The following is a 72,089-nucleotide window of genomic DNA, read 5'->3' as shown; positions in this document are numbered from 1 at the left end:
CATTCTGGTCTAGTTCTGTGGTGTCCTGCAATGGGCACCATGCGGCAAGAAACCATGAACCATTGTTGACTCGTGAACAGTGATATTTATCAGCTCCATCGTTTCCTTTAAGCCTTCGGCTGTTAACCTGAAGTCAATTTTTACCTCTCAGAGAAATCTGTGTTGTGCTTTTTACATCAGCTGGGCACTCACAGCAGAACTAAATTATCTCCATTCATAGACAGTTTTCCCATTCAGTATTGACGAGAACAATACAGTGCCTTGTCTGTCAGAGAAGATGCTAAGTCTCCCAGGCCACGATGTCCCTAGAGCTGTACAAAGCTAATGGACTCCTTTAACCTTTCACTTGAAATGTTTCTTTGATTCCCAACTTCTTTGAGAGACGTCACATAACCTCAGTCAACTCTATCGCTTTTAGCGAACACATTGTGTGCTGACTGGAGATCTAATCACACACGGGGTCTGGGCCGATCTGGAAAATGTTCGTTAGACAGTTTTTGTTTTTTGTTTTTTGTTTTTTGTTGTTTTTTTTTTTGGGTGGAATTACAATCACTGATCTTAATCATGATCTGCATTATGTTTGACCTCAAATTTGACTGTGAAATATTAATGATTTTATTTTTTTATTTTTTTTCATTCTACCTTCACCAAAAGCCCTGCTTATCCTGTGGATGTTTTTTCCACAATGCTGATATCTGTTAGTAAACATTTATTTGGACAGAGCTGCTGCCTGTGGGACAACAACACAGTCACAGAGGCAGCAGAACAGAATGAGGGCTGCTCCCTGCAGCTACAACTGCATTAAAGTCCTCTAGATTCACGTCATGGGCCATATATACTTATGCTACATATTAGGGGTGGGCGCGATTATTATTCGCCTGTTGTTAGTCCATACTGATTACTTTTAGAGTTATTTAAAAAAAAAAAAAAAAAAAAAAAATGTGTTTAATGGTGCAGCGCTTTGGCGCTTTTTTTGTCCAAAGCCAAATCTTTTCTGTTAATCACTTGAACTTCATGTCGTATTTAAGATGACTGTTGGTGAACTGCATTGAATAAACATTTCAATGAGGAAAAACACGCTTTTGTGTATTTTCTGCCATTCACATAAAAAAAAAAACAATAAATCAATGATTGATCGTTTCTTTATAGGGTTAGGGTTAATCGATCAAATGAATTTCTTAAAATGCCCATCCCTACTATGTAGATATATATGCTACTGCTTATTCAGGATTAAGAGTTGCGACTAGTTCGTTGAAGTCCACTGTGCTTCCTGATGTAAGGAAATGAAGGATGGACTCCAGCAGGAGTGGCCATTAGAGAAATTTCCTGTCAAAAACAGCTGGACAGACTTTTTGCCCGAGCACACTGTGAACTCTGAGTGGTGTCCAAGCATTGACTGATAAGAACATTTACATCATATTTCTTTTATTACACTTTTGAGTGCATATCTACTTGGAAACAAGGTATTTGAGGTTATGAGGATTCACACAAGCGGCGATATTAATAAATAGGGCCAAATCCTGCTGGGAAGGGGGGTTGAACTTGTTTCGACATATGTTGAGGCACCCAAGGACAAATGACGCAACAATCATCCAGGTGTTTGTCAATAAACTGTCTCTGACTGACCAGATGTGGCATTATTTATGCATTTCCAGGGCACAGAATATCAGAACGCCACGCGAAGGAGTAGAAGGAAGAAGAGAGAGTGGAGTTGTTGTTTACTTCTATTGCAACTATTTCGCAGTCTCTGATAAAACTCGATTGGCTCTTCATGGAACTACTCCCCATTAGGCTCACTGTTTGTAAGTTAACAATGTTGTTGGTAGCAGTCGCTGAGAGAATTCAACATCTGACTGTATGCCAAAATGTCGTTTTTTTAATGACATGACCTGTTTGAATCATCTGAAAAGTATGAAGTCAGCTTTAATGTGCTCAGCTGGCAGCGGTGACAGTCACATGCTCTACGTGGAAACCCTGTGCTTGTCGTCCCACATTTGACATTACATACGCAGCACGAAGAAGCCTGCTAAATGAAAATCTTGACACAAGTACTATTGAAAAGGGTTTAAGGGTAAAGCAAAGGGTCAAATGTTCTCACTTTACTCAACCATGGAAGTTAAAAAGGAGAGGTAAGTAGATTACAGCCCTGTTTTACTGGACAAAGGTGTGTGATATAAATACAGTCAAATCCTGGATGCTGGATTTGATTACTTTTTGTGCAGCTCAGAATTAAGAGTGACTTTCATATTCCATCAAAGCCAGTGGGTTTCTGAATTGTGGACTACTCACATCAGACTGACGCAGTCAGTAACATGACATGTGGAATGAGGGCTTGAACTTGGCATACAGTAGGGGCAACATCTGACAGGGCGGCGCAGAAACACATCACAGCCTACAGCGCTTCATCTAAAAACATCCATCTGCATGTACAAATGTGGCCTGGAAGGAAAAACACCGGCTGGATCAAAGAGTAGCCATGATGTATTTAATACAGTGGGAAAGTCTGGGACGTTTAGGGCGAGAGAAACTCATTGATCATCATCAATCAGAAATCAAGGAAGAAAACAGAGAAATTAATTAATAATAAGATCTAGAGGCTCCCACCATCCCGATAGTAACGATACTAACTGAATAGTTTGATAAGGAAACAAAGATGTTTTGATGATAATCTCTCCAAACTTGCCCAAAGCAAAACTCACATGAGATGACAGGGAAGTGCAGACACACATACCTACACATTCAAAGATTCTAACTTCCTCTCCTTTAAACATAATGTGGCAAACAGCAAGTGAGGATCAGGCACAGTGTCATGCTCCATCTCGTCAGGAAAGCTGGTTTGGTCATGAGAAGCGACACATGAATGACGATAAATGTTAGTGTCATCAGCACACAATTGCAGAGATGGTGAGTACAGCAGAGTAAAAACGTCTTCAAATAGTCCAGTATCTCTGTTTTATGCTGCTCCGATATCTCTCGGAGGCAAATGTTCTCAGCAGTGACTTCCATATTTTATCCATCTCTAAAATATAACAGTGCCTTTCTCGTCAAGTCAGTATAATTACTTATGTACTGGAAGTATTTATTAAACCTTTCCTATTTCAAATCTTCTATCATAAGAGTTAGGGTTATGGTTTTTTTTTTTGTGTGTGTTTGTGTGTGTATGTGTGCCTTTTTCTTTTTCTTTCTTTTTTCTTTTTTTCAATGAAGTTTTATCTGACAAAAACACAAATAGCAGGTCAGGACTCCAAGACATACTGAGAGAAAAGGGTGAAATTAAACCCAAAAATTAAACCTTAAGTAAAATCAGAAATAAAATAAAAACACCGTTTTTTGTTGTTGGTTTTTTTTTTTTCGAATTTCATGATGATCAATATCCAGTTTCAGCTGAACGCTCGTTCAAAACTAATACAACTACAACTAGTTTCTTAACATGCAGCAGTCACTACAAGCACGAAGGTTTGCCTCTCACCTTTTTACCCTGGGTCCCCATATAGTTTAAAAACTGCTCCGATGTGAGGAGAAGGAGTAGAGAAAGGAGGAGGAACCGAAGAGGGAAACAGCGGTATTCCTGCGGCTGAGGAGGCGCAGTGAGCCGCAGACAGGCTGAGTCTGCTGGTCCGGACCCGGAGTCTGTTAGTCAGTGCCTCCTCCAGCTTCCGATCTAACAGCTGCCAAAATAAAAGCCCCCCCAGTGATCACCAGTGATCATTACGTGGAAAAGGCACAAGAATTCAAACCATGTTACATCACAGCCTGTGTGTGTGACGCAGACGAACTTTTTCTCTCTATAGCCGTGAAGTCTGTGTTTCAGCTCAGCAGTGGAAGACCTCAGGACACAGAAGGTTTACGACTTTTCTCCTCAGGGAGAAAGCTGGGCACAGTGAAAACATACACGACTGTCTGCAGACAGAGGCTGATTTTTAGCCTCTTTGTGTCTGTGAAACCTCCTCGCCGCAGAAGGAATGTTAGTCATTTGCAATGGCCTCTGTTTATTGATTCATTCATGTTTCTATATCTAAATATTTCCGACTTGTAAAAAATTCCAACAACTGGTTGGAATTTAAGCCTCTGTTAGAGCCCAAAACTGAAAGTTTCATAATAAATATATACGCATGTTATTGTAAGAATAAATTTGAACACATTATGCTGATTAATATAGATGCTATTGAAGAACTGTAACAATAGCTGCATTCATTTCTACTTGCAAATTAATGTTGCAAATGGCAAATGTACGTTTTAGTTTCGTTTTTTTTTTTTTTTTCTTTATTTTGGAAGTAAATGGTTCTACTTCCTGTTGCAGGTAGCTATGCCAGGCTTGACCAGCAGCTGCCTGTGCAGAGCTGCTACCTTCTGCTGTCAGAGGCTGACTGGAAAGACTAAGCTGTGATTGACTGAATGAGGAAAAGAGAAAGTGTCAAGAAGCCACTGGAAGGCTAGACAACGCATTCCCACGCATTATAACGTTCCTACGCTTTCTGTTGGAAGAGCATGTTAGCAATGTGATGCCATTTTATCATAGACAGGGATTTCTCTGACTTCTAATGGCAGCTGGATCAAATGTTTCCTCAGAGACTCAGCTGGGAAAATAAGGATGAAGAAAAGACCGGATGTTGTTCAAAGGCTTTTAATGTTTTGTGCAACATTTCGGTGAAATGGAAAAGAGTTTTCATTTGTGCTTCTGTAATGCCATTTTACTGTCAGTCAGATTAGGTGGAATCACTTTCAACGTCCAGGGGAAGCAAAGGAACTGAATGTAAAAAGCACAGGGTGCAACCTCTGCCACTCACGGTATTTCAGTCAAAATAAGAACAAATGAAGACATTTGCTGGAGTGGTCAAATGAGGTGGGATCATGGGAGTTGTTATTGTGTTTAGACCTGTGGCAGAAACTGAAAAAGCCTCCAATAAAGCCCTTTTTCATTTAAAGTGGATGTTTGGCAAACGCTGGACAGCAGACACGACACATCGTGGGAAGCGGTAGAAGCTCGGACTGTGGCCAACCTTTGTTTCTCTAAGGTTTTTAACAGCAGTCACATGATCAACAGAGGTCTCCTCCCTGATGAATAAACCGGGGCGCAAGCAGCAATAAACTATGCAGTCATTTATGAGTCCTTTTCCCTTCTGACAGCTAACATATAGCTTATTCATTGGATTTTTATGAAATGGGCATTCCTATCTTCCTCTTTCCAGCTATGTCTTACTGAGGTACACCCAGAACTGGTTGGTGGAACTACATATCCCATCTGGCCTAGAAATGCCCAGGGATCCTTCTGGAGAAGCTAGAATCTGTTGCTGGGCAAAAGGCTGTCTGTAAATTCCTCATTCGCCCGCTGCCAATGGTATCCAGCCATGGATACATAGAGGACATTGGATGGACGGATGGATGGATGGAAGCAGTGATTGACTGAAATGCAGCCAAAAGGAAGTTTTTAGACAAGGTCGGTGAAAACAGCAGCAGCATTGGTTGATGAAGTTTCTGACGAAAAGGTTCTTTATTATTTTCAGCTTTCACTGAACTTGGTCACTTTGACTCATTCTTTCCACTCAGCGGAGTCAGTTGGTGTTTCAAATTGAGTTTTAATGTAAGAGTCCAGATCAGGATGTCATCGGACAACATCTATCTAACTATTACACAAATGACACAACATGTTAGAGTTATTTGTAAGGCCTCAATTGAGCTTATGAACATTAAAATACAGAAATTTCTCAGATCACAATGCTATCCTGTCTCTCTAGTACAATCAAGGTAGACCAATAGATGAATGAGATCATGTAAGAAATATGAGTTAAAGAAATGGAAATGGAAAGAATAGACTTCTGATCATCTTAGAGACACTTTTTCAGTTTGACAGCTTATAAGTGATCAATATCAAATATATATCGAGTACATACACATTACTACTGTATAATTCACAGTGTCACACATGCTACCACGGCATCTGCATCTGGCAGCTGAAGAGCCGACCAGAGGTTATATCACAAGCGTTTGCTACTTCCCTGGACTGCTTCTCATCGAAAATAATAAACCTGATATATATGAGATATATATATATATATATACATACTCTATTCCAACATTTATTCTTTTCCTATTTCAAGCTGGCTGTCACTCTCAGTGGACTCTTTGATCACCGTTGCTTTGACTCTCAATATGTAATGGACTGGTAAATCTCACCTAAGGCCTGCTGGTATTTCATTCTTCCCCTGTTGGAAAACAGATTGGTAGAGTGTGAATTCACTCTGAGATGATGTAACATCCAATTTAGGGAATGTAACTTTGTATGAGGCCGCACCAGATTATTATAGGGGAATGGTCTGTACAGCTCATATGGCAATTAAATAAGCTTTGCTAGTCTTGCTGAGAAAAGTGATTGTAATTCAGTTCAAGGTCAGAAGAATTGATGAAAGTAATAACTGAAGTGGCCGACCTTCAACCTGATAAAGATGGCATTCCTGCTAAGACGCTGTTTGTAGATGCGATGCATGCCTCAAGCATTTGTTACATAGTTCACAAACTAGTAGGACGCCGTGTTTGGCTCGAAACATGGAATTGATATTTGCAACAAGGAAGGTCAAAAGGCCTCTCATCCTGTGATCTCAGTCTTGGTCTTGGTCTGGAATGGCTACATTTCGAAATGCTCTGTCAGATGTTACAGTTGAATTTTGGAACGTCTCCACTTTACATTACTGCTAGCGTAAAGTGAGTGAGTCATGTGAGAGAGTAATATAAACACCTTTTGGTCAAAAGTTTTTGACAGGTCCTCTCGACCAATGAGATTGTTTTCCCCTAGCGATTAGGTGAGTGTAAATCAGGATTGACTGGAGAAGAGGTAGGTTTCGTCTGCTGTTCAACCCTCTGCTGTAACGAAAGGAGAATAAAGTTTTTTAAACCACATGAGAAAATAGAAAGAAAGTAAATAACCTGAAAAGTTGTGTTTCTCTCTATGAGGCTGTAAACTATAAACTGAGATTTTGAATTTATATTGCATCATTGCTGAGAGGCGACCAAAGAGGATTTGATAGTTAAACCAAGTTTCAATTCGACATCCATTAGCACAACTGGCTGTTTCACTGATTCACTGAGAGGTCGCTGCTAAGCCACTTTAATAAATGTTTCAGTTGGTAAGCTCTTATCAAACGGGCTTTCAACATGATGCCAGACAATGATGACGATTGAATTGAATTTCATTGATTAGTACTTGGCAGATGCTGAGGCCAAACAGTCTTCTGGAGGATGATAATGTTCATTTATTCCAAGTGGAGGCCAGTAACATACCAGCTGTCAATTTATTGATTGTGTGCTGCCTCCATTGTTGTTGAATTGGTAATAGACGGCATGATATTGGGTTTTTTCTTGCATTGCGCCGATCATTGATGGATTTTATGTATGTATATATTTCTTGGCTGCAGTTGGTTTCAGTAACAGCGCACATCATCAGGGATTGTTGGACACTTCGGTGGTTCAACTCTAGAGAGGAAAAAAAGTCTGAGGATTGAATCTGGAAATGTTTGTTCAGGAGCCCCTTCTTTCAAAAAGCTTTTAAGGGTTTCAGCTTCTCGCTTGTTTTCAAATACTCACTAAACATGATCACGAACATCACTTTTTTAAAATGATGTTTCCATTTAGAGGAAAATAGGAACTCATCTCATCAGCACAGGGGTTAGTGCTGTTGGCGCACAATAGACAGGTAGCAGGTTCCCGGCCCAGGCCTGGGGCCTTTCTCTGCGGAGTTTGTATGTTCTCCCTGTGTCTGTGTGGGTTTCCTCCCTCCATCCAAAGACATCATGTTTGGGTTAACTGGTGACTCTAAACTGTCTGTAGGTCTGAGTGTGAGTGGTTGTTGGTCTCTGTCTGTCTCTGTGTGTTGGCCCTGAGATGGACTGGTGACCTGTCCAGGGTGAACCTCACCCTCACCCAATGTGAGCTGGGATTGGCTCCAGCACCGCCTGAGACCTGGAAACAGATAAGCAGCAGAAGATGAATGAATGAATGAATGAACACATTAAAGGGGATTATTAGAGGCCGTGGTTACTGTGTGATTGACAGACCATCTAATCAGGACAGAGTCCATGCACCCATCTCCAACGCCACTCTCCCTCCAGCATGAAATGTAAAATTAGCAGCCGTGGAACTGCTGTGATTGTGCCGGAAGTTAAATGGAAGTAGACTTGTTCAGGTCTGCTGGCGAAAGAAGAGATTAATTTCATTTTGATTGTATCTCTCCGGTACATGACACTGTCTGTGCCTTTTATGAGGTGCTAGTAACTGGGAGCAGCAGACCAGCTGTCCTTATCCACCCACATGAATTCACAGGAGACCTGGTCTATTGTGGCTTGAAACAGTTGGCTCTTCCCGACACCAGTGTCCCTTTTGCACACTTTGCTCGCTGCAGCCCACTTTAACACCTTTAATGGAACCTTTCAGAGGTTCAGTCTCAGGTCAGCACCAAGTCCAAGCATTTCTCCAACGGTTCTGTGAACTGAGAGGAAGCGTTTATTAGATTTGAAATTGACAGCAGACAGCTTGTATGCATCTTCAGATATCAACGTTTTTTCTCATCAGCCACTTCCAGAGCCGTTCTGGGACTTTGTGGTTGATAAAAGTGAGAAAGAAAAACAACTATTCATTAAAGACAGCTTCTGTGGGGACAATCCAGGCAATATTTTTGTGCTGGCTCCTAAATGGGACACAAGTGTCTGCAGGGGTCAATAGTCGCAGAGAGAAACTTTTTTCCCCTTCTTGAGTTTGAACGGATGAGAAATCTCAAATAGATTGAAATACTGTTACTCCCAATAAGGCTTGACATCATGGTCCAGTTGACCAGAGGTCAGAAAACTTTCTGCTTGTTTATTTCTGTGTTGTTGAAGAGAGCAAAGCAGTTCAGAGGCGCCTCTCTGCTGGTCTCAGTTAATTGGCAAAGAACTGTTCAATCAATGTAACTCCTGGTGGGGAGTGAAAAGTTAGAGGCATTACTGCATGACACACACACACACACATGCTGCTTTTCTCTCCCTCTCTTTCTTTCTCTCACCCAAATGCACGGTGCTCCTCCTGCGCTGCCTGTCTCCATAGATGTTTCTCTCTACCATCTGTGCAGCATGTTCTCTTTGCACTCTCTACAAGCAACAGTTACGTAGGCCACACTCTCAAAACGCTGCATCTGTCCAATCAACACTGCGGCTCCACCAGCAGCCCAAAATGGAAACACAGGTGCGTCTTCATATTGCACTTCATCGCTTTGCCATGTGTGGTATTTAATTGGGACCATCAGCATAAATCCATATGGGCTCCCTCCGAAGCAACTATCATTAGCACAAAGTCTGCACACATTTCACACATGCTCTGTAATGTTGTTTGTGCTTGTTTGTTTATGTTGCCAAGATGTCAAGGCTGCCGTAACAAAGTTATATAGCTGCACTTTAGATCGGTCATAGACAGTACTGTTGAATTCTTTAGCACGCCTCTTGTAGTAGCTTCACTGTTTTTATTTCCTTTAATTCGATCCATTCATTGCATTGCTCCAGAGACAGCTACACAACAATCTTAAATCACCGTTTTTTTTATTTGTCATTACATGGACAACGTTTAGTGATCTTAGCGACCAAACTGCAGCTCTACTGGTGAGCACCTGGACATTTTGCTAGGATTGCCTGTTAAATGGTCAGTCTGAGCAAGATAAAGAAACCCCAGAGGCAGCTGGCATGAACACGAAACCCTTAAAGACAAATGAAATAGTTGATTTCATTAATCCAGCCCACATTTGGGTCACATGTTCGTACTTTTTCCACCGGCCTGAATCTGACCCTGATACAAGTGATTTTCACATCCCCAAGAATTTTGATGCACACACAGAAAATCCTCCGGCCTCATCCAACACCAGACATTAATCACACTGCTGATCATTGCAGCCTTGAACCTCGGCGTTTACTGATTTCAGCGGAGGTGCAGCCTGTTGATGATGAACCTTCTACTTATAAGTGAGCTTCACAGACGTTTGCTGCTGTAAGATCGAACCCTTAGACATGCACTGATGGGGCACATTAGCCGTTAGATGACACTTCCATGAGGCTTGGCGGTAAATTGGTGGCAAAGGTTTAAATTGTTCACTTGTGCAAAACACACGCAACCACATCCGCCTTGTGTGTGATCTCTGACATGAACTGGCGGAGAAAATTCCTGTGGTGTAATTCAAGCTAAAGGAAGGATCCACCTGATCAAAAACACTTTATGATCACAGGATGAGATTAGGGCAAGTGCCCTGATCTCACATGACGAACCGGACACTGTGTAGGCTCTAAACAAATCCCCCAACTTGTTCCAACATCTGTTTAAGAGGTGGAAATATTTAAATATGATTCACTGCATTATATCAAACATGACTGGGAATCCGCCCCAGTAATGAACCAACAATGACATCAATGGAGCTGGAAAAACAGCAAACCAGGATTTCAGACTATACTCCTCGCTTACTCCTCCTCACAAACATCTTTTGTTGTTTTGTTTATCTTGAATACATATCTCTTTCTATATTATTTATGTAGACTACTTCCATATTTGTTCTTGATATTTTGGTGGTGGACCAAATGTTTTCTGTCTTTTCATTTATCATTTCTTTTCACAATGAAATCTCCAGAAAAACAAACTTAAAAAAAAAATAAATAAAAAAAGCAAAAACACAAACAAACTTAACGAGAGACGGAGGAGAGGAAGAAATGAATGCGCTTATCTCAGGTGAATTTGCACCAATAAACTTGTCTGCATTTTTTTCTTCACTTGTTGTCTGACAAACAGTGCGTCACATTTCACAGCAGTATTAGAGGATCATTCAGCTTCAGACAAAGATTTATTGGTTGACTGGAAGCATCAGAACCCCCCACCCCCTCTCCATGGATGTAGCAGCTGCACAGCTAAGACTCCCAGCAGGGATGCGCCTTCGTCTCACCCACAAATTTTCCATCTCTCCAGGGAGCTGCTCTTTATGTGGTGATTTTCTTTTGCTTTAACTGAAACCTCTGAAGTCGTGATGTTTCATAAGGCAAAGCAAATTTCTTAATACATCATATTTCATACACAGCTGAATTTGGAAGTGGGTTTCGGGGTTCCATTAATAAATAAAAAGATAAAGCCTTAAAAAGAAAGAATTTTATGAGTACAGACGCTGCAATCTGCTAATGCTTGTCCTTACATAAATAAAATAATAGTAGAAAATGTAACAAAGATATCACTCACCTTAAAATACACAGCGCAAAAAAGACAAACTGGCACATTCAGGAACAAATGAATGATGCAACTGGTTTGAGCCGGTTAGAAGCTGACGTGATGAATCAGTATAAGAACAATGCTACACAACGCCACACACAGCAGAACTGGACACACATCGACAAAAATGCTATTAATGGGCAAACAAACCCAGGTTTTTTCTTTGTTTAAATTTCATTCTTTCTCATTAAACTTTGATTTCTGTTTATCCAGCTGCAGCAGTAAAACTGAACCAGAATCAGCACAGTGTTCTTTGTTCCCAGAAAGTGTTGCTGGGCATCCTGAAAAAATGTTTGCACCAGTTTGTCAGCTACAACCTTGATCAAGTATAACCTCATTGTGGATTCTACTTGATCATAAAATTTGATCAGAGGGGACGGCTCATAGGATGGGAATTAGCTTCAAAACTTTACGAATGTCACTGTCTGGTAAGGAATGGATTCACTGTCTATCCAAAATGTGTGTGTTTAGGCCAGCTCTAACACAGACATCCCTAAATGTGGCCAACGAACATCCCCATTTTTAGGAGTTCTACCTTATGGCAGGCTCAGACAAGCTTCAGTCACCATCAGTCAAGGGCTTCTCTCAGAATGAGGGCCATCGGGTCAGCATTATGCTGAGCCATGGAAAACCCCTGGGATACTGGACTAAAGGATGAAAGCATGAGTAACGTGGACATAGGAGCAGGATGATATGCATTGGTGAAGGCCTCTCGGGCTCTCATGTATTTAGAGACGTGTATTATAACACGATCCAGAATGTCCATGTATAATATACATCCAGTAATCATATCATAAGTTCACATGGCCAGCTCTTAATAATGCCCATTACCAGGAAAACGTATGAGAAATGTACGACACACAGAGTCATAACGCAACTTGTGTGATGTGATGTAGGGTAGCATGTACACATTGATGCTTTGCCTCAAAGTGCCATGTCTGCGCATTTAAAGCATTAAAGAAGCAAATCATCTTTGCTAACAAATTCTAAGAATCACACAGAACAGATCTTCATGATTGTGTGAAGCAAAAACATTCATTGCCCCTTTTTTAAAAATATACTCCATAGTCTGTATCTGGAACTGACGACGTTCCAAATGAAAAATTACATACTTACACACCCCGATATATATATATGATGTATTAAAACTCTGTCTTATTAATGTAATTAATTGGTGATTGGAGTTCACCAACAGCACCGATTTCCAATATTCCCTTTATTATCCTGACTGCTGGGCCAAACAATAGCAGATACAGAGAGCAAATCTCACCTGTCTTCATGTTAAAAAGGAAAATAAAACAAGCTCCAAATATATTCAGGAACTTTAAAAGGGAAGCGACAGCTACGACTAGTGATGCTGTTGAAACTTCTCATATAGCAATAATTGAACACAGCCCAGCTGATGAAATGAGTCTGACCTATTTGAACATGAATTAGTAATCCCCAGACCAAATACCAAATTATTTGACACTTGCTGGCAAGAGCACTGTTTGTAGAGATTCTAGCTGATCAGCGTCCAGCCCAGAAGGGAGGGATTTAAATTACTGAGGATCAAATCATAAGTAGAGAGCATGTTATTGTTCAGCTGAACAAAAGTGAAAATGCAGTCATCCGTGTGCCATTATTTTAGTTTTTGTTCTTTGTTTTCACTGCTAAGGCAATCAGCTGGGCCCATCACTGAGAGAAGTGTGGAAGATTGCTGTCAATGGTTTTGCACAGAACCAAAGAAAGAGTATTAAATTCATTTCATTCATTTTCAGCTGTATGTTGTGTGTGCGAACACCAGCGTCTCAGTATTAAAAAGAATGTAGAGCTTTCAACAGTGATGTGAGGCATTTTAAGGTTTGTAATACAATCTGTTATAAAAAGTGAAGCCAATGCTGAAAAATGGATTCTATGTAATGACCATCAGGAGGGAAATTCCACTCGTAAAAAGGAGTCAGATTGTTTTGAAGTGTATGGGTAAATGCCACTACTTCTCTCTTGGTTTATTAGCTCAGTAAAGTTGTTTGTATATTGGATGAGAATTTGAACCATCATTTATTTATTATTTGTCTCAAATCATCCAAATTTACTCTTTCCCTGCAAATTCAATGACGTATATTAAGTGCTGAAAAATAGACCCCAGGAAAAGAGGAGGAAGTGCCAGTCGGCCTGCTTTATTTCTGGGAATGTCAGTGGAGCAGAAAGGCTGATAATTCAATCCTGAGCTGGGCAGCACGCAGTGGGAGGCTGATGATTGGTTTGCCCTGATGTGCTGTGGCAGGAAACACTGAGGTTGTGTCAGAGTGGGTAATCTTGATTGTAATCTGCCAGGTCCTGCTCTTTGCCTGAGACACATGAGAGAGCATCCACGTGAGGGCTGGAAATGTCAGAGGAGGGCATGCAGCACTTGCAAAGAGGCAGCCGGGGATGATGCTTCAGAACTTTGTTGTTGGTATGTTTTCATTTTCTTGTAGAAAAGTGTGGGAAATGCTGGTAAAATCTACCCATACGAGGATTTACAACACTCCAGGTTTGCTTTCCTCTCTTTCTAACCCCATCCCGAAGAACACCCTGTGTTGTTTGCAAAGAATTGTGTATTTTGTTTGTTTTCGTGGCAGGGTGGGGGTGTGGGGTTATGTTGGTATACAATAATACAATTGAAGGCAAAAGGCATTTAAACTGTTGTGCATCCATAGATCAGTGTAACTGTGCTGGAAGTAAGTCGAGAAATCAGAATTCTGAACTTTTTTTCTTTCTTCCTTTTTGTCACCAACTGAAGGGCTGATTTCCTGTGCAGCTGAGTGGTGCTGGTAATCGGGACCAGAGCTCACTCTGAAGATGTGTATCTAAAACAAGCCCCGGTTTGCGGTTGTCCAGGCAAAGAGAAATGGTGCTATTTTATTTGCTCGTCACTGTACAGATTGGTGCCTTAAGCAGCGGTGATGCATCCATCTAAAACTGCGCTTTCCCGCACAAAACTAGTTACTAGTTACTAGCTACTGAGCACCACAATGACAGCAACAGTGGTAGAGAAGCAGATGGTGCTGGATGTAGCTAGAGGGTGAGGGTGTCTGTCTAAAGGTGAGTACACGTGAGCTTTTAAAACAATAATATGGAAACAAAGAACCAGGAGAACAAATCCTCTGCATGTTGTAACTCCCTGTTCTCTGCTGCGACAGCCACATCCGAGGTGACACGGCGCAGTACACAGGCAGGTTAAACGGGCAACAGGGACTCAAATCCCTCAAAATAGTCATAACATTTTTACTATCTTGGCAACGCTGTCACTGTGATTTGTGCAGCTTGTCCCAGCACATTAGGTCCAAGGATGCCTTTTCCTCCCAGTCCGACTGTGAAGCCGATCCCTGTGGAACATCACATTTATATCAGCTTGGGTTAAAGGTTGTGGTTGGATTGTCGGCTTGCTACACTACACAGACTAGTGTGTGTATTTCAGTTATTTTTGTGCATTCATATTCAGAAAATAATTATTGACTCTCCTTTTTTATGTATCTTTATGAAGGTTGAGCTTTTTGCCTCAAAAGGAAAGAAATATCTCCTTAATCTCACTGTCTGGGGAAAAAAAAAAACTTTCGTACTTTTTGCCTCAAACATGCCGTTTTGTAGTTTCAGCCACTGCCAATCACAAAGCGCATAGTGAACTGACAGGGGTTTGTTTAAAACTTGATGATGTGAATACAATTAGCAGTGAATGGTAAATGATGTCAACTTTTGTTTTTCAACATCTAATCAGATGAAAAAAAAAAAAATAGAAATAAAGAAAAAAAAACAAAAACAAGAAACTGCCTAACAGTGGAGGAAAACAGCAAGATTTCATTTTTCCATTTTGAACCTATGAAATCCTAAATTAGAACAACAGGCAGGACTGGAAATAATTCTCCAATTCTAATTCTCTCCCTTTCAGTTCCATTTCCGGTCAGTCCAATCCAATAATCAAGAAAGGCCATAAAAAAGCGTTGTGGTCTTTTTCTATATTTGACAGACATATGCAGTTATTGATGTGACAAGCACAAATCTTTCAATAAATATGCTCGTGTTTCTTTTGCTGTTTTGTGCTGCAGTGTGGTACAGAGCTGCAGAGCTGATGCACAGCGCTCGAGGCGTGGTGTAGGGAAATAAATTGAAATGGAGGTTTACATATGAATTATGACTCTTATTAACTGTGATAAGAGATCAAATTCAGGCCTAATAGCCCCTTCATATCTGCACTGAGACCAGCATGAAAACAAAAATATTTTCAGGGATTGAGTCAGAGGGATACGTTCATACAAACAGTTTGACTTGGCTTTAAAATGGTCTTTGGATGCCAACAGCAAGCAGTCGGCCACAGAAGGAAAACTTCCTGGTAAGATGAACAGAGCCCAGGATGGGCAGCAAATCTGTCTCTGAATTGGCTGAACTGAGAGACGGTTCATGTTAAAGAATTTGATTGCAGTTTCCAATCCAGACTCCTCATCTCCTGAGGCGGGGAGACCGGTTTAACAATATCCAGTGAAGCTGGAGGTCGTTCAGTCCGAAGGACAATTTAACCATTTAACCAATTTAACCACCATCATTACCAACTCTGTCTGTAACCAGTGTGTCGGGTGTTCAGCGACACTATTATTAAAATTACTAAGTTTTTATAGAAAAATTAACAAGGTCTCATTGGAAACACGTAATAGTAAGAGATTTCAAGGCTACACAACACAGATTTAAACGAACATAATCACCCATCCATACATCTGGGGTCAGGTCGTGTAAAGATACTCTATGACTCAGACATGCGCAGTAGCCACAGAGCAAAGCAATCGTCGCCGCTCGTGCGCCATTCGCTAAATTTGAATCCTTCGTCCTCGAAAAAAAAATGGTAAGTACAAATGTCTCCTTAAACCTGGCTCACACTACACGATTTCATCAAGATTAGGGCGCCTTTAGAGACAGCGTGGCGACAACTCCGCTCAGTTTATTTCTATCTCTCTGGGCACTCTAATCTAGATTATTGGACCCGGGAGCGACGCACCACGTGATTCTACGTCAAATCACGAGGAAGCGAATGTAGACAAAAGCACCAAAAACTGAGCCCTAGTGCGGTGCTGCTGGTTGTAGCCATTATTTACAGTGAACACATGAAAAAGGCTAAAGGTATCTGGAAGAATGACGAAGTGGTTGGGAGACGCGGACAACATGGGTTGTCCATTTTAGTTCCGATGACCATTTCCGGTCTCTCGCAGGCGGTCCTCTCTGTGATCGGCTATTGTCACCGTTAGCGAAAATGACGTAATCACCCGGATAAAACTCAAACACGTTTGAAAATGATCGTGGGGTGAAAGATTGATCCGTCACCCGGTCACACTAGAAGAAAATCTGGCCCGAGAATCCTGTAGTGTGAGGCAGACGTGAAATTACGTTGTGTCACCATACTTTTCGAATAATGTGGTTTTTTTTTTCGGGCGAGGACATTAGATATATAAGGCATAAGCAAGAAATGAAAAAAAAAAAATACTGGCTAAAATCGTTTTGAAAATGTCATGGTTTCGATCCCACTTGAGTTTATCTTCGGTGTTGCCATGGCTGATTACTGTATTCTATTTGGTTCACATTTGTGCTGAATGACACCAGCCTGGAACATGCAGGGCTAGCAGCCTGAGTTTGTGTTGCACCAGTTGATAAGCAGACACAACAGTCGGCAATTACAGTGCAGTGCGTCATACCCCGAAAGCCACGCCCACCGGCAGCACAATTTAAAATACACTGTCCAGTAATTATCTTAAAACATTATTTCAACAAGTCGGATGATTATTTTAACACGCTATCTGTACCGGAAAAACACGGTACAATAAAAAAAAATAAACTCACATATGGATCTTTCTTAACGTCCAATTCTGTTTGCCTTAATTTTTATGGAGAAATGATCCCACTGAACGGCCGGAGGAAACATATTTACAACTTAGAAAAAAAAAATTGTAAAAAAAAATCGATATTTACAACTACCTATAATCTTACCAGTCCCTTGGTAAGATCATCATTTAACCTGATAGCAATAAAAAACCAAGTCCCGTATAAGTTAGGCTACATCCACACGATTACATCATCGTTTTAAAATAGCTTTTTATGAACCAAATGTTTTAAATCTGCCCCACTTTTTGTGGTTAAAACGTAGTTGGGTGGATGTACATTAGCCTTGGTAAGCTTCAGCTCCAACAGTTAGCCTTCCAAATTCAGTTTACCCCGAAGAATTAAAAAAAATCAATGCACATAGCTTTATTATTTTTTTATTAGCTTTATTAAACTTAACATTACATCCCCTATGTTACAAAATATTCTTGTAAAATGTTGGGCATGAGAAGAGTATCCAGTGAGGGCGAATTGATGTTATTTCTCTTCCTTTTTGTTAGGAATATACGCTCACTTTGGTTGCCCATAACCTTTTTGTAAGAGAATGGGTCCACTTCTAGTTAACCAAATGTTTAAGTTATCTATAAAACGTAGTTGGTTCAACAAATGTGGATTTGATCAGATGTGGAATTAAGAGTAACATGATATAGCTATACTATTTATTTTTATTTCATAAGTATATTTTCAGTTCATGTGAATGTGTGTATATACTGTAGACATACACTATTGTACGGTTTATTTGTAATAATCCCACTGTTTCCTTATGTTTCCAGAGTATAATAAAGGCTCAAGTGAAATCAAACAACTTAAATTGTATTTAACTTTTTGATTTAGCCTACTAGGGTGTTGTATTAAGTAAAGTCAACATTTAATTTCTTGGAGTGTAGAAGACTTGAAACTAGACACTGAGACCTTTAACGCAACAGGAAACATTTACTGAACTTATAAATCTTAAGTGAGAAGTAGAGAAATTTTCCCATAGGCCTCAATTTTACCACTCTTTTTACCGCTGGAATTGCCCCATGATGGTCATCAGATAAAATGCATGTTTAGGACTTCAGCATCGGCTTTCAGACTCACAGTCTATATATGTTTAAAGTCCAACAAAACCAGGATGTCTGTTCATCATCAAAGCCCAAAGCTAATTTGGTGTTAATGACTGGACTGCAGCTTAAAAAAACAAGGAATTTAATGACATTTTTATTTATGTGCATTGGGCTGATTTAAATATTGGATTAATCTGATGCTTGTAAGAAACTGTGCTAGTTAGTTGCTGTCTCAATTAAACGTTGCAAAAGCATTTCTAGGTTTACATTTAATATCATTATCTCTAATCCTATCAAAATAAATTCCAGCATACTTTGCTTTGGTGGCTCTGCTGCACTGCTAAAACTGAGATGGAAGTTTGCAGTACATCTTTTTGAACATTTAGGGTTTAGGGGCCAGCTAGTGGCAGGGACATGATGTGAAGACATGGAGTCAGAGTGGGGATTACAGAAGATGCCTTCGAGCCGTTTCATAAATCTCCATAATTCTCCCCCATTTAGAAAAGCTGCACACAGCCAGACAGAAATGTTTACGCAGTACAAATGGCTCACTCATGAATAAGAGGTAATTTATTTAGCAGGAATTGATGTGTAAAATGTGTATTAGCTATTGTCTGAAATTGGACGCATTTTAAATGCACAAAGACGAGGCTGGAGAGAAAGCAGTTGGTGCAGTTTGAAATGGACATACCCTAACCCTAACCCTAACCCATCCAGGGTTAACTGTGAGGTGCATTTTCTCAGAAACTCACTCCTCTGTCCTCTGAGTAGTCAATAGTTCTCACCCAATATGTCCAAGACCAGTGATGTTTTGAAGCGTTCATGCATGAAGGGGCCCTGAGGGCTGGGCGAGACAGGGAAATTTAACAGATAGCAGTTACCAAGACAAGCAGCAGAGTTTCACTGGTTACGGCTTATCATATATATCATATAGGACGACAGCAGAGTGCAGTGTAGTTAACCAGCTCCAGCTGGTCACTGTCTGAAGGAGCTTGCTTGCTTGCTTAACCAGTCTTGTCCAGGCTTTTTGCCATATCAAGGTTGTGCTCCAGTTCATGTCTTGTTGACAGCGACCAGGGCTTTTCAAATCATGATAAAATCAGATCATGGCGCCGAGACATGGACATTTGCCATACTGTACACACACACACACACACACACACGTTAGGGTTAGAAATCCTGAGGCTTGTCTGGCACCTTAAGAAGCTAAATGGCAAAGGCTTTGGCTTTTGTCGCATTTACATGAGGTAACATGACATCCTGCTAACACAACTGCTCTACTTCAGGGCGGACATGGTGCTCCACTGACTTGAACCAGAGCTAGGTGGCTGGCATGCTTACCTCAGTCAGAGAAAGTAAGAGACTGGAAGCGGTGTCAGCCACTGGTGACAGCTGTTGGTGAGAAAAGAAGTACAATGCTAAACTTGAAACCTCCTTTCTACACTGTAGAAAAAAAAGCTGTCAAGGCTGTTACTGGCTATGTAGCAAAAGCATAACTGAGGTTAATATTTTTAAAGATTTGAGATACTTTCCCTGCATATTTGCTTTGTTTATTCTGGTCAAATAAATAAAGGAATATTTTGTTCAGCCAGGGGGGAATATAGCAATGTGAAGATGTCAAATTAGTGTAGCAAGATGCAGTTGGGAGGCATGATGGCCCTTGTGTTTAAAAGAAAAAAAGAATATAGTATGTGACAGTAAATAGAGATGATATTTATTAATTTTTGGAAAGAATCTCAGCTCATGCAAGGATACCACTCTTGTAAACAAAATCACTTGAAAATATGTTATAGATGTGCACAGATTTTAGTTCTCTTGGTGTCAAGCTCTGGAATGTACAATACATGGAAGAAGCTGCAGTACAGATATTACATGAAGAGCTGTCACCCAAACCCCATGGTGCCTACTTCCCACTCTGGAATTATTTCATTGCCTAGCCATATTGTGAAAGAGTCCTTTTTTCCCCCCCTACATCAGGCATAAATCAAATTGCATATTGATTGCCCTGCTCACTTAGGTCAGATATACAGTACCAAGTTGGTCAAAGCACTTGGAAGTCCCGAATGGAGAATCATGGATGCACTCGAATATTTCCAAACATACACCAGCAGAAGCATACATACACGTACATCAGACACATGGAATCAAGCCTGAGGATGTTTAAAACACTTATTTAAGACATTTTGTGAGATTTCTTTAAAGTTTAAAAAAAAAAAAAAAAACACAAACAAGAAAACTCAAGAACCCAGTAGTAGATATTGACTTGGGAATGAAATCTGCTAATATGACCAATACTAAAATATCCCCCTAACCCATACAGATGCTTGAGGGACTAACACTGGAGATCAGCACAGAACTACACACTGTACACTTTGAGCTCAGGGCTGCAGGTCCCGCAGACCTCACTGAGAGTAACTCACATCCTCACACTGCATTACTTTGTCTTGAACCATACCTGACGGTGCTGCAGCCTTGAACTTTGGCAACAAAGGTAAAAATGTAGATATGTGCTGAGAGAGCAGCAATGTGCAGTGTTTATTGTCCGTTGATGACTTTTATCTTTAAAGCCTCTGCTGATAAAATGCTAACATTCTCCAAAAACATATTTTGTAACAGAGTGACCAAAGGAATGACTGGTTTTTTTTTAGCTATAATCTCCAATGTCTGAATAAATTTTTGTCAGAATTGCTTCAAGAGAGGAAAATTATTCCTCTCATTTTGATCAAAATTAAAAGAAATAACATAGCTGCTGCTGCTAAACTTCAGGGTGTGTGACATCATCAACGGTGGGCGCTGTTACCCACCGGCCTGTGGTCAGTCAAACACCAAGAAGACGTCAAATTAGGACACATGAACTGATGATGTTTATCATTTGTAGCAAATTTGAAGATATTTGACCTGATGATTCAAACTGGTCCTTTGGGGAGAATGATATCAGTGCCAAAATTTGTGGCAAGTCGTCCCATAACTATCAACACATTTCAATGTGGAACGCAGGAGTGAACTGACCAATCAAATGATAGTGACTGGTGTCTAACACTTTGATGACAGCATAGCTAAAATATACATCTTGGCAGGCACATTCCTTGGACCAATATGCAACTGAGTACTTTTAAGAGTCATTTGACGATATATTTAATCACAAAAAAATTTTACACAAAAGGTCTTTCACCAGTCACTCCTCCAGATAGACTAAGCATATTTCACGATCTACTTTGTGCTTCCAGTTATCTCAACTTGTGTACTTGGAATGTGGGAACAGACATATGGACATAAGGAGAAAGATGTAGATGAGTGGTGTTCAGGCTCATGCAGAGTACTTAACAGATCAGAGAGGCTGCTCTCTGATAATATGATTTAATGCTGAATTCAAGGTAGGAAGAGATGAGCGATGAGGGAAGAGGTAGAGTGGACCATGACAGAAATTAGAGGAATGATGGAGACTAAAAAAAGAAATGATTTTAATGAGGCGGCCAACTTTGCTGCAACTACTGCTTCCTTTCTCTTCAGTTTATTTATTTATTTGCACATGGAGGCTGTCTGCATCAGCTGCAGAGATTCTGGCTAAGGATCTGACAACAGTTTGACAAAAATAGAAGAGACCAGCATAGATGAGGCCATCTATATAGCATTTGACTAGATTGTGTCAGTAGACTTAAAAAATATAGCTATGCAATATCATGCTGCAGATTTTCCCCTTTGCAAACACTGGATAGAGTTTTTTTATTTATTTTTTTTTTTTTTAAATCAGGCACAGTAGTGTTACCCTGGATAGGAATGCTAGAAAACATATAAAAGAAAAGAAAACAGAAAACAGCGCTCTCTCTCCAGCCATGGAGTGGAGCTCTGCTGAGAGGCGCCACATAAGACTAAATCATTGTGAGGATCCAATATCATCAACAGAAATCCAATATTTTCTTTAAAATTGACTATTTGTGCATTATTAAAAAAATAATTGAGAAAGAAAATTTGGCGAGGAAAATGGGCACCCCCTGCTTTATACAAAGTCAGTAGTACTGAGAGTGAACCTCCTCCCTAAGGAACTAAAGGAACACCAGAGTGAAGGGAGAGTATAGTGGCAGAGATGCGAGTTCAGCACAGTAGTCTGAAGTAAGGCCTCAGTTTTCTTGTGTTGGCAAAATAAAAAAAGAGAAACATATACATCTGTAACTTAATTACATCTAGCTTGAAAAAAAAATTATATGTGCAAAGTGTAAATCTTACAAATGTGGCGAGGTTTTTTTTTTGTTTTGTTTTGTTTTGTTTTTTTTAAATAGATCACTGAAAGAGGATTGTGATCGAGGTGGTTCTTCTGATTCCCACCCTCTCTCCAGCCATTCTTCTGCTCTCCTGCTCTCTGTTTGGTCAACAGGCCAGCAGCTGACATTGAGGCTTGCAGTGACTGAGGCTCCAGCTTCACGTAGACTGGATGGTCCTCTTTAGCTTTTCGATTTCCATCTGTTAAGACGCACAAACACAGAAACAAAAGCTCAAACTGGGAAACTAGACAAACACACACGTAGTAGTTCGAAGTGCTGGCACTGTCATAGGGAGCTGAGCTCATGACTCCAGAAACATCATCCCTGCAGGAGAAGAACAGCGGTAGAAGGACCCTGCTGTGGAAGGGATTTTTTTTTGTGGTACGGATTAAGAGAACTGGAATGACAATGAAGACCCATGCTGGTAAACGTGAGCTGAACAGCAAATGTTTGACAAAGTGTGTTCATAATTATTCTCCGTATTCAACAAGTTATGTACACAACCTTGAAAGACTCTAATGGACTGCTTTAAGTTAATCCTGCTGGGTATTAATACATCTTTGGTCTTTTTTCTCTGACTTTGATCAAGAATGGTCTCTGTAACTGGAGTACAACGCACAAAGTCACTGAATTCAGAATGTCAAATTGACAAAGAGAAGCTGAAGCATCTGCAGGAACTCAACAAACCAGACAGTTCAAACACACAACAGCTTGAACGCATCCTCTCCAAGTAGTTAAACTTGAAGACAAAGAAAAGAGAATCTTTGTGTCATACATTCAATCAGCATTTATTATCTTGATCAATCAAGTATAAAACTAGGCCCAAAAGTCTTATTCAGGATAAGGTACTAACTTTCCTTTTCCTTCATTATATGTCTACGTATTGGACAATCATAGTATTTCTTGTACGAGTCACGATTATAATAGGAAAAGCTATTTTTGCATTTCACTTCAACTAATATGAATATGCTCTACCAGCTGGGGCATCTCTGTAGAGCCACAAGCTTTGTAATCAATTCATTCAGCAAAAAGTTGCGGCTTTGGATATTGTCCACATTTTGATTTACTGTATAAACTGTAGCTCCATTTGATGGAACAAAGCAGTAAATAATTGTAGGCTACTAAAATGCAGCAGTGAGAAGCTATACAGCACATTTTCTGAACATCATCCATTCTATCGACATCTTGTTCTGTAACAGAATTAAGTTTTCAATCGTAAACACTAACTGTGAATAAGGCCCCAGGTACTGTTAAGACCCTATGTGTAACCATTACTTTGATTACGGCGTCTTTATGCAACACGTATAAGCCCTGTACAGTGGTCCAACCACTTCCTCCCCCTCCATCTGTCCCTAATGACACACTGAGGCTGAGTGATTCCTTGCACATTCTCAGATATTAATGCAACTTCACCCAGCAACCAAAAAACGAGGAAAAGACTGGGGCTCTCTGCAGGAGGTTCCTCTCTTCCTGTGATATGATTTGTATTGAGGGGCCATGCTGAGCAAGGCTTGGCTGATCCACAGGAAAAATCTAATGATCACACTCCAGGTCACGTCAGAGTATGAGGAGGCAGCTCACTGTGACGAGGTAGTCTCCAGAGACTGCTGAGTCAAGCAGCCCACACCGGACTAGTAAAGTGCTGCCAAGTTAAACTGCTTCCGAATACTGGCTGTGGTCTTCTCTCAATGGAAATACGATTGTTGATTAAAAATTTATTTTACTACAGTAACATTATTTTTTAATAGTTGTTAAAAAAAACAATACTTGTTAGAGACATATGTTAACGAATAAAAATGTTTCAATATGTTCTTTTCTTCAGGTCTTTTTAACAAGCCCTTATTTTTCGTGTGACACTTATTACTGTCTGTAAACTCATGAACAAAGTTAGTTAAGATTTGGATCAGGCTGACCTTTTGACTGCAGCATTGCTGCTTTACTTCTACGTGTTTATGCATTGATTCTCATCCACCATCTTTGCTAGTAGGAGTTTAGAGTCATGTCTCTACATTGGACAATCCATTTGGCTCCAGAGAATTATGTCACAGCCAATCAGTGTCTCATCACTTCTTAGAAGTTGGTCTGAGTTTATAGCAGTAACAGAATAAAGACCGAGAGACATGGACAGTTAAATATTTAGAGGGTGGTGTATCTCTCTTCTCACTCTGCCTGTTTGAAACAAGTGAAAACATGCCTGACTTCAAACATGGCTGGGCAGCATGCCTTACAATTTAAATCTGAGAAACCATAAAATGACTTTCATCAAACTCTCTTTAGCCTTTTACTCCTGTTACAAGTTACTACTTAATGTAATGTCATGCACTGAATCAATCCCGCACATGCAAATTAATGTGCTTGTTTAGGTCTTGTGTGTGTGAAAAATTGCTCATTATTTAGCTTAACCAATGAGAGTAAAGCTTATTGAAAGTCCAGTGTGTGTTGGGAGTGTGGATCAATGTTACCTGCAGGGCCACGCGCTTTAGCCTCTCATCATCCAGTTCTCGCCGCAGCTCTGTTATCTCTTTCCTTTAAAAAAAGATGAACACACACACATACTCATTGGCAAATGTACACTCTTGCAGCACCACTGAAACATTTAAACAAACAATCCATCATGCTGTGATAAAGCTCAACAAAAGATATGTCGGTGCAGGCTGAAGTGACAGAATCACTTTACTTAATGCTCGCTTAATGCTGGCCGATAATAAAGATAGAAGCTTATATATAGTACATTAAGGTATAATGTAAATAAATTTCACTTTGCCATGGAAAATGGAGAAATACTGGTTATGGGGGAAAAAAAAGCTTTAGGCGATATGAATGGTTGACAGAGTTTAGAGTGACTGGATGTATTTCGATGCATAGGAGATAATCTCAAAACAAGCTCATGATTCATGTCACACCTCATACTGTGGCATATTAGTGCCAAACATGTCAAACTAAATGTCAAGTATTTACTTCATGCGGCAACTAAAAAAAGAACATTTCCCCAAGCAGTAGAAACGTTTGCGTGATATGCTTTGATTTCAACTTCAAACCCTGTTGCCATGCACATTGGACTTCATTACATTTGCTGGGCCTTGAGCAGCTCCACAGACATAAGCAGCTCTTTCATCTGGCCCCTCAGCTCTTCTAGCTGGGAACCCTGTTCCTCGGGTTCGAGCCGGACTTTGCTGTTGTGAGATAGGCTGTTGGAGCTTGGCGCCACCACAGGGATCGGCTTGGAATCGGTGCTAGTCGGGCAGGGCCTTTGGAGAGATGGCGATGAGGTGTTTGTGGAAGGCTGTGGATATATATATATATAAATATAAAAAAAAATAATAATAATAATAAAAAAAAAAGAAGAAGAAGAAAACGAGAGTAAGATGGAGGTAAACAGAGATTTAGATGGATCAACAACATTCTTTCAAAACATAATCACTTATTTGATTCACAGATCTGACAATAGATGCAAATCGTTCATACTTAAATACTTGTAACATTTTGAGAGACAAACCCTTCATCTTGCTCTTCTACTATAGGTGCAATAACTATTACAATTTCACTATTGTTTCCCAGTAGGAGTGTTCAACATTCAGGTCCATTATTGTATTTGTGACACACATCAACTTGCCAATTTATCAAAAGACAAGAGAAGGATGACTCATCGGACAATGTCACAACAGACCAGTATCCATGCTCCTGGCATTCTCTCAAGTATATCAAGTGTGTGACCTCTCAAGTATGCTATTGTCTTCGTAATGGAAGTGTTTTTGCACATATCTCTACTTCATCCTTCTCTTTGTAGATAATGAAGACAGCTGATTTAATGATGATACTCTCCATTATGTTAGGATGTTTTAGCTCAGAGAATCTGAGCTCTCTCTCATGTTCTTTTGTTGAAACACAGTTCTTTTTATTTAGATGGCATGTTTGTCCTGTTTTTCATGTTCTTTGATTTGGTTGTGACAAAGGGCCACATGGAAGGAGCTGTTTCCATTCTTATAGTTCAGTGTTCAGCAGCTGCAGTGTCTCTCTTTCACTGGTGATTGTTGGAGAAGCAAATGTCTCAGGTGTCATGATTTCATTTTGAAACAATAAGAGGGCAAGGACATGGAGATACATAGTTCATATCCTGAAATTTCACTTTTGCGGGACTGAGTTGTTGTGTTATGGGATCTCCAAGCCTGGCTTTAGTCTGATTTCTCTGTCCCTGTGCCCCTGTGTATATGGGTTTCCTTTTCACAACAGGGTAACCTTATGCTTTCTGTCTCCTTAGCTGAACAGCCAGGGTGAATTAATCTTAGTAAACCATGACCAATGCACTCTAGATAACATCTAAGGCAATTAATGAAATTCTGGAGGACTGACACGGACAGGGGACCACCACCTGCCATTCAGTCCATTTTCCCCACCACAGCCAATTAACTCACTTGTGCATTTGTGTTTGAAGCTGGGGAAAAAATAAAAACCTCCCTGCTTTTTTTTTATGTTATTTTCATCGCTCTTATAGTGCTGCGTTTTCTTACTCTTTTCAATTAAACAGCAGAATCACAGAGTGGGAGGAGGGCCGTATTAACTCTGCATCACTTCATGCTTTAGAAGATGAATGGTGTAATAAAAAAGGAAGGAAGTGTTTCTTGGATGTGAAAATAATGTCACACATCTAAGTGGTGAACATGTGCCTGTCCTATAGCTGGGATCACCCCATAGGTTTAAAGAGCTGTGTTAAATATCACAGTACAAGTGATAATATTGATTTTTGTGAAATAAATAAGCTGATGTATGTGTATGTAAATGTATTTTTTGTTCTTGTAATAATTTTTTGTCCTTCTCCTTCCCATTCTAATCTATTATTTATCTTTACAGCTTTATTTCATAAATTTTTTTAAATACAGTTTTTTGTCTTTGCTTCTCAGCCAGGTCCAAAACTGTGACATCATGTATAAAATCAAATCCAATAATTATTGAAACATTTACATTGAAACCTAATAATAATCCAAAAATCTGTATTATATAAAGCATTTCAGAGCACAGGAAGTGAATATAGATTCACTATATAGTCTCTATAGATTTTTTGCTGTCATTTTTGTGGTCAAGTATAATGTACATCCTGTGGCACCATTTTTGTTGGTGTTGGTTTTGTCCACATGTGTTAGCAAGTCTTTCAAATTCTACTCTAACAATTTCATTTATTCAGGTCCAAAGGCTCCAAACTCCCCTTAACCAGAGCACCATGAAAACTGTAGTTTAGTATTCAATGAGTCAAAGGACAAACTTATTGTGTAAGGCTTCACGTCAACTCTTCACTGCTCGCTCATGTGCTTTAACCTACCTTTTTGGTGTCTGTTAGCTTTGGTTTGGCTGCATCTTCTTCAATGACCTTGAAGGATTTTTCCACACTCACTTCCTTGTTGGGCTGCAAATGAAGACTTATGTTTACTGTTTGTTTAGTTTGATTTTCAGTTAACAACTTATTCACTGTCTAAACTTTAGAGAAAAAAAAAATAAATAAAAAAATAAATAAATAAAGCAATAAAAATAAAAAAAATAAAATAAAAAACAAAAAAACGCCATATTTTGCGCAGTGCATGCGACTAAGATACTTGACTCCCCTGAACAGGGGCCCTGTGTTGAATGTGGCTTTTAATCTGTGTGCAACTTCAAATTGAAAGCTCACCGAATGTCCTCCACCAAACTGGGCAGGCAGCCTCCTGCCAGGCATCTTTGGTCTGTTTGCAGTAGGGTGAGAGAGCTTCTCCATGGTAGATGACAAATCATCAAAACTCATCAGATCTGCTGAGGACAGAAGACAAAAGGTGATAACAGAGAAAGACATGAGAATGAAAAAAAAAAACAAAAACAAGATGCGCTTCCTTTGCGGCACATTTCAGCCATAACTAAGGGACCAATCCATGGCTGAACTAACCCGTTTAATTGCATTTTAATCTGATTGAATGAAGTGCTGGCAAACAGTTTGGGCTTAGGTGTAGTTGCTCCTAGTTGATGATAACAAGAACAAAATTACACATTTAATATGCTCATGTGCTCTCATGTGAAATGGTCCATCAGGCAGAACAAGGCTGTACTTAACATATTGCGATCAAGACATAATTTAAAAAAAGTAATAGGAAACTTATTTCTACATTTCATCAAAATCAGGCACACCAAGAAATAAATAATAAGTTAGATTTCACACTTCAGTGTAACCACAAACTGTGTTTCAGCCTTAATGGATTTAAAGGTGAGCACAGACACATATTTCTGTCTGTGTCTTAATGCTCTGCTAATGATGTGTTCTGAAATAATGTAAACTTCCTTAGACAGTATTCCTCCTCTGATGCATTAGCCAATGAAGGAAATAATCTTTGGCCTTATGTTTATGTGAGCTTGACACGAGCTTCCTCTTTGCCCCTATTTTTATTTATTTTTTATTTTTTTTGTTTACACTGAATGAGCACATTCTGATCTCATCATGTGATGTTGTTCATGCTCATTGGAAATAATCATAAGGCTTCAACTCTAGAGGTCTGCTTCAATAACAATGAATCTGCGTACCAATATTCCTATAAAGTAATAAAGTATCATGCATTGTCAGTAGTGCATGTGACTTTAGTTGGACTTATGCTGCAGCAGACCTCTGAAAAAAGGAAACCTTATTCACTTGCTGCAGCACCAGAGGAGTTTTAACAACATTTGAAAAACTCCCATTCATTGCTGAATGAAAACATTTCTGTTGAAATGCTATTGTTTGAAAAGGATTATGTATGGTAACCTGGCCATATATCCTGCTCGGACCCCCGAGCCATTCTCATATTTATAATGCACACAGGAAAAACCTGTCAGCTCTGTGTGACAGCACTTTGCACCTACACACTGGTAACCCACCACAGCTCCAAGGGGGCACCCAGGAAAGATTTTTCATGTTTTCCAGTAAAGTGTGTGACAGACAGGCTTGTGGTGAGCTTGAAGAGCTCTTCACCATCTCAACAAGGCATTTGTCATGAACATGGAGCTCTCCAGTGAAACAACCTCCTGTTGGCTCTATTAAATCCATATCAGGTATCTTTCTCTGGGACCTTTTTGCCTCCCCGTCTGTTACCATGTGCCCGTTTATGATTAAACCTTTCTACTCTCTGTACTCTTTAATGATGTCAGTTCATGTTCCTTTCTAAAGTTTCCTTCACACTTTCTATCTGCTTTGGTTTGATTGACCTAAACTGTCTGTTATTAGACGAGGTGATGTCAATCAAAACTCCGCGTCCTCCAGTGAGTTTTATTAAAGAAATTAAACCACAAATCAACTTTGTCCAAAGTCAGATTAAAAGTCAACTACAGCCAGGTTCATGTGAAGAGGTAAGTAATGTCAGAGTAATGTCCCTCTGTTACCATCTAGTTATACATCCTGTGACTGATGTCTGTATCTAACTCAGTTTTAGCTGTAATGAAGGTTTGCCGTTTTGATGGACTTTTTTTTAAGTCTGTCTGAAAATTAAACAGAGAACAGGAAATGTTTTCCCCCTGATTCTTTTATGGCAATAAACCTTGTCTTGAGGTTTATTCTTATGGTCTTATGAGAGATTCTGAAAAATACTGGTTAATATTATTCTTACACTTATTCTACATAAGTGAATGTTTTTTAATCAATACATTCACGAAAATAAGAGCAAATCTTTATTAATATGAAATAAGTTGAAAAATGCAGAATCAACTAAGTAAAAAAACAAAAAAACAAACAAAAAAAAACCCTCCACTTGTATCAGAATAATAAAGTTCAAAGTGTCATTAACTGCATCGAACAGAAAACAAGCTGAAAACATTTAGTCACAGCTTTTGATGCTAGTACCAGAAAAAGCCAGACTTTAACACTAATGTGCCGACAGCCTTTAGAATCAAACTGTGGTCTCCTTTCTGACGCTGATCAGACTTCGCTTGTATGTCAGCTGTTACTCAGGGATGCTTGTTATCAGCATCATTAAGGGAAGCAATTAATTGACAGCTTGTGGCCAAAAGACACAAACTGCAAACTGCTCCAGAGGTCAAGCTGAGAAGAAAACTCAATTAAAAATCAATTAATATACCTACCTGATTCCCGCTAACTGTTTACTGACATTTGTCAACTGCAGCTGAGAAGTGCAGGATTACAGTTTGTAACAGTCTGTACTGTACTAACCTGTCTCAGATGACTTCTCCCCCCAGTCTCCAGACAGTGTTTTGGGTTTGGTGGGCAATAATGGCTCAAAGTCAGACTTTGGTCGTGTGGAAGGCAACTCTCCATTGTGCCTGAAGATGAGAAGGAAAATTGAGAAGAAATAAGAAAAAACTAATATTTACTTTATCCACAAAAAAAAAAAAAAAAAAAAAAACAGGACATGACTGAACTCCTCTGATCTGTGCAGTGCCAATGTCACTGCCCTTTCTAAAAAACACTTATTTCTTCAAGGACAGAAAGTACTGGATATTTGTAGTTTAAAACGTCAATAGTGCTGAGATGGTTAAAGGGGACTATAACAGACTTACTTGAAGTTTGGCGAGGGCGCGAGAGGCTTTTCAGGCCTCTTTGGTGGAATGCTTCCCTGTCTGCCCTTCCCTGGAGGGGGAATCGGCTTCTTGGGTGGGACCACTGGCGCCGCAGGTTTGGATGGTTTGTGATCTGGCATTGGCTTGTCAACTAAAACAGAGAAAGTTAAGTTGAGAGAATGTGAAAAAGACAAAATGGCAGACAGAAGAGGAAGAAATTAAAAGGGAATCTTTTTATTCTCGGCAGTGCACTAGGACCGTGTCTCTTACAAACTGAACTTTAATTTCCTGCAATCAACTTCACTATAATATAAAGAAGTCACAAAGAGTTCATTTGTGCTCTGTTGTGCTGAGGTAAGATGATGTTAATTTTTAGTCAATAGCCCCATTACCTTGTTCACTTCATGATGGCATTTTGTTACAGATGGAGGAGATGAGCTGTAAAAACCTTCAGATAGCTCAAACCTTTCTCCAGAGCACTAACAACAGGTCAGTCAGCTAATTAGAGGAGAGGATGTAAGTCTCTCCACCCATTGGCTGAGTGAACAGACAAAAATATAGCAGATTTCAGATAAACATTAGGTTAGCAGGGATTTGAGGCATGGCCAAGGACAGTGATTGCTTTGCTGTGACATCATAAAGTTACAGAATCCTGACAGCCAGTTACAATGCTAAGTATCTGAATACAGGCTGACAGTCATCTCTGTTGACTGAGACCTTTGATACTTTTACACTATTAGCATGAAACCAAAACCCGATTTATAATCAAGGTACAACTGGACGTCTACCTTGAGACAGTTTTTAATGAAGATGACTAGTATTGTGGACAGTACATATGCCTATCATGCTGAAGGGTGGGATTCGATTCCCAGACTCGGTACCTGGCCAAAAGACGCCCACTAGTGGTACGCTTGTGCCAGTCCCAAACCCGGAGTAAATGGGAGGCTTGTGGCAGGAAGGGCATCCAATGTAAAACTTTAGCCAAACGAATCATCCAAGTTACATAAAGATGACCCCAAATAGAGAAGAAGCCAAAAGAAAAGGGAAGGAGAAAAAAAAACTTCATTTGTTAAGTACTGATTCTCTTTGAGGTTAGAAGTCTGGAAAGTCAGCAATCTATTTAAATTTAAAAAAGCTAATTTTAAAATGAATTTTCTACATGGTTACTTTCTTTTTATGGATTAAAGGATATTTAACTTAATGAGATACTTCTATAATTACAACAACATAACTAAAAGGTGTAAAACATAGTTTATCCGCCTGCATCTGTGAAAAAGCCTGTGCTTGAAAAAAAACGTGTTAAAGTGTATTATAAAAGTGTTATAATAGTTTCATAATGTAATTTTCAAGAAGTGCAGTATTTAGCTGTTTTTCCCATATCACAGCTGTAGTGTGAGGCATGTTCTCCTTTGTTTATCTGCTTGTCCCTTTACACTGAACTTAAGTGAGCCTCATGGGACTCTCAGACCTCACATCCCTGAAAACCTGGTGGGAAACGAGTGGATGACAGAAAAGAGAAAATGAAGGCTGATGTAACAAATTAGAAATCACCACCAGAGGGATGAACAATCAAAAGTTAATATAAAGAGAGAAAGCACCGATGTGATGATAACAATGACAAATAAAAAAAGGAGGGAAGCAGTAGAGAGCGAGTGAGCATATGCATTTGCGATTTATGTCTAACACTTGAGTGTGTCAGAAAAGATTAAAGCAGTCATGTGAAAAACAAATCTAAATGCCACAACATTAAACTCTGCAGGCGCTGCGGTGGAGAGGAGAATTTCTGCTTTATTTACTGTATGCCAGGAAAACAGCTACGCAATTTTGTAAAGTGACAGAGCTACAAAACCAAGGAGAATGCTGATTGTGCATTCTCCTTGGTTTCTTCACCTTATTTTAGAAGTCATTATATTTCACTAAAAGGTGCCATTTTCTTTCAGTTTGATTGAAATTATTTGCCACTGTGGCTCGAGATTGCCTTGAAATACTGATTCTTTTTCATGACATCACCCAGTATATAAACAAATCTAATCTGAGGAAATTATCTAAATGAATGTTGATCTTGCTCACTTGGAAGTGTATCAAATTAGATATTTGTATGATGCTCTTGCTCTAAATGCTGCATGTTTTTTATGTTGAGTCTTCGTGTGGACTCATTTAACATGGAGAGAGAAGCTCTTCTGTAATGACACATGGACATTGGCCTGCGCTGCAAGTTGAAAATAACATTGCATTTAAAATATAAATAAATCAAGATTTCCGGTTTTCACTTGCACTGAGCTTTGGAAGCTGCTGGACTAAACCAACATACCATTATATGCCATTATATGAGACTGTGATATACAGCCAATGTAGTCCAATGGTCTGAGACCAAGTCATCTATACACAATTACTCTGTGATATGAAAAATAACAATAATAATAATAATCACTGAACTGTTAGGAGCCATGACAGAATATGATCAGGGAAAGTATCCTCACTGTACTTTCTTTGTTTTGACAGTTAACATATCTTTGTAGAATCTTCATTTATTGTTTTCACCATTCAGCATGTCATTGAATTTTTCTCCATCAACATTGTACACGATGTATGTAATCGTTTACTATGTCTAAAAGTGTATGCATAAGTGTTGGTAATCTTTCTGACCATGGACTGTACGACATGCATTGTTATTGTTTGCTGTTCTGTCTGGACAAATTATTATTATTGTTTGTTATTATGTCTAGACATATGCATTCAATTATTAAAAGGACCTCCGAATTTAACGTCACTAAATAATGAACTGACTGACTGTCTGTATATAAATAAGTGCATTTATACATGTCTATATGTATCTAATTCTTTTAATTAATTAATTGTTTTGCTTTTGTTCATGTTTGAGTATTTTAAACACTTTGTTAAATTTCCTTGGATGTCTTGACTCAGCCTTACTGAGTCTCTGTTTGAATGCATGTCAGAACCATGGAATGAAACCAAGAATGATGTTCTTCCATCCCTCTGCTGTGGCTCCCAGTAGCTTTGGAAAATAAATAATTCACATATTTTTATTTTTATTTATTATATTTTAGTATGTTATTTGTTATGGAATTCTAAATTTAAAGATGATGGTGATCTTGTATTATTTAAATAAAACATGTTTATTTTTATTTATTTATTTTGTCACCCAAGATTTGCATCACAACTGCCTATGCGCAACACCCACAGGTTGGCAGCTGACTGCTTGCTCCAGTACACGTGATGAAGAAAATAAAAGGAATAAATGCAATAAATATAGGCATAAAGACAAAAGAAAATCATATATGTATATATTTAATTTTTAACTCTTAATAGTTGCAATTTTCACATAGCTTTAGATTAAAATTCTATCATGCGTTAAAATGGGTGATATTACATGATTTCTTACATTGGTTTTAAAGATGCTGGTTTAATGAAACCTCAGATTTTAAAAGGTTGCTTGCTATACGGGTAAAAAACTGTAAATTTAGTAATAAAATACTAAAATATGAAATGTAGAAAATAAATAAAAACATTAGCAACCCCACTAATAATCAATATAAAAAATGGTAAAATGACTATAATCTCCAAAGTGTTACTGAATAACCTCAAGCTTATTCTATGCTTTTAACCATAGTCTCACTTTACAGTTAATGCGAGGCCTGAATTTGCCAGCCCCCTGCCCTGATCAAAGTGAATGAAATAATCCACAGTGAGATAAAAATTGACTTATTGACAGAGCTATATCAAACCTGCAGGTAAAGGTAGGGGCACGAGAGGATGAGAGGACACTGGGAAGGTGAAGCCCAAGTGTTGGAATAAAAGAGTCCTACTGTACCTCTGTCCTCTGTCCTAATGGGTTGTGGTTTCTTGTCAGCACTGGGAACCTCTGGTTTAGGACCTGAGACACAAAATATGGTCCAGAGAAAAGTCACTTCCTCTGTCTGAGCATGATTGACTCAAGACTAAAGACAACAAGAGGGAGCACACACTTTCACAATAACAATGACATAAAAAAGTCACTTGTAACACTGACACACACACATACATAACTTGTACTCTACGAGACATTGAGAGACACACAGTTCATAAATGTAGATAAACTGTGTGTGATACAAAAACATGAAAATTTGTGTATATTTGTCTGTATGGTTTTTCATTTGTGTTTGAGACAGATACGTATGATAAAGAATCTTAACATATCACACAGGAAGTCGTGCACAGTCAAAATGACTGATGTGTCAAGCAAACATACAGTGCAGAATGTTGCGGTGTCAAAAGGGTACCACTGCATATCCTACATTACTTCCTGTGCAGACTGGATTGAAATGATGCACAGATGCAATCTGCAAGATCTTGAAACTGTTCTCAAGTTCTGAAACTTTTACAGTAGCATGCAGCTTCCAAGAAATGCAAATCAAGTAAGCTGTAAGTTGTTTTCTCACAAGTACCAGCTTGAGTGGGAAACCACAATTTTTCATTTAGGTTTCTATTAAGTACCATCTTGAGTCCTTGCATGAGTTCTGTCCAAAAATCACAGTAACAAACTATTAACGGCTGTACACTTGATTTCCGACTTTGTCAAGCAGCAATCTGATTTCCAAAATGTTGCACACACGAAACAGTTTCCTTTAGAGCAGTTAGAGCAGAGGACCCCAAACTCTATAGCTCTTTGAACTATTTCTATAATGACATCACTCTTCCTGATCAGTCAGGATATTAGGTTATTATTGCACGCCTTCCAGAACTTCTATTTCCTTTCCTTGTTTTCATGTGCTTTAATGGCGAGGCCCTGGTCTGTGGCCTGTAGTCTACAGGTCTACATTAGAGGAACAGAAACCTGGTTCCCTCATTTAGATTTCTGCTGAAGACACGACACCATTGCTGATTTAAATTCTACCAGACCAGATATTTTAAATGGCAGTGCGAGTGGCCGAATAGTTAATTCACATGCCATGACATGTTATCACAGCATCCCTGGATCTCTCTGCCATGGTCTTGTCTTTTGAAATAAAAAGGCATAAACCCCCCAAAACAATAATCATAAAAAAAAAAAAATAAATAAATTCTAATCAAAAACTTCAAAATTTTGTATTGTTGAAGGGCTTACTTCACTGAGCCTTTAGCTGAAGCTTTACTTAGTATCCAGCATGCTGATAAGATGGTATTTATGGTTTTTATGTGCTACTGTCAAGCTCTGTGTTTTGTTAATTATATGCAGTATATGCAGTAGTCTAACTTCTGCACCCATAATGGATCACTAATCACGTATCATGATGGTGACATTTGAAAAATTCTGTCTGTAGATCACCTATAAATCCTTGACAAAGATAAAAGAGACAAAATATCTACATTTGAGCTGTAATTACTGGGTATGACACTGAAATTAGGTGCAAGTATTCAACATTCCCCTTCCCTAATACTGAGCTGTCACCATTTCATGAGGTGAGGCTGGAGGGGTTCCTTACCTATGCTTTTTGAAGGTGGAGGAGGCTTCTTTGGTTTCTGTGGGAGGGAGAGAGAAAGAGATGGAAAAATAGGTCAGAAGTATATATAGTGGACAATGACTCATTAATATACACTGGAATTTGGGTTTAGTCTGAAAAAAGAAAATGATAAATGTCCAAAAGTAAAGCTGAGAACATAAACCTGTTCTGTCAAAGGAAAACAAAGATAGTAATTCTATATGTATTTATATATTGCATACTCTGAGTTTTATTCCATGCATTCTTACTTTTATTCAATACATTCAACCTTTGATTCAATATATTCCATAAACTTTACAGCGTATATAAATTATTTCCTAAATGGCATGCCATAATAGATCACTATCACTATCATAAGCTGTATATGCAAATGGTTATACACTCCAGGCGGAGCTAATGCTGAAATGCCCACATTGTATTTGCAGACCATCAGGGGGCAACTCCATTGCTTGTAAAAAGAAGCTGGAATGTATTGAGGTCTATGTGAAAATGTTTCCACTTACTTGATTTTTTAGCACAGTAAACATTTTACAGTTTCAAGTCTTCTACGATACAGCATGCATCTTTTTTAAAGTAATAGTTCCGTTGAGAGGCTGTACTGCACAGTGACCTGCTGAAGTGGCCTCAGTACTTGGCCACTTTCACTCGATAAGATGAACCTTGATGAGAGGGATATGACCAAGAACCTAACAATCAGAGGCCTTGCAGAGATGGGGAACCTTTCAGGTCAACCAGTCAGGTGGTCACACAGAAGCAATTTGAAGTAAACAGTCTATATGCCAACAATTATTTTTCTTTTTTTTTTCCTAAAACAACAAAATCAGAGCTTGTTGTTCTGAATACAGTTATATAAATCCCTGGATTCCCTAAAAACCATCAGGCATTTGTGGTATTACAGGGCCGATGCTGTGACAAGAACAACACCTGCAGCCATCATAGCTGTGACCTTCGTGTAGGATTTCTACACTTAAACTAACAAAAATTGAAAGACTCAAACTATAGCAGGGAATCTTATCTGTTTCTCTAGAAGAGGACATAAGTCCATCTCCCCATGTCAGTCAAAGTGTTTTGGAAAAACATGCTTAACAGTAGCAGGAGAACCAACATCCTGCTGCATTTCTTTCATCTTACCTCTTCTGTATCCTGCTTAGGTGATGATTTAACTGACCCTTTCGATGTGGGAGTCTGAAATTGGAACAGAGAACAAACAGATCTTTAAGGTACCTCAGATTACCTTGTGTAACAACTATTCTTACATGAGCAAAGAAGACTGGGGCTTCACATTACCCCTCAAACAGAAGGATTACGGTCCCACAGTTAGCTCAAACCCTGACCATATATAATGACTCAGCAGATCTCTGGCAGATTATGTGGAGATCTTATTCACCATGTGGAAAAGCCTTTATGAGAAATCAAACAGGATTGGTGCATTTGTTATGTGGAAAAAAAATGCTGTGCTCAGAGCAACATGATATTAATTAAACAATGTCATGTACAGTACAGGCCAAACGTTTGGACACACCTTCTCATTCAAATGAATGGAAAAGTGCGTCCAAAATTTTGGCCTGTACTGTATCTGTCAGAGCTGAGATTGTTTTGATTAATCCCTCACCTCCCACAGTACTTTTTTTTTTCCTTCACCTTTTTCAGAAGTCTTACACTTTTTTAAAATATTTTACCACATCTTGCAGTTCATTTTTTTACATTTGCATACAGTGGGGAGAAGTATTTGATACTCTGCTGATTTTGCGGGTTTCCCAGTAAGAATTCAGGCTCTCACAGACCTGTTAGTTCCACACACTCAATCAGAGTAACTTCTCCACAATGACCAAGACCAGACAGCTGTCTAAGGACATCAGGGATAAAATTGTAGACCTGCATAAAGCTGGGATGGGCTACAGGACAATAGTCAAGCAGCTTGGTGAGAAGGCAACAACTGTTGGAGAAAGTATTAGAAAATAGAAGAATAGAATAGAAGTCCAAGATTACGGTCAATCTCCTTTGGTCTGGGGCTCCATGCAAGATCTCACCTAATGGGGCATCAATAATCATGAGAAAGGTGAGGGATCAGCCCCAAACTACATGGTGGGACCTGGTCAATGACCTGAAGAGAGCTGGGACCACAGTCTCAAAGAAAACCAGAACTAACACACAATGCCATCATGGATTAAAATCCTGCAGAACTAAAGCTAGAGAACTGGAGCTAAAGCAGAGGAAACTTTTCAGAGCTCTATTTTTTATTTCTTCCTGACCTCACCTCTTTCTCTGCCTCAGAAATCATGACCACAAAGTTGTCAGGGAAGACACCTTCTGCACCACCAATCTCCCCTCGCCACCAACCGGGTTCTCCCGTGTCCTGTTGAATAGAAAACAGAGGGCCACAATAAAAACAGAAACTGTAGCATTGTGGGTCTCTTTACAAGGATTTCTATACAGTTGCCACTAGATGGAGCTAGACCCCCCCTCCCCCCCAAAAAAAGTAGTAATAAGTCACACCACAGCAACTGAGGCTGTTTAAAAATGCTAGATATGGTTTTTGTGTTAGCATCGAGTTTAAATTGAGAGGCAGTGAGAAATGTTGGGATGGAAATACAGGGTACAAACAGGTACTACAGGATAGTAAAGGTTTACCCTGGTGTGACAGTATGAGATTCTACAATGCCATCAGTTCTGAGCATTAAACATATCAACTGAAATGTCTGGAGGGGCCCTCAAATACGTGGGAGGTGTAACATAAAAACAGTAACTCCTGATTATGTACACTCATGTCATATAAGAAAAAAAATATATAATGGCAAAAATATGACAAGAAACAAAGTCCCCCACCTTTTACTTCACCCCACTGTTTGGAAATGCTTAATCAAGTATGACAGGAGGAAATTAAAATGTGTGATGTGATTGGTGAGTGAAAGCTCAGTGTGTTCTTCTTGAAACATACGTCACTATGGGTTAAAAGCACAGTTGTGGATAAAGATTCTGCAGGTTAGTTCAACCTGTAAACTTCCTCAGGTCTCACCATCTGGGAGCTCACCTTGCTCAGGACATGGATGATATCTCCTTCTTTTAGGCTCAGCTCATCCTCGTTCGTGGCCTCAAATGTAAACAGGACCTTGCAGTACTCTTTAGCTGTAGAAATTAAAAAAAAAAAAAAAAGGCATCTATCACAGTGAATACACACATAGCAGTGGTTTCCATGCACACACACACCAGAGAAACATCTGCATACAACAGCACACACACAAACACACACAAACACTAAAGGTGCTATATCTGAAAGCTGGTTCATCCTGTTTGTTAAAACAACTCTGGAACAGCTTCAACATTAAGTTTGCAGTTTTCTGTGGACTTGTAACTAATGACAGCCGTAAACAATTCTGCAAAAGCTCACACCACCTTCAACCAAGTTGACAGGACAAACAGAAAAACCTTGCGTCTCACAGTGACGATCTGGTGATTATCAAATACACTTTCCACATATCAAACGGTCCTTTCCAGCACTTAGCACAGTCTTTTACCTTTGGATTTGCTGTCTGCGTCTGCTCTCTGCAAGTCTGTTGTGTTGGGATGGGCGGGCTTTGCAGCTGATGGTAATGATGGAACTGGCTAAAATGAAGCAAATCATACACATGGAAATGATTCACTGGACATGAGTGGATATGTGACTTCATGTAAAGGAGTCCTGTCTATGAGGACGCTTGCTTCAGAAGTAGTAAGAAGTAGAAAGTAAAAAGCATGGAACATTGAGGTCTCAGGCCTTTTCTCAAACAATTGTTTGATGTTTTAACTTAGAAGTAATAATAAGTGAGTCAAAAAAAGAATGTGTATATGAAAAAGGAAAATGAAAAGCAGTGTGTTAGAGTAGGTTTTTACTTCTTTAAAGTACCAGACAAGAAAAAAAGGAGCTTTTGCATTGGTATTAGTACTGCAAAATGAAAACTTCAGAGGCTGTGGAAAGGCGAGTGTGAGAGGATGTGATGTGGTGGGCTGTGAGCAGAGGAGGAGAGTGAAGGAAGCTGTGCAAGTGCTGAGACCAAGGTGTGAAGGTTGGCGGGAGGAGGGACTATATCAGAGAGCTAAACCAGCCTGTGTTATCATGTGCTCCATGTCAATATATTACATCATTGGTTCATCCTCCCATGTTTCTTGTATATTAAAGAAAAGGAATGAGCAGGTGATTTTTATTTCAGCATCCCTGGATAATAGAAACAGCATCCATCTAAACCACTGTGAGACATTACGGCTGTATTTCCTGCCCAAATTTGCTGATGGCAGGAAAAACGTGTATTCACAACAAACAGAAATTTCAAATGAGGCTGGACGCATTTATTCAGTGTGGACTATAATAACAAACTCGAGATTCAGTCTTTGGCAGGCTGACTCAAGAGACTTCCTTCAAAACAATTAAACAACATTAACAATGCATAACATGAAGATGACCCTGTGTACATACTACCTCATTTTCATTTTAAAATTGTGTCTATTCTGCCGTCAATGACTCCTAACACCTAAAACAGTTTCTTCCTGATTGGCCCTTATCAGCCACGACTATCAATAGTGAATGCAGCATGACTAAGAGATTACTGGTTGTCTTTGCTCAACAACTGTTGTGCAGTTTTAATTCTGCATTACTAATCTACTGCTATCTTTTCAGTTCTTTCTTTTGGTCAATGTGCAAGTGGAGATCTTGCGTCCTGTTTGCATCTCATATATTTACACTGTACATTTATGTGACACATTGTGTAACGTGTTTTCAAAGGTGTTACCATGGGCAGAAATCTTTTTTGATACAGATCCTAAACAGTCATCTAGATAGGGAGCCTTTAGTATTGGTGTCAATGTAGCACAGTCATAAACTTATGTGCCTATTGAAAATCATTAAATGTGTGGTGATATTTACATTTATTTCCGCATTTGGAGCCCCTGCTTTAAGACAATGTTTGAAGACACCGTGTTTACTGGTTCATGACAGGATGGCAAGGCACCATGAACATTTTTTTTTCTCCAAGGTGATGTCATTAAAACATTTATTTTAAATGTCTGGAAACCTGACATTGTCCAGTTTCCAGTCTGAAACCTGGAAACTGGAACAGCTGATCAGGGGAGTGGTGGTAGTTTTGTTTGACAGTTAACCAGTGTTAGCAGTAGTTTCTAAGAGTTAATAGCTTCTTATTTACATCGGCTCAAACACACAGTGACATGCCATATGACATGTTTTTAGATGTCTTATTATGGGCAGGGATCTAAAACAACCGTTTGGATGGAGATTTATTAGTTAGTTGGTATTAGTGGTATGATATAAGTGCATTTCATTGTCAGAACCACAGATGCCTCAGCGTCAATCACTTCATCTATGCTGCAGATTTCACACCTGTTTTCAGACATGAGCCCTAACACTGTGGTGATTCTGCAGCCAGATACTGAAGTTATTATTAGAAGTTTTCATTTCTGCTTGAAAACATACATCCTTTGTGCATTTTCTTCAGTTTTATAAAGGGGTGTCCTTGGGGTAATCCTTCAGCAAATATTTGCTTTTCAATTTTTAAGTGCCAGATAAAGACTACAAATAAATATCATCTTGTGATCTCACGACAACAAAATTGATCCAACAATAAATGTATGAATGAATGGAAAATTAAGGCAAAGACTGCAAGGCTGTGTTTTATTATTGATTAGCTTCACCATGTTCAGGTTGCATAATTTTAGGCTGTATATTTTGAGTTCACTTCCCACTTACTTTATCCTTCTTGTCATCCATGTCAGGGCTGGGCAGGCGGACCTTTAGCTTGACAGAGCCTTCCCTGAAAATATCACCAAAGCCAACACCTCGGATCTTCTTGGGCTGAGCAATAACCCCATTCCCTGAGGCAGGCTGAGGCGATGTGGGGGTGGCACTTTCTAGTGCACTCCCATCTGGAGGGGAGAAGAGGGATACAACATTCTGAGTTAATAAATCCACAAGTATCACATTTTAGCGTTCAGCAGCAGTGTCCCGTGCTGCTCATGCTTCAATTAATGAAAACTCAGCAGAAGAAGTCACTCATATCTGCAGATTGATATTTTTTAATACAAACTAATGCAAGATAGAAGTTTTATCATACTGAATTCATTAATTAAGCATGCATGCACACACACAGCTGTTAAAGTGGCTGTTGTACCTCCCAGTCATGCAACTACAGATAGTTGATTTAGCAGATTAAAACCTCAGCCATTCTTGTTGAAACTTGTTTCGACCAAGCCTGTTTGCACCTGAGCAGCTCCATTACTAAAATTAAATATACCATCACAGAATGAATATCTTAAAGCAGAACAACGAAAAGAAAGAGAGGTTAGACATGCTCTGCCTAAATAGTTTCAGTCAGAGAATAAATGTCAGAAAAATGTTGGAACTGTTGATGCCAGCAGCTGTTATGATGAACTGAACATAGCTGGATTAATAAAACCTGAATTCACAGCCATTGTTCCTGCCATTAGAGTTTACTGAACTGCAGCTAATGCATCTGCCTGGAGCTTTGTATGGGCGTCACATCTAAGGAAACATTTATAAATGAAGTTCTATTTGTTTTTCTGTCTCTGCCTTATCTTACCGGTCTCATCTGCTACAGCAGTGGCAGCAGCGTCATTGGACTCGCCGTCTTCTCCAGTGGCATCCAGCTCTTTGACGAAGTTAGAGGGAAACAGTCCTGATTTACCATTCAAACTGCCACTCCACCAGCCCTCTTCAATCTGCACATGGAGAAAATTGATTAATCAATTTCCCTCAAGACTCATCAGGAAGTTGCAATGGATAATGCATCAGGCCTCTATGAATGTTGATCCAAAATGGGTTAAAAACTAAAGTGTTTAAAAAAAATTTAAATTAAGGCATCTTCAACAATAGTTAATATTTACAATGTTTAAAACCAACTGCTACAGAATCAAATGACCTCTTTTACGCCTCAGGTTAAGCTCACCACATATTGTCACTTTTTGCACTTTGCTGCTCAGATCTCACTTGTTCCAACTTGTCGCCACCGCAAATAACCAGTTAAATGTCAGTGGTTGAAACATCAGTGGTGTCACATATATTATGACAGCAGTCAATAATGGTAGATGTTGCAGGAAATTTTTTTTTCAAGTAGAAAACAATCAGAAGGGGAAATTTCTCAGTCAGCGCTGATGTTGAACATACCTCCTCAGTGATGTCGATGATGTCTCCAACTTTCAGCTCCAGTTCATCTTCATTCTGTGGCTGATACTCAAACAGTACCCTGCACTGCTTCTTCTTCGGCTCTGTGAAAACAAAAAAAACACCTTACACTCAGTTAACCACCCCTCTGATTGGTGCCCCAGTGTTTCTGTTTGCATATCATGGAGAATGTGTGTCTGGCCTCTTCTTTAAAGTCAAAGGGGGCGGTCTGAAAACTGGGACAGGTGACAGGCAAGCAAAGGTTAAAAACCAGGAAGTGGGAGGGCCATTGAAAGCCACACCCCTCATAGAATAGCGAGGACTGTTCTGCAAAGTGATCCCACGACAGGCACCAGACACACCCTGCTGAATGAGAACCACTACTGACAGAAGCTTCAAAACCAGAGAAGAAATGGCATTGACTAGATTGACTAAGTTAAGTTTTAAGGAAGACTGTTATGTTTACTGCTCATGCTGCCCTTATGACCCGTAGTTCTATACCAATAACAGAAATATTACATTGACAAGAGCACTTACGGCTTAAATACTTGCATTGATCTGTTCTGTTAGAGTTCCTAATGAGCTGCCTTGAAAAGCTTCTGACCCTATATTCAAACTTAGACATGGTCACTTAGTCGATAATTGAAGTTGTACTCATTTCCTAGAATTTCTATGTTTTTATTATTTAATGAGACAGTGTACAGGAACACAATGACAAAAATGCAGGAAAGAGTTCCAACAGCCAGGAATCAAAATAGGTAGATATAGATATAGATACATATATAAATCATAAGAACGCACTGCATTCACATTAATTAAAATTATGTTGCAGAGAGGAAAAGACAGTACAGATTAACATGTTCCTCAAAGGTCCCAACCTATAGTAATCACACGGCGGACAGAGATCTCAGGTTGTATTGTATTTCATTCTAACTCTAAATTTAGAATATATATTTTTGATTTCATTCAGCAGTGGATTACACAGATCGCACAGGTCTGAATGAGACCAGCAGTATATGCTAAAGGGTGTTCAGGGTTGAATTTTTCTTCTTCAGCATAAATGCAACTGAGAAAGGGAAGACAAACACAAAGTCACATTCATGATAAGATCTCTTAACAAGACTGGACTCGGTGGAGGTATGCAACAGAAACTAATATGTATGCATACATGAGCTAAAAGGGCACTCGGTAAAGTGCAAACCTCTGTCAACCCCCACCAAGGCCGAAAGCAGTACACAGTATAATCCAGATTATTGTGTGGATTTAGACAAACTCATTGATCTCAACACCAAAAATATGTCAGCTGTCAAAATCCAAATATTCATTCATTCATCAAGAGAAACTAGGTTTTGCAATATTAAGGAACATGATAAGAAAAAAATCCCAGAAATGTTCCTTAATTTGCCCAAAAATTTCTCTGGTGCCACCATCAAGTTATGCACAAATGAATTTTTCCTTAGTTTTTCCTTAATCCTACTGATTAAAAAAAGAAACACCAACAAATAGACAGATAGACAGCTGAATAAAGCTAACATTGAAGAGCTAAAAGCCATACTGCTTTTTATGACTACTGGAGGAGATTCTCCGTAAAATGGTTTTGGTCTGTACAGCAAAATTCCCTAATAATATTCATCTTGACAAGTCCAGTTTTTATGAAATTCACCTGTTTGCATTAAGATTAAAGTTCTAGACAATTGTCCATTTGGCCACTTTAAGATGAAGGAGTGAGGGTACGCTTGCTTCAAAATGTAACGATGACTCAGCTCAGCTCCCCAGAGTCGGGCTCTGCCAAGATGGCAACAACAGAGCAGCTTACTCTGAGATGCAAAACTGCTCTTCAAAAACTCAAGTGACATCACTGATGCTATGCAAATCTTTATTTACAATCTATGGTAAAAAAAACAATTACCTGTACGGTAAATGCAATATTTGCAAAAGTATTAAAAAAGCACGTGATTGGCATTTGGGGATTTGCATATATGTAATGGCATTTTAGATCTTGTGATTCCTTCAGGATCAGTACAGTGGGTTTAACCTGCCCAGACGCTGAGTCAGTCAACACTTTAACATGTTTATCGCCTAAAATGTTATGTTTAACTATTTAACTGACACATCTGCTGCAGCAAATCCCAACACATGGCATTTTCAAGGTGTAGTGTATATTTTCACAGTATTGGTCTGTTACCATGTTAGTCAACTTAAACTGCAGCTCTCACTCTAATGTCAAACAGACTAAACTGCAGAATCTTACTTTTTGCAGCTGCAGGCGGCTGAGGCTGGAAACCGCCAGTTGGGAAACCGATGGTGCTCATCCTCTGAACCAGGTTGGCCACATTCCCTGCACTCTTCTCTCTCCTCACAGGCTGAGAGTCTTCTTTTGGCTCATTCTTTGATTCCTTGACCTCTTTGGGTTCCTTCTTCAATTCCTAAAGAATACAGACACACAACACATTACAAGTATTTCACATATTCACTGCATTTGTGAGATACATTTGTGTCACAGTATCTGAATTACATGTCAAAAAACATGTCAAACATATGTTTGACAATAACTTTTGATATCTATACAAAACTTTATTTATTGAGATAACATCAACTTTAATTCAATTTAAAAGTGAAATTGGGAATCTCTTTTTTATATTTTATTTTGCAGATAGTCTTTTATTTTTGACTTCTTCCTTGCAGAGAAATTATGCCATTTTGCATTTTTATTCTTGCTTCTTCTCATTGAGCTGTGTGACCTTCATGATATTGTAGTCTTGTAGAAATGTTCTTATAGAAATATTTTAAATTAGAAAATACATGTTATATTATTCTTTAGCTGCTGAATCATAACTTTTTGTGGTTTTGGTAGAAAAAGGTTTAAATGGTGTCTTAATGGTTTGTTTGGAAGTTTGACTCATGTCCTGACCACTAACCATAACTATTATTTTCAAACCTCAGTCTGTAATCCTGATATAAGTAGGTGAGGATTTGTACACTGTTGCATTAAACCAGCTAAACAAAACGTCAAAAACCCCTTTAATCTGTCGCCAATTATGTTCTGCTCATCCAAACCACTGCTGGATGTAGTCAGTGAAATAACTTGTCACAATGACAATTAACATCACTAATTTCCTCATCGTCCTCATACAACAGCTGATTTGCATCACTAAGATGCAAATCAGACAGGAGGCAAACACCACTAGGCAGGGGCCAGGGGACAGACATCAGGAGGCAGGCACCTGAGCCAGTTAACAATGTTAACTGACAGGGATCACCAAGATTCCAATGAAAAGGGGAAATGCCAAACAAGGTGCATAATTTTCATGCGGCACTAATAGGGAGGAAGAGCGTGGTATTATCAGCTGCAGAGACACATTATAAACCAGAATCATAGCATCAAGCATCAGCTCTTAATGCAGCAATTAAATCAAACAGTGAGGGCTGTAAAACTGCTGCCACACTCTTTGAAACAGGAAACTCCCTGAGAACAGCACAAAGTCCACGACACACCTTGTCTACACAGGGGGGAAAAACAGATAGTAAGTGTACAAATGCATATGATACTCAACGTAGACAGATTATTAAATTCACACTTCGTTGACACGTGCAGGTGATCCGAGTGTCTCCAATGAAATTTAATTTATACATTTGTTTTTTTTTTTCTCCTAAAATAATTTTGATGCCTTAACTATAGATATTACTGACAGATCATGACCAGACTAGTGTTAATAGTGACAATAAAACTAACATGCTGGGGTCTGTCTTAAATACTGATTCTAATAACCTCTAAATAACCTCATTATCTAATGAGTCTTAAAGACATTTTTAGTAATTCTTATGTTATCAACGACATACCTCCTTTCAAGTTTATGCTTAACAAAACAACAACCGCAGCTGAGTATTAATCTTCAGCACTTTAATGTTTGATACTACATAGGATCAACATTTGAAAGATATTATTACCTACAGAATACAGGCATTTCACTGACACATAATAGATAAACTAGTGTGAAAATATTTGGTGTAGAAAAAGTGTTGTAAAGGACAGGTGTAAAAGTTGCAATCCCAGTGTCTACAGCAGTACTGAAGACTTTTGAACAATACTCAGTCCTGTTCACAAAACACAATGAAGTTATGGCAAAACCTTTCTTTTGACTTTTGACTCCATGTGTGTCTGTCTTTAGCTACTTGGAAATGTAAGCCATGAAAGCGAGTCTGTCACAGGAAGCCCAGCAAGGAACAAGGAGGACTAGGTCAAGAGGGTGGAGCAGCCCTTCTGCAGATGAAAGGTCTCCTCAAAGCTTAGAAGCTTCTCCAGCTTCAGAAAACTCTGCCTCCATATTTGTAACAACTGTTCACAATGGAGTGGAGTAAAAATGTGTTGCAGATTCTGCTTTGAATCTCCAAGTCAGTCTGCTAAAAAACATAATTATTATTGAAACATCCAGAAGTAATTGAACTGGTGCTCACTCATTTGCAACTGGAGCAATTAAGAGTGAGAGAGTGTGTCTTTTGACAATTCACTATCCACTTCCTGGTTCTCATACACTGACTGCAATTTGAGAGAAAGTCTAGCTTGCCTGTGTTTGTTTGTGTGTGTGTGAGAGAGAGAGAGAGAGTGAGAACGAATCATTATAGCTTTAGATGCAGATTCAGAAAAAGTAAGTATTAAACAGGGTAACGTCCCCATTCTCAACTGTCTGCGCGCAGTTCACTGACCATTCTGCTGCAGAGGGTGAAGAGGTCTCTGCTGAGTGCTGGTGCACACGCAACTACAAATTGTTTCGAAATTACTGTTGTCACACATCAAGGCTGCTAATCAAATTTTACTTACACTGAGTGCATTTAATATAGATGTCATCTCCTCTGCCAGGATGCTCGGCTAACAACAGTTTTTCAGACAGTTTTGTCGTTTGACAATCTTAAGTTTGAAGTGCTAAAGTGTTGCTGATACAACATTGATCACTTCTTGAAAGCACTGTTCTTTACTCAACAGTGTGCTACAGCGCGCCAACAAGAGAATAAGGGGCATCAATCTAGGAAAGGAGAGGACACTTCATAACTACCAAAGCCAATGTTAAATAGGAAAAAAACAAAAAACTGGATACTGAAGGTCAGTACTTATGGGGGAGAGGCAGACTAGTAAAAGAACCGATATCAGTTAATATTATCAGCCTGCTGAACTCACAGATATTGTAAAATATAATAATCTAATGTAATAATCATAGTAAAACTGTAATAGCTCCACCATAGATTATTTCTCTTCCATTTACTTCATTCATTGATTTATCTTTATAGTTCTCTCCAGTTTCAATTGGTCAGTCTTCTATTCTATTCCTCTTCTTCCTTGCTGTGTAAATATTGTATTTATATTTGTTTTTATTACACTTCTTCATGTGCAACTGTTTTGCACTTGTTTTGACCCCTCTTCAATACCACAGGCCAAGTCATGCCTATCTTGCCATGTCACCCATCAACACAACAGCAGGTCCATTTGTTTAGATATAAGCTAGAAGCATCACAACGGTAGGACATATGGACAACAAAAGAGACAACGGAAATAAGGACAATAGAGGAGAGGGAGGGAGTGAAAGAGAAGATGGACAGAAGATTTGGTTGTTGGGTGTGTTTAAGATGAAATTTGGGCTGAAGACTGACTTTTGAAACATGTACCTCTTGTTTGACACTATATATAATTTTTCAAGGTGCCTTACATTAATATTTTGGTACCTCTGCAAATTAGAGTCAGCACAACTCTTGTGTTCTCAACCCTAAGACAAGACAACACACTCTCCCCAACACCCACATACAGTGAATGACTCATGCAGTGGAATCAAACATGGAGATAGGCACATTAATCCTAGCAGCAAACTTCCACTTATTACAGGCATTTTCATGGACAGGACACATTTATGACAGTTAATCTTAACTAACCATGACAAACAGATAAATTCCTTACCATCTCAGCCATGTTTCATCTCCCCTGATAGCTCAGCTACAACAATTACGGGGAGAAGGAAGAAGAAATGCACTGTCTCAGCTGACTGTGACTTTGTTGGGAGCAAAGTTCAATAGCTAGCAGACTCCTCAGAGTATTAACTATCCAATCCCAGTGACTGGGCCAGAGTGTTTAACAGTTTACCCATCTAACTACACAGGATTATGGTATGGGTAAAAAGTAAAAATGAGAGAAGAGAATCCAAATGTGCAGGAGTGACTCATTTCATACTGAATTAGCTGTGCAAATATCCTGCAAAGGGAAAGACGATTTCACCGCAGAGCAGAGAGGAGCCTCAAGTGGCCCAAGACATAATAGAGCACTATGACTCAACTCACTTATTTGCCTGTACAAAATAGCTGCAAACTAAGCCAAATGTGATTTAATGCAATCTTTCAATGAATAAGAGGTAAACTAATAATACTGACTTTACCCCTATTAGAGCATTTACAATAGATTATTCAATTTCACTCATTTGTTTGAATTAAATCTACACAAATGGAAATCTCACTACGTAGACCTCATTAACTTTCATGAAATCCTTAATTGTGTATTTTTGTCAAGAACATCAGGCAGCAACCTCACAAAGTGGATTCTACAATGTAATTCTGGCTGTGTGATCAGACAGTTCCCCTCCTTGTACCTCTGCCTCACTCCCTTTCACTCCCTCAAACACATTTGTGTGCCTGTGTTTCAAGGTACACATAAACCTGCTGTGTGTCAAAAGTGGGCTCTGCCACTGTAACTAACAGGTCACTGAGGCTTCATATTCAATTAGCACATTGTCACAACATCCTCCACTTGCAAAAATCTTGCCAGCATTAACTTAAAATAGGACACCTGGGTTTCTGACAAATAATAATTATGAAAGTCTCTAAGTGAACTATGCAAAATTGAAATAATTTTCTCAATGCAGGCACTCACTCACTCATCTTCATTTGCTTTATCCATATCTGGGTCGCGGGACTGCTGGAGACAATCCCAGCTCACATCAGGCAAGGGGCGGGGTATACCCTGGACAGGTCGCCAGTCCATCGCAGGGCCAACACACAAGGACAAACAGAGACAACCACTTACGCTCGCATTCACACCTACTGTCAATTTAGAGTCTCCAGTTAACCTATACACGCATGTCTTTGGACAATGGGAGGAAACTGGAGTACCCGGAGGAAACCAACACGGACGCAGGGAGAACATGCAAACTCTGCAGGATCCAGGCTGGGAACCGAACCCGTGACCTTCTTATTGTGGGGTGACAGCGCTAAACACTACGCCACTAATTAATCTAATTGTATTGATGGTAGTAAAATGATGTCTAAAATCTAATCATCCAGATCGGCATCAAACTGCATTAACCCATGCTACCAGTAGTTTCCAGGCCCATGGGAAAATACAGAGCAGATTAAGGGCTAATTTGTTCTCCTCGTGATGTCGTGATGCTGCAATAAAGCATCTGACTCTTCATACTGCACTGTCATGGCACATCTCAGCACCAGTGACACCCTTTTCGTCAACACATGAACCCTAGAGACCACAGAGGAATTCCCTTGCCTTCTACCAAAACAGTCACGGAAAACCAAATGGCAAGGGAAGGCGATAGTGAAACTGAGTCATCCACAAACTACATCTGCTCTTGCAGGTCAACAAGGGATCATATATGCTCTGACCAACCTCAGATGTCAGTGCGTGAAGAAGTCCATGAGTGAAACATGTGTCTACGCTTTGCAGACTGCTATGGATTGATACTACTCACAATTAAATAAGCCCAATTTCATTGGTGCAACTGCTCAGGTCAGCTTATCACTCTATTAGAACTTCATGCCTAATATGATCTACTTGGCATCACCAACGTCCATCACTGTTAGAGTTCGCAATTTTGCGTTTGCCAGCCTGGATTCAAAAATCTGAAAAAACGTTAGTGGAGAAAAGGTGGAGGTGAACCTGACCTGGTTCATTTAACTCTAAATGATCCCATCAATTTAAAAAAAGAAATTGGACAATTTTCACATGGACTTCAAGACAATCTGACTTCTTTTAACAACCAATGGAGTCACTGCCTGATGGTCATCAGATAGAATTCAGGTTTAAAGTTCATCAGCATTGGCTTCATTTAAAAGTGAGAACTATGTCCACATTTATAGACTGACAGATGACACTAAACCATGGCCTTCTCACCTTCACAAAGTTGTCAGGGAAGAGCCCCCGTTTCCCGTTGAGGTCTCCCTCCATCCAGCCTTCCTCTTCTATGTAACGCACATTTTTGATGATGTCACCCAGTCGCAGGGTTAGTTCGTCTTCATGGACAGCTTCATACTCGTACTCCACCACAACTTCTGCTCAAGACAGGGTTGAAGGAGGAAACACAAAGAGAAAGAAAAGAAATCAGGGGGAGAATGGTTCAAAAAAGGAAACAGAGAGAATGTGAAGAAGAGTGAAAATTAAAGAGGCAGAGAGAGGAAGGCCATGGGACCAGAGAGACGAGGAAGTTTGAGAAAAGAAAGCGACACAGAGGTAAGGGGGTGATAAGGAAAACAAAAACTGCATTTAACAAAAGATCAATTTGACATTATATATAGAATGATTTTCATTTCAGAAGGTTAGGGTTAGGGGTTAGGGGTTAGGGTTAGGTTAGGTTAGCTAACCCTAACCCTAACCCATCTCTCTCCAGCGATAAAAACACAATGATAAAAAGAAAACCTTAAGAGTAACTACATTTGAAATGACCCACAACAGCCACCATAGCTGAACAAACAACACAGTTTAAAGACTGGCTGGAGCTGCTTTTATCTACTTTATTATTTGAATCAGCCAACTTACTGAAAAGGCAATATTATTGCATAATTTTAAATGTCTCAATCGCAAAACATTTGCTTTCTTTCTTCGTTCTTACAACAAAACATACCACATCGTACATGCTGGATTTTTGAGACCGATATCGATGTTTGAAAGTTGATTTACATTTACAAAAATGTAACAAGGGTAGGCAAGATGAAGATGGCTGCTCTGATGTCTCTGCTGGTGTGGTGATATTTGGGGCATGAGCCCCCATTGCTGCAAAGTGCAAAGAGGTTGGTCACTGAAAGCCATTATGAAAGTCTGATCACACCAACTTTCGAGCACATACTCCACTGAGCTGTGTGCACTGCAGTAACTTAGTGGAGCATCCAAGCATCTTTAGATGGAGACTCTGACATTCACCGATGTTAGAGTTTATCTATTTTGTCCATTTTTGGACAGCTAAAGGCAGTGTCTGTGTGTTTGAGTGTGTATGTGTGTTCTCTAACTGCATATGATGACACTTCTGTTCTCCACACCTCCTCCACCTCTAAATGTGCTCTCTGAAAAGAATGCAAACATAGCTGTCAATGAAAGAATCAATCCTCATTTTTAGAGGGTTTACTGGTGTGAACAAAACTCTCTGGTACCCAGCAACTTTGGTGTGAAAACAAGCCTACATTGCTTGCTATGCATGTGTGTAAAAGACCGGTTGGTTCATGCTGAATAGAACCTAATATTCATTCACTCATCCATCTTCAACTGTTTGTCCATTTCCAGGTTGTGTGCATTGCTGGAGACAATCCCAGCTCACACTTGGTTAGGGCGGGGTCACCCTGGACAGGTTGCCAGTCCATCGCAGGGCCAACACACAGAGACAAGCAACCACTCACACTCGCACTCAGACCTATAGACAACTTAGAGTCACCAGTTAACCCAAACATGATGTCTTTGGACCGTGGGAGGAAACCAGAGTAGCCGGAAGGAAACCCACACAGGCACCGGGAACATGCTAACGCCGTACAGAAAGGCCCCAGGCTGGGAACTAAACCCACAACCTTATTATTGTGGGGCTACAGCGCGAACCACTATGCTGCCGTGCTGACTTAGAACCCAATATAAGTTTGATTAATCCAACTAATGGACCTAATGGACTATTGGAGTAATAATTCAAATTTAAATAGTATTTATTAAGCATGAAACCAGGAACGGTTTCTTTAATATATCCTATAAGATCAAATATTTTTTACATGGACAGAAAATATAAAGTGCGGAACTACTTTTATATTCAGACACTCTACCTACCACTGACCCACCCTGTCTGTCAAATGAAGTACACTAATATACTAATAAACATGCACAGACTGGGGAATGGGGGGAATGCATGAATAATAAAAACACAATTCTGATAACAAAGGGAGCAACAACAACAGGTGATGGAAACCGAGAGCTGAGCAGGACTGACAGGCAGAGTGACTGCTTCTAGTACAGCAGGTTGAGCAGCCTCTATAAATACGCGCACGCACGCACACACACACACACACACACACACACACACACACACACACACACACACACACACACACACACACACACACACACACACACACACACACACACACACACACACACACACACACACACACACACACACACACACACACACACACACTCACTCTTACTTAATTGCTACAGCTGCAAATGAGTGAGCACCAGTTCAATTATTTCTGGAAGTTTAAGTCATAATCATGATTTTTCAGGATTATTAATGAATGAATGAATGAATGATTATTTTTTTCATGATTCAAAGAAGCAGAAATACATTTTAAGTCATTCAACACATTGGTCAGGAAAGTCAAAGTTAACTGCTTGAAAACTTGGCTCTTGGCTGTTTGGCTTGGCTGTTTCTGACGCTGCTGCGTCTGTCTCTGACTTCATCAGCCTTGGCCCAGACACCACAGCAGCCTGAGCCAACCCTCTGATGAGAAATTGGTCCTGACTGTTGATTTCAAACCAGCTTTCTCCTCCACATGAAACACTCAAAGTTGAAACCATTGAGAGGATGATGAAAGGAAGGAGACAATGGAGAACCTGGATGCCAGCTCCATTGTTTTACTGTAGACTTTTCTACAGATGTTCAGATCTCATTTTTTCCTCCTGACACATTTATTCATTCATCTTCTACTGCTTATCAATTTCCAGGCCATGGGGGAGGCTATATCCAATCCCAGCTCACATTGGTCGAGGGGGTGTACACCCTGGACAGGTCAACAGCCCATTGCAGGGCCAACACATACAGACAGACAGAGACAAACAACCACTCACACTCACACCTACAGACAATTTAGAGTCACCAATTAACCCAAACGTGCTTGTCTTTGGACAGTGGGAGGAAACCAGAGGACTTCCTGATACACAATTTTTCTTTTATTATTTGATGATGATGATGATGTCAGTCATCAAGAAATAAATCTAGCAATAAATCATTTGCAGACAGAAAGCCACGGTTTAATTTATAAGATTTCATCTCATATTTAGTAAATTAGGAGTATAAAACTTTGGTAAAGCATTGGTAAATATTTACCTGAGTTAGCATGGCACAAACAATAGTGACCATCTTGCAAATATGTATTCACTAATGTGATAGTCAGAATTTATTCTCTTTGTAGCTCATTTGTCTTAGCTTGAATCTTTGAACAAACAAAATAACTAATTTGACGGCATCATTGATTCATGTATTTCACATTTTCTGATGCGTTATTAATCCATCAAATGATATCTGATGAAATACAAATGAAAATAATCACCTAACTGCCAACATTTGATTACTGCTGTCTAAGGCAACCCACAACTCAAAAATAATGCATAGTTCCAATCTACGTATAGAACCAAAGATTAATGGATTAAACGCTTCAATAAAAGAAGATGTAAAATAATAAAAAATGTCAATTACTCAGGATGTTTTCAAATGTTTTGCGTTGCCTAACCAACACTGGGCTTGGTCAAAAGCATTCATTACAAAGTATGGAGATTGGCAGGAGGATAAACCTCCTCAGCCGTGCTCTGGTGGAGACCTGAGAGACAGTATGGCTCAGACTGTGAAAGGACTGTCAAGGAGAGTAAAACTCATCTTTGTTCTGCTTTGACTCCAATGGTGTTTCAACCCTCCGCTTGCACTGATCCACCAGTAGACCACTCGCAGATAAATCTGCAAGTTTAGGGACATAGTCCCTTCTTAGCAACACACCTTAACCAACAGTCTAGACGCAAGAGGCATGGGGGAAAAAAAACTACAAAAACATTTTAGCATAGGCCCCAGACAGTAATTTAGTGCTATCTGTCCATGTAACCACAGGAAGAGATATGGTCTGCTCAGTAAGCACAACAAAAGGCCCTGCTGATAGGCAGAGTCATACTCTGGGAGCTAATTCAACATAAGGGGCAGGGCTCATCTTCCAGATGATTGGATATGACTTTTGTGCAACCACACAGATTACAGTCCCTCAGTAACCACAAAAAACACACCCTGCCTGAGGAAACCAGAATCACTGTCTCCTAAATCATTTCTGCACACTCTACTATGATTTTTCCCATCAAGTTTATCTTTAAACTGCCAGATAATGATGTGTTTATTGTTATTGTGATGAAGGAAAACTGACACAAAACTGTCAAACAGGAACTTGTTTTATGTATTTATTCAGTTGTAAATGTATTTGTATAAAACTGGCTTGACAAAACAAAATTAAAATCACACAGAAGACATGGTGCCACTGAAAATTTTTAAATAAAAGTACAAAATTCTGAAAAATTATTTAAACCTTCTTTCTAGGCATTATTTTTACATTGGAAGAGAGCTGAGCCATATGGCCAGAGATACAACCCACTAATAATACAGTTTTGGGAATCTGAACAAAAAACCTTTGTAAGAGAAAAAAAAATTAAGAACATACATCAAACTCTTTATTTAACTTCCAGTCCTGTGTATGTCTATGTCTCCTCAGCTGTGAATACATTCATGGGCACCAGTCCATCAAAGTCCTGAACTAATAAAATTTTATGAAGCATGAATGTACAGCACAATAACACAAAAAGGCAGTGAGCGGCTTTACTGAGTGCAAGTGACTGCCGTACTCCCTTCCGCCAGTTTGTATTAGATGACCACATTTTATGTCCTCTTTGTTCGGTGAAAGGCAGAAAGTATAGATGATTGCTGGTCATTTGTGAGTACTAGCTGAGTTTGCCGACGTCTGGTCATTTGTAAGTACTAGCTGAGGTCGTGGCTCATGAGTGAGTGCTTTGAGTGATAGCTGTTGGCCTGTGAAATACCAGCAGTTGGACGATGGACAAAATCCCCTTGGTTTGTTCCTCAGAGGAAATGCCTTTCTAAATATGGCAAATACAGCCAAAATAGTTAGCATACAGGTGGTTTGTGTGTGTGGGGGGGCTTGTTCTGGTTTATTCGTGTCCCAAAACCTTTATTGCTCGTTTGATCCTACAGCTTTGAAGAGAGTAAAATGCTGGATTCCACAAGTTTAATGGCTGTTTGAGAGTTGAGTCTAGGAAAAGAGCTTATAGCATGGTTAGGCAATGAATTATTTGGGGGGGGGGGGGGGGGCTGGCTGTTGTATTTGCTTACTTATGAGTTGTTTTTCTTGAGAAATTAAAGTGAAAAGAAAAAGAGCAAAAACAACAGAACCCTGGGCTACAACTATTTACACTCAAATCACATTAGGGCCTTCATTCAGGGTTTTTTTTCCCTGGGGCTGGATAATGACTTTGTTCACCCAGTCCTGGCCACTGTCCCAGGAAAAGCTACAGTGCCTTAACTGTGATATTCATACGGGCTTATTATTAAGATTTTCCAAACAAAATAAGTCTGTTGCAGATCTTTTTTTAAAGCCCTTAAAGTGTTCACTGGTTATAAGTCAGTATGGGACTGAAAGAAGGATAACTTGTTTTTCGCGCCAAAGCAGGAGGCTAGATGGCCTACATGCATCTTTCTTTGGCTGGCTCCGTGATAATGGAGTAGTAAAGATGTCGGTCAACAGGTCTGTTAGCCATTCATGGCCTAAGCGTGTCAACTCAGAATAAAATGCAGTATCATAATTATATCCTGTTACTGGTATCACAAAGACACACAAGTTAAAGAAGCTATTGTTAACACATTAGTTAAAATGTTTTCACAAAAAGCATCACAAAATTCTGCACCAGGCATGAGAACGCTGCACCAATTTTCCCGTTGTCTTGGCTTCAATGCAGAAATAGGTCAAAAGCTTAGAGCCACGGCCAAAAGTGCACCCACTAAATGGTGTGCTGCAAGGAGGTAAGAGTAGCAGAAAAAGCATGATTACTTTCCAAGGCAGAGATGATATACATAATGGAAATTAGAAGGGGCACAGAGAAGGGGACAGTTCACTGAGGACTAAGGTTAATGATCATGAGGGCCATTAATTAGCTTTTACCTCTGCTAATGTGGTAATGTAATGTTGTAACTTTTTCTGATTATACAATTTCATCTAGAGTAAAGGACACCAAGTAACTGATGTTAGCAACACCAGTGACCACCTGGCTGTCTGTGAAGCACTACATGTTGCATGTAGGAGCTGTGCTGTGACCAAACAGAGTGCAGGAGATCAATCAATAGATAGCACACGTCACTTGGCTGCTTTTCATGGTTGTAAATAGAACTAAATAGAGAGGGAGAGAGAGGGTTTAAATCCACCAACAGCATATGTCTCATGGATCTTTCTGTGTCATTGGGTAAGGTACCGCATTCCCATCATATATTGGCTATTGGCAATTTTTGTGTGACATTTGCACTCTGAATAAGATTGCTCTACCTTACTGAAGATGTGTAACCATTACTTGCATACTATATGGCAGTCTCCACCTGTGGACTATAATGAGTGTTAAAGCAGCCCACATCAGCTGTGGGAGACATGTTATATGGCTATATGATATGGGCTAATACTTTGCACTTAAACTGTACTGGCATCACTCGTATCACAACTTGTGCTTTTTGATGGCCAACTGAAAATTTGATGTGTGTTAAAGTTCTGTTGGATTCGTGATGACACAAGACAAAACAGCAAGTCCAGTTGTTGCATCTTGACAGAAAAGACAAATAACACAGGCATGAGTAATAAATGCCCCTCCCCTACAGAGGCGTCAGCAGCCGCTCCTCCAACTTGTGTGAATAAGATATGGACTGAGATATAAAGTGACTAAAAAAAAAAACCTTCCATTCACCAGTCCAAACACTGTTTGACTGAATGACAAACATAAATATTAACTATGTGTTTAGACGAAGACAAACCACACCACCGTGCTGCTTCCTGACTGATTAATTGGCATGGCCCAAAGGTTTACTGACCACAAGCAACAAAACCATCTCTAAAATGGGTTTGTAGAGAAAAGTGAGTGATAATGACTTAAAAAAGAACCACACAATAACAGTAACACACGCGCACATTGGGAAATTTTTATGGTTAACAGTGTGGCATGACACCTAGACCTTAGGGAGTGGTGGCTGAGGATTCCTGACATATTTTCTACAGCTGACACACAAGAGCAAGTGAGGGAAAGAGATGGGCAGTCAAAAGATTCAAGAGTCAGTCCATAGTACTTTGAATTGAATATATTTGAAAATACACCCTTAGGGCACCTGATAATGACAACTCTCAATGTCATTGTGGGGTGTTGCCATATCCCATGATATGAGTGTGGCAAAAGAATACAAGTTAGTCTCTCTTAATTTAGAAGTCACAAAGTCAGTAAACACATCACACAAAACAAGTATCATGTATATATATATATATATATATAACATGGTATAAGCTTTTCATCCAAAATAAAGTAATTGATAGTTGTTTTGATAGCAATGAAAGGAAAGCAAATTATGATGACAGATAGTATTGAACTCAGCTCCAGGCATCAGCACTCAGGCATTGGGAGCACTCTCACAGGTTGTGCTCATGCTGACTGTCATACAAAATGTGAGCCTCAAACTGAGATGACAAGAAAAGAAAGTTGGTAATTACTGAACATGTCCATCTGATTAGACATCTGATAACTTAAGTTTATTATTGTTTTGAGTCAAGTTATCTCAAACCAAATTTTAAATAATTGACTGGTTAGCATCAACTTGCCACAGATGATGCTAATTTACACATCTTTAACAGAAAGAAAGACAATACTTATCTCTATTATGAGTCTCACTACACACATTTTAGAGTCTTATTATCACTTTAAATCTCCATGTAATCTGTGCTTGTGTATCGAGTCTAACAAGTAGGGAAAATTTTGATCACATTTCTTGTTTGTGTGCATAGTAAATTTTCAGGTTTGTTGATTTCCTTCCCTCACACAAAACTTCCAGGTAAAGAGCTTCACAATATGGGTCTTATGTAAGCCAGCAACAGGGAGGAGGATGTTACAGGGGAGGGAGCAAGGGGGGAGAGGAAGGAAGGAAGAGAAAAAAAGAGGGGAGAATACTCAAGGCCACGCAGGCCAGCTGACTGCCAGGCGGACTGTCTAGATCAGTGTACTCAGCGTGAGAGTGTGTGTGTGTCTGAGGGAAGCACAATCAGAAAGGAGGAAACCCATAACAGCATTCCTTCTCACTGCTCTTAGAGGTAGCTGATATGAAGGGCAAGTGTTCAGACGAGAAATCACATAAAATGGAATAGAGCGAGGGCTGTTGCTGTTCCAAATGAAAGTGCCTTAATTTGAAATTAATTGCTGACTGTGTGTATACACTGCCAAACATTATACATATCTAGGTGCTTTCCCTGGATAACTAGACAATCAGACTTGCTTTGAAATGCATTCTTCAGGTGAGCAAACCTGACCTGCTTCACAAATTACATTAGCAATAGTTGTAGGAGCAAACAGAATGGCTACAGCTGTGACCACACTCAGTAAACTAACAAGCTATCCTTTATGTGAATGAATGATGTCACACACTAAATTAATGAGTCAACAAAGCAATCAATAGAGAATAAATTGTTAACTAGTTTGATAATAGATTCGTCATATGCTTTCATTTGATACCCTCTGGAGTTTAAAAGCACTCATAATAACACTGCAAGGTATAATGATATTTTCAAACATGCTATTATAAAGTTTTCTATTGCTACATAACCAATGTTAACATTAACCCTTGCCTAGAGCTTCAGTCATTTACAAGACAAATGTTTGAAAACGCCCTCTTAGCAGCGCTGCTTCTTCACTTTGTGTGAGAGTTAGTGAGAAACCTAGATAACTTGTTAAGTTTAGCTGAAAAAAGAAGACGTGATCAAAACAAGAATTTGAAAGTTTTCTTTCAAGTTCTGGAGACAACTCTTGATGAGTAGAGGAATGAAGTTTCTGGCTGAGCACGCAATGCTTCTATATGACAGGTAAGTAAACAGCTGTTAATGCTAATGTTAGCTCTGTAGCAGCAGCAAAACTTACAAATAGCTTCTTTAACAGTAAATTCATAAACCAGAATGCATCTTGCAATGGGATAACATTGTCCTGTCAACAGCCTGACCTTTGAGCACTTACTCTTCATAGTTAAATCTATGATTATTACATGACTGTTCTACAGGCAGGGGTGGGAACAGCTGTTTGGCAACTGTATGATGCACATGATGTTACCGTGGTGTTAAAATCTGTCTACAGAGAGACAAATATCTACCAAGCTACTCAGAATCACCTTTGTATTAGTCCCTGCTACAGCAGGTTTCTGAAGGAACCACATTTTGCCACAGCACACAGACTCTCAAGTTGAAACCTTAACCCCAACATCATCTTCCCTTTCATAACGGCTGGTAACAATCTTAAATACAATCACATAGATTTCTTTTTATCTATTTAGATATTTTGCTTATTTGAAAAACACAGAGAAGAACTGTTTTGTCAAGTTGTTATCTTCAGGCAGTTCCTGCAACACAGTTTTACATGAAGACAGCGATCAAAGCTGCATTGTTTTCATCTCACTTTCAGGTTCAGGCCTGTTACCATGAACTTATAATCATCAGTCCCTTACTCAGTAAATGCACAAAGAGTGTATATTTTTTATTATCATTACAAATAATGAACACTTCAGCACCGGATTAATCAGATTTAGTAAACTGCCCATTATCAGTTAACTTCAAACTAGCGTGGGACACAAACTACACTCTGGTAAATATTGATTGAGGACAGCAAAGTTAATCTTCAGTTAGATGTTTTGGCACATGTCCAGTCTTTGTTTAGCAAAATGAGTGGAAAGCCGCTGTGACGTCATAAAAAACAGTGGGTCCTGGTGTTCTAGCTACATAAGAAAAAAAATCAAAATGTCCCCTAAAACCTAACTAGGGTCCTTGGCTACAAATAAGCCCAGCTCTCTCCTTCCCTGATTTTATCTCTACATTACCTTCGATCAAAATAAAAGCCCTAAAGATGGAAACCACATCATGCACCACAAATCCAGATTCCGGTTGATGAACCAGTATTAGGCTTCAAGTAGCCTTAGCTTAGTTCACGGGAATGCAAGCATGCAGAATGTGTACGGTTCCTACACACTGGTTGGACATGTTCAAACACAACTGAGATACAATAAGCAGTGAACCACCTGAAAAAGAAATACCCCAGACAAGTATAAATGGATTCTAGTTAATAATGCTGTCTAGGACGGGCCTGCAGTCGTCAGACATTTTCATTAGACCATAGAGATAATTTTTTTCTCCTGGGTTCACATTTTAAAGTAAAGTTTCTCTGATAATCATCATACTGCTGTGAGCTATTGTTATGCTCTGAGTGAAAAATATTATGTTGGCATCACATGTTTCACTGTGATACTTCAAACTACATTAGGGCACCAGCTTAACAAAGTTCAAGAAGACCACTTTTGTTTCAAGCAGTTCTCTGACTTAAGAGTGTGCACACACAGGCTGCAGCCTCACACATTTATAGCTTGATCGAGGCTGAGCTTAAAACCTGTTTTACAACATAGCAAAGATCTTGAACAAGTCTTACTGCGCACAACCACACAGACTGTGCTCTAGCAAGACATACTTGGCAGGCTGACAAAAGGTTTGTAAGATGCACACAAAGATCAGAGTTGCCTCTATATTTTGACAGCATGACAAAGGCAACACCCACTCCATGTAGCACCTATCACCATCCATTCATGTGGACAGCATCAAAGATAGCAGAAATCTTTGGGTGCAAACTTTCACAGGGAAATAACCCTGAATCCATGGCATTGAAGAGAACTTGAAATAAAAGTTACAATGGGCCAATGCTTCATGTTGGTTCAGTGTTATGTGGTTGCAAGTGGAGCATTTGGGTGGGGGAACTTGCAGCCTGTCTATCTCTGTGATGGAAAATTTTCACGTCGCGACTCAGCACGCACTATTTTGATATGTTCATCCCATAAGCCTTAAACAAACTAATTAGCCTATAGTGTTGGAAGACGCTAACTTGATGTCTGAAGTTTTCTGTCAGAGGAAATATTTCAGCAAAAACACACATCGAGCAGTCCTATCTTTGGAAAAACTAGGAATGTACCTAGAGTTCTGGGCTGTTTTCAGGACAGTAAACCGATTTGCAGAGGCCGTGTTGACAACAGCTTTGAGGTAGCTCCTGTTAACATTAGCTAGAAATGCAGCCAAATCCAGGGATGGAGGTGGCATTATCCAGTCAACCAAACAGCTAGCTGGCTAGGCTAAACGGCTAGCCAAGTGGCTTGCTAACTTTAACTCCTTATTGGCGAAAGCCCGGACGTCCAGTTTAAGAAAGTGACACTTGGTTTAAATGTTTCCAGTGGGTTCGACTTGCTTAGCATGTTGAGTTGAAGAAGAAACAGGAGTCAAAGTATAAACACAACACAAGCGCCACATCATGGAAAACTTACCCATTCCCGTTCCTTCGCAACGCCTCGCTATCAAACGTTGGGAATCTCTTCTCCAGCAGCCTCGCTGCTAGCTAGCGACTAGCCAGGTAGATGCGTACAATCGACCGCACAGTGCTTTTTAGTCGACCAACAGCCCGGAGGGAGGTCAGTTAAGCCGTGTATCCATTCGTCCTTGCCCCGGCAGCAGCAGCAGCACCAGCAGAAGCAGAAGCAGAAGTGGCGGCAGCAGCTCCTCCAGTCTCCTCGGTCTTCTCTCGGTGCTGATACAAGATCACTGTGCAGGAAGTTGGGCAGGAGTCTCCACCTTCCTTGGACTGGTCTCCCCGGGCGACCGCTGGCTGCCTGCTGCCACCAAAACACCGGAGCACAGGAAACTTCGCGATGCTACGGGGAGGACAGTCCCGCGAGAAGAATGTCTAATGGAATGTTGAGCCCCCCCTCCCTTTTTTTTAAATTATTGGCCACTCAGCAGGTCCACTGACAAATGTACGTACTGTCCTGTGACACTCGATCTTAATGACAACGACAAGTCAACTGCGCAACATACACAACATACTGTTATTACTCATAATAACTGATAACACAGGGTTACTGCATGTGATAATACAGTACGCGGGGATTTTATTTGTTCAACACATCGCTTTCCAAACACGCGTAGACAGCGAAAAAAGACAACGTAGGCACGAAAAGACGTGTTAATGACCAGTTCTGATGTTCTAATGTTAAGATGTTGTAATGTGTTATTGGATTCAAGATATCACAGAATTGCATAAGGATACCCCATATTAAAGGTTTATTAGAAACACCTCACCAAAATTGGTGCAACCGTCCTGCAATAAATCCTGCACAACAAAGCTTCTTCGTCGTGTTTTACACCGTGCAACGTTTCTGTTATTTTTCTCTGTTATATTCTGCCAACACCTTCACTGATATTAAACGAGCGCGCAAAATAGCATGAACACAAGTCTGCACAACTTTCAGTAAGGAGGGTCTATTGCAGGACTGTTGCATCAGAAAACGCGACTTTTAGTTTGATGCACCCAGTAGACCCACAACTGCTTATATTACACTGGGTCAGACTGTACACGAGAACATAACAACCACAGCTGCACAAATGACATGTTAACCAGAGTCGCGTCCATGCTGGCTTACAGACTATATGTGTCTTACAGTCAAGTGAAGATAGCTTGCGGTCTTGAAGTGGTCAAGGTGAGGCTCACCACTCTAGACTGTACAGCTATTTATTTTAACCACGTGTTGAAACATATGATGAGCTATACTTCTATATATCTTTCCTATTTGGGGCTGTTGGACTCCTTTTCTGGTCTGGGTTAGGGTTACGGTTAGGGTCTCTCCAGCTATTGTCTCACTGTTTCAATGAGCCCTCAATATATTTCATGTTCTGAGTTTCTGAAATGTCAGAAATCGTAGGCATGAAAAGCAACAACAGTTTCTTTCCTGTTGGCTGACAAGCTTCCACAAGGGAAACCACGAAGAGAAACATGTTCAAAGATATATTTTAGCTATAATTCAGTTATAGCCTTTATAGATAAACTATTTATTGCATGTCAATGTTTACTTGACAGCTTCACTAAGCTGTGGTGATAAATGAACATAACAGTAAAATTTTTTGCCTCTATTTATTAAAAAAATAAAGGGTTTTGGAATGACCTATATTCAAATCCTACCTTTCATGCAACAAAGTTCTGGCTGTTGCCCAACATGTTGTGGCTACCACTGTTGTGTTACCCAAGTCAATTGCAGCAGAGAATGAACTGATAAAAAGGAAGTAGTTGAGGGCAAATTCAACCTGACAGGCACCATTAAAGCAAAATGTCAATAACTTTTTAAAGGGCAAGGTAAACACAAATTCTATGCAAATGTGTTTGACCGCGGCCACACAAAGAAACACACAGAGAGAGAGAGAGAGTGAGAGAGAGAGCAGGTTGGTTGTCGGTCAGTATGAATGGCACAGATAACCTAGGTGTCAAAATGTATAAAGGGAACCACGACCATTTTCATTGGCTCTTGTCAATGCAAATATAAAATATTTCTTTGACCTTTGGCTTTGATCAAAAGCTTATATCATTAATAGGAGCTATCCTATTTTATGGGTCCATTATTTCGGAATAATGTGGATAATATCTTCTTATACATTTCTTGGAACACTTCAGATCTAGTCAATTTTTTGTATAATGGCAACCTGGATGTTATTTCACTTTCCAGGTATGACAGTCAGGGGACAGGTGCAGCATCACTGATGTGTCAGAGGACACAAGGCACCAGTCTAAGAGGGAAGGCACTCAGGACACCAGACACCCAAGACAGGTCACCAGCACAGGAGTGGTCTGGAAGTACCCAATGATGCTGAGAGACAGCAGGGATGAGAGGGTACAGCAGGTAGGCATTGTGGTCAGGACAGGCCACGAATGGTAAGCCAACAGGGCTCTGACTGATCAACTGCAGCAGGGCGACATCATTTGGGCAGTAGCCCATGGCAGGCTTGTACTAGGTTGCTCCACCAGAGTGAGCTGGAACAAAGCTTACCCAAGAGAGCAGAGGAGCATGGTGCAGAGGGAGGTCCGCAAGACTGAGCAGGAAACCCACCATGTAAGGGTTACATGAGAAAACAGGGCAGCTGGACAAAATGGGAGGGAGCACAAGGAAAGGTGCTGACTCTGCAGGACATCTGGAGCATGGAAGGACACCGGATAAAGTTCTTGCTCTGTTCTCTGTTCTGTCTATGATGTCCTACCTACTCAATCAAACCTCCACACATGGGGGGTGGCAGAGAGCCCCAACTGTAAAATCTGTGGAAAGTTAGCAAACCTCGAGCATGTCCTCTCATCGTGCCACTCAAGCTTGGCAGAGAGGAAATTTCAGTGGTGTCACAATCAGATATTGATGCAGTTGGCCGATGGTGTGGAACAGGCACAGAAAAAAAAGATGGATTCCACTTGGTCCAGTTTGTGAAGTCAGGAGAGAGCGCTGCTGCATAAGGACAAAGGAACAAAGGAATGCTGGCCTCAGCAAACAACTGCGAGATGTGAGTAGAATTCCCAGAGGAAATAGCCCAGACCGGTCTCAGACCAGATTTTGTGCTCTGGTCTAGAGGTACCAGACAGGGAGTGCCCCTGGAGCTAACAGTAGCCTGGGAAGAAAGGATGGATGAGCCACATGAGTGCAAGCCAAAGAAATATGAAGTCCTGATCCTCATGAGCCAATGAAATGGCCTGGAACCTTGGAGGTCGGATGGAGAGGTTTTGCCAGGCAGTTACTCTGGAATGCCCTTGTGCTTCTGGGGATTGAGGGGGTGGCAAGGAAGCAGCTGATAAGAAATGTCATCAATCAGGCTGAAATAGCATCCCGGTGGATCTGGATACAGTGGGAAGTGCGGTGGCTGAGCCAACCAGCTGAAGGGATTGCTTTGAGTTCGGTGATGGTCAGTGGTGGCACATCCAGGATGCTGGAGCTACTGTCAAGCCACCACTAGGTGTTGTGGGCTTAAATTGATGAACCACCAGTGAAGGGGGGGTTCCCAGCTATTGTATCCATCCAACTCTCTTGCCCAGTGGAGGCACAGAGCCAAGTACTCCAGGTGGTGTCTTGAGGGAAGAAGGAAAGGAGAGAGCGATGCTGCTGGCCCACAGATGGCCCAAGAAGGGGTACCTGTAAAGGTGGGCCAGATACAAAGTCCCATTATATTTTGCATTTAAATCTGTGTGTATAAAATTATTTACAGCGAGCCAACCATTTGCATCCAGAGTAAGCACAGGACAGAGGTTAGGAGAAATTTCCTTTCTTTGCAAAAGACAGTACTATGAAAGATATTTTGACAAAGCCCCTTTCGTATGAACACTTACACTGAAGGAGCAGTAGTGAGCACTTAAGGTGTCACAGTGTTAGTAGCATGGCATGACATTTGAATTTAAGATTTGCAAGTAACTGTTCTGTAGCTGGGAAGCATGGCGGCATAGTTGGTAGAGCTGTTCGGTTCCTTTCTCTGTGGAGTTTGCGTGTTCTCCCCGTGCTTGTATGCGTTTCCTCCAGGTACTCTGGTTTCCTCCCAACGTCAAAAGACATGCATTTTTGGGTTAATTGGTGACTCTGTTTCTAAGTGTTGGGCTTGCGATAGACTAGCAACCTTTCCAGATTGTACTTTGCCCAATATGAGCAAGGACTGGCTCCAGCACCCCCTGCAACCTGGAAACAGATAGGTGGTAGAAGTTGAATGAATGAATGTTCTGTAGCTGTCTTAGAAAAGGAATAGAAATTAGATAAAGGCGCTGGAAGCTGGCTCGAGCTCACTGACAGACGTCTGTCCATGTCTTCAGACGGTGTATGGGTAACTAAAATTTATGATTATGATTAAGCTCATCCAACTCAACTGTGTCATCTGCTGTAACTGTCAGTGCTTACAAATAAACACCTTCTGCAGAATGCACCTATAAATCAGAGCCACCTGGTGGGTAAAATGTGAAACTGTTCCCAGTTTTTAAACTCCAATCATATTTCAGCCCGTATTTGATTCTGTGTTTAGCAAAAAGCTATATACAAAGCTGTCGCCATAAAGTCTACTTGAAAACAACATTAGTAAACACGACTCCTTTCAACAGTCACACTGAGAAACTGATGTGTATCACCAATTTATTGAAAATTGTTTCAATAAGAAGCAAAATAATAACAAATTAACTACAGCTGATATACAGTTTTAATGATATAAAGTATGTAACACTAAGTCTTGTCCTTATATACACTTTATATACACATATTACTCTTACTTTACTACTATACAGTGTAAATGATTATTTTGGACTTATTTATTGTGAGTTTATTTATTTTTGTTGCAATATATTTTAAATAAGCTGAATGGGAAAATATAATGATAAAATGTAAAATAACAGTATTAAAGTGAGCCTGGCCTGCTAACTATTGGTTATGATAATAAATTATCAATCGGGGATATGAAAGTATTACATATCTAAATGCATATTCATATAAATATAATAATGTCCTTAACTTAAAATGCATTGAGCTCTGCTAAACCAACTACTGCATGACCCATGAGCCAGCAATAGTCCAGAGGGCATCATCACTTTATATTGTGCTCTATGTAGCCAGTGAGATACGAAAAGCATCCCACTGAGTATGCGACTAGTTCGCCCCAGAGCTCACGGATTCAGTTTCGTTTTTTTTGAAGTTGCAATACCCGAGTCTCTCCAGCAGAGGTCATGCTAAGCTTATCATTGCTTTGACGCAGTCGACACGGAAGTTGAGCCTTCTGTGAATTTCCTAATAATTAAAAAAATAAATAAATAAATTATAGCAGTCTGTAATATGTCACTGTTCTCACACACCTATGTAAATACTGATTTTGATTTTGTTTGTTTATGTCACAATATGTTTAAACTACACTGTAGCAGAAAAAGGCAATATGAAATTTTAACCTTACATGATTACAGTGAGCCTGGGCAGCTAGCCTGGCCACTATGGATTAATTTCTGGTATTGGTCATGTTGGCTCATTGTCACTTTGTTATATCATCCTGGGACACCAAGCGTTTGTAAAGTAAACCGGGGTTTTCCTACTATGACAAGTCCAAATAGCTACTGCTGAAAAGACCTTTTTACACTTGATATTACCCTCTAGGTCATTAAAGTTAGCAGTCTTCATCAAAACCTGGTAAACACAAGTTTGTGTATACACATCTGGTTTGGTGGTTGTGTTAGTCTTTTACCTTTAATTTTTTAAGCATTTTGTTTCAAACATAAAGCTCTGCGGGGTAAAAACCTGCACCTATGAATGACTCACTACGCGTTTCTCTCCACTTGCCTGGCTGAAACTCATGAGTTGCTTTAATTGTAATCTGACACTGAGTGAAGTTGTTGAATACGGTGATGCATGTGACACCTTTCCACCTCCTGTGTTGGACATTTGGGCTTGAGTTTGGTTTGTTGCCAGGAGACTACACTTCACAGCTGCTGTTGAAACCTTAGATCGCCAAATATTTAGCTTAAGAAGCATCAGTGTAACCATCTGAAGAGTAGTCGGATGTCTCAGAGTACCAACCTTTACATGAAACCTCTATATTCATCCACACTGGCAGCTTTGTGCTCTGGTAAAGAAGTAACACTGCGTCCGTACAGACGATTGCCTGAAGTGGAAATACATGTTTCCGTAATTATACAAACGTGTCCCACCAAGATGCACAAATGGAAGAGGCCGATGGAAACTTACATATTAACATATTTCATTTATCAAATGAGATCCATGGGGCATGTTGAAACATTTAGAAAGAAACAGTTTACACCCAAAAGACTTAAACCATGAACAAACACAGATTCTCTCTCTCTCTTTCTCTTTCTTCCTCTGTCTATAAACAGCAACCTGAATATTCAGATTTAAAATTACACATTTGAATAACAATGTTTGTCTGATGTATTTTTCATATGGTTAGTTACAGCGGCTCTTTTTTGCTACCTAGTGTGAGTGTGAAAAACAGTTTTGCTGAGAGCTACAACTATTGTTGCGTTACAGTACACCCACTCAGTAGCGACTTCTTGAGGGCAGAGTGGATGCTATGTGACTCGGAAAATAACAAGAAGAACTGGTCAGCATTCTTACTTTATTTGAAAAAAGAAGTGATAGAAAAATAGACAGAACACATACTTTGTTTAACACAACTGGAGACATCCAGTGTGAAAGAGGGATGAAGTTTGAGGTTGAATTCACAAAATTTCTTCCTGACTGGTTTATAAACACAGTAGCTGTTACTGCTAACCTTGGCTATACAGAAATAGCAAAACTGATAAATAGCTCATTTAAATTTTCCATATCACCCTTTGTGAAGCTGTTTACAACAGCATGGTTGGCTTCACACTTTATGTGGTTTATCAAAATAGTGTGTGTTACAGTTTTTCCATCATGCTTTAGAGAATGTCTTTAATATCCAGTTAAGGGGGCTTGTCATTTAATTACAATTACAACTGAAACCATTGCAACATACCTGATGAAAGAAATAATCATACCGCAATAGTTTGCAACATCACAATTGTACACTGAAACACACAATCCTTGGCCATTCAGTTTGTTTCTTATTTTTTATATTGACGTATGCACAGACCAATCTTCACACAGACCAGTCCCCAACAGGAGCTTGTTTCTTTAAAAGTTCTATATAAGGCATCTTCACCTAGTAACTGCAATCTGAGGATATGTTTGGCCCAGCAGCGGCTGTTTGGCCCAGTGAACATCAGTTCAGCTGTTCAGCTCCAGTCTGCCCTAGTGCTGGGCAGGACACTACAGTATGTAGGCCAGCAATGCATCTTCAGCATCCTGTTATCTGGTTTCTGTGTCATCCTCCTGGCATTTTTTTTTTTTGGTCATATCTTCCAATGCTGAGTTTGGGAGTTTAAAAGTGGTAGCTTAATTCTTACATTTTCATGGATTTTCACATCCCCCTATATCATCGGACTGCATCACTGACCCATTTATACTGTGGAGTCCCGTCCCCCCCGCCAACCAGCAAAAGCAAAGCGGCACGTTTCATCCCTTTATCTCTTCCCCCTCTCCCTCCCTCCATGTCCACACTCTTACGCCCCACGTGCTGGGCAGATGGTGTGCCGCTCTTTTATCAGCTGCTGCTATTTGCAGCAACGTCGGAGGCTATGAGCACACCAGCTTGTGTGTACGCAAACAGTTTACTCACGGCCTGCCTGATGGGCCAAAAGTGCTGCTCACGTTGTGTCTGGATGTCTCATCAGCATGTTGGTAACTAGATGGATGACAGGTTGACTGCTGGGAACAGATGACTAACCAGCTGGCTCTGGCCTTCTTTTTTGCTCTATTGACACATATGGAAGGGTGGCATTCCCGCAATTGGTACATAATGCCACCAGTTCAGTAGAAACCTGAACCAATTACAGATGACCTCAACTGGCTCATGAATCCAATTGCAGACATCTCAGATGCCATTTGATTAACTTTTTCTTTCAAGACCTGAAGGTACATATCAAAAAAGGGTTCTTGTTGTGATTCACTGACTCAAAACAACAACAACAAAACTCACGACACAAGCAAGGTTTTCCACAGGTGGTCAAACAAGTCAAGGAAAACAAATCCTACTATTGACAAGTTACCTGCAATAGTTACCAAAGTGGGTTTACTCAGCTCAGAACAAAAATGGTTAAAAAAAATAATAATAAATTCAACTCCCCCAGGCTGTGAACATCTGCTTCTAAAGTTCACTAATGAATTCATTATGTGTTGGTTTCCAGCTGTTTTGTTTTTACAGTGAGGTTACCGGGGAATCAGCATTTACTGTAGGAAGTCAGTATGCCTCCCACATACTCAGAAAACAGATAAGTACAGGGATGCCCCAGTAGCTTACCCAGTAGACTGTACCATTAAAATTCAAATTCAGTCCTTCCAGCAGAGGAACAGGTTTGAGTCTGACTCACAGCCCTTTTCTTCACGTAACCCCCCCACTCCCTCTCACTGTCTCTGCTGAAGGTATAAATGCTCAATAAATATATTAATATAAAACTAAAGGTCGGCTACATGGAACCCGCAGAAAGCATTATAAGATGAGAGGCTGAAGATGAGGAGCCATGAGGGTTGATCTGACCTGGTCTGTACTTAATGAAGATTGGACGGTACAGTCCGTCAATCTGATGCATCCCCTGCTTTATGGTCTTTCGTCCTCTAAAGAGACCATAATTTAAAAAATGTTGTATTGTGGAAAACTTCAAACCATAGACTTAGACCACAAACTCGTTTGGATTTGTTTACTGAGGTCAGTTAGAAGTGGAGCCATTTTCCCATATACTTAAATACAATCTGAATTCTCTTCACTGGAG

The 72,089-nt window shown here is 39.8% G+C and overlaps 1 protein-coding gene across 2 annotated transcripts; it reads right to left on the bottom strand.

The window, feature by feature from the left end:
- Positions 1–19,880: 19,880 nt before the first annotated feature.
- On the bottom strand, positions 19,881–63,575 carry cd2ap (CD2-associated protein). 2 transcript variants are annotated; one of them, XM_029496458.1, is made up of 19 exons: positions 63,232–63,575; positions 51,750–51,907; positions 45,843–46,017; positions 43,595–43,695; positions 43,011–43,149; positions 42,161–42,336; positions 39,942–40,029; positions 39,458–39,552; positions 38,684–38,782; positions 37,558–37,611; positions 36,409–36,445; positions 34,779–34,841; positions 30,947–31,097; positions 30,600–30,709; positions 28,107–28,225; positions 27,762–27,845; positions 25,516–25,730; positions 24,910–24,973; positions 19,881–22,646 (listed from the first exon to the last, which is right to left on the bottom strand). In XM_029496458.1, the coding sequence occupies exons 1-19, from the start codon at positions 63,233–63,235 to the stop codon at positions 22,605–22,607; spliced, it is 1,974 nt and encodes a 657-aa protein (XP_029352318.1). In that variant the 5' UTR covers positions 63,236–63,575; the 3' UTR covers positions 19,881–22,604. The 2 variants fall into 2 exon arrangements, with proteins under 2 accessions (XP_029352318.1, XP_029352319.1); XM_029496459.1 differs by having other exon boundaries at positions 28,107–28,222; positions 63,232–63,574.
- Positions 63,576–72,089: the final 8,514 nt, after the last annotated feature.

This window comes from Echeneis naucrates, chromosome 24, assembly GCF_900963305.1.
Source record: "Echeneis naucrates chromosome 24, fEcheNa1.1, whole genome shotgun sequence".
Classification (NCBI taxonomy): Eukaryota; Metazoa; Chordata; class Actinopteri; order Carangiformes; family Echeneidae; genus Echeneis; species Echeneis naucrates.
The sequence above is the reverse complement of the archived record's forward strand: the minus strand, read 5'-3'. Positions and strand labels throughout refer to the sequence as shown.

Coding starts and splice junctions, on each gene's coding strand:
- cd2ap (XM_029496458.1), bottom strand. Junction 38,783..39,457: donor TCATCCATGTCCTGAGCAAG/GTGAGCTCCCAG, acceptor TCTATTCAACAG/GACACGGGAGAACCCGGTTG. Junction 34,842..36,408: donor TCCACCTTCAAAAAGCATAG/GTAAGGAACCCC, acceptor TTTGTGTCTCAG/GTCCTAAACCAGAGGTTCCC.